The sequence below is a fragment of the Poecile atricapillus genome, chromosome Z (genome assembly GCF_030490865.1).
Source record: "Poecile atricapillus isolate bPoeAtr1 chromosome Z, bPoeAtr1.hap1, whole genome shotgun sequence".
In the NCBI taxonomy this organism is placed as follows: Eukaryota; Metazoa; Chordata; class Aves; order Passeriformes; family Paridae; genus Poecile; species Poecile atricapillus.
In genome coordinates this window covers 4,303,443-4,375,169 of record NC_081289.1, presented here as the reverse complement: position 1 = coordinate 4,375,169, position 71,727 = coordinate 4,303,443, and the positions used below count along the sequence as shown (strand labels likewise).

Genomic DNA, 71,727 nt, shown 5'->3' with positions numbered 1-71,727 from the left:
CTCCTAGAATCTTCCTGAGGAAAGGAAGACAGAAAAGAAGAGTAGGAGCACCCAAAGGAGGATAAACAATTCCCTTTAAGAAGCAGAATGGTGTACAGAAAAATCCAGTGAAGGAATAGTTTAATCAGATTCAGGCTCCCTGAGGGGGACCCACTTCAATCAGGAACAGACCATGCAGAGACACAGGTTCCCATCCAGAATTATCTAGGATTTTCCTAGGAAGTGGAAGGGAATTTTGGAGAACATGCTACAAAAGGGTTTACAAATCTACTGAGCCCCATTATGTTCATTAGTGCAGTAGTTACTTAAGGAATTATTTTGAAGAATCCCAAAGACTGTCAACAGGATATCAATATACCAAAATCAGTCAGTTTACATTTTCCCACTGCACACATTCACATCATGGGAATGAAGACAATGCATGCTACCAAATCCAGAAAAAAAAACAAATGGAAAGATCTCTCCTTGGAAACTCCTAGGCAGAGAGGATATACAGAACCTGACTATGTGGAAAGTCACTTATAAAACAGACACTTGTGTCTCATGGATATAATGGGTCTGCAAGGGCAAAGATGCCTGATAGCTCTTTGTGCATAGCTAATGAATTTGATAAAAGTTTATGAAGACTCAAGAGCAGTACTCATAGATCTGTTGACACAGCAAGGTTTCGTAGTTCTTCCCATTGAAGACACAAGTCCTCACTTGGCTTACACTCACATTCAGAGCTCATATCTCACTGGTCTCATCAGATATTCCATAGGGTAGGAGGTCAGAGGGCTGCCAATGCCCAGTGGAAAAGCAGCAACCCCAGCAACGTATCCAGGTTCATGAACCCCTTTGATAGCTGCATATTTTTGCCTTGTGGTTTGCTGGCAAAGGAGATACCTTCTCTGTGATTCCCAGCTATGAAATGGTTGGCAGTTCCCTGCCAAATCAAGCTCTTCACTTATAATCCTCCCTTTTTCAGTTATCCAAAAGTCAGATCATTATTTTCCATAATGGGTAATGGCTGCTTGCCCAAGGGGCAACTTGTGATCTCCTGAGCTTGCCATGTAACTAATAAGTAATTGGTGGTTTAGGGATACTATGAAGTATTTTGTTTTTCCTGGGAGACATCAGACAAGACAAGAGAAATTATTTCTAATGGTGAATGTATTAATCACTGAAAGAGGAGATTTTAAGAAGCGTTGACAAATATCAACCTGTAAAGAGGAGAGCTGAATCGGTCTTCAGACACCTCGAGGAGTGAACGATTCACTTCTCTCACCCGCAAAGTTCCTTCTCATGTTATTTTCTGCATTTTTTATTTTTTTTCAGGAAAATATTATACTTCCTTCCATTCTGCTCTCTACAGAGAGAGAGGTTAGGTGGTCTCAGTACCACCTCCATCTGGAGGTGTTCAGGCAGCTTTGAGTAACACTGGGAGCACCATGACCAGTGTCTTCAGCTAGCAGCAAGCCAAAGGCAGGCAGCAAAGGTAATTGCCTTCATAGATACCCAGCTCAGCAACCTGGGGGGCTCACATAACCTCCAGCTAGAAACACTGCAACGCTTCTGAGCCACCCAGGACCTCGTCTACAGGGACGGGTTTGCTGCGGGTTTGCTGAGGTCTCTTGCCACCTCGCCGTACATAAATCAAACATAATTAAAGACATAATCAAACGGATTCCTGAAAACAAGCCCTGACTGTAAGGTTTCGTTACAACCCCTAACACACCTGCTAGTGCAGCTATCGCCCGGCTGTGCGCTATCAAAGGTGTAATAACACGGCCGTATCCTGCAAAAGCTCCAGGGGAAAGCTTGAACAGAAAAGCCTTCATAGTCTTAAGGCAAGGAAAATATTATTGCACTTCCACAAAGCAGCTTCCCTTCCTCCAGAACAACCACCTCAGGACTTTCATCTCAGCGAGCTCTTGGCATTTATTATTTCAGAGCTTTTTCGCATCGAGAAATGATTATTTTCTTTCTTGCTCAGAGATCACTCTTTATTGTTAGTTAAATAAATAAAATTGATGGAGAAAATAGCAAATGCTTAGCAAAAGTGTTTCATCAAACTGTCTGATCCTGGGGATCCCAGGTATTCATTCGACATGGAAAACCCACTTAGCTGGATTTATATATATATATACTATACACACACATAAATGCACTCTTAAACACATATATATCTCATAAGTGTGTGTATATTCACATGATGGCTAATATCAAATCTCTCTCTGTCCACTGCTGAACGTGATCATGTTTCTTGAGTACAGACCTAAAGTCTGTCTCTTTCATAGGTAACAAAGAGGGAAAGTCCCAGAGACTTCCATTGATTTCATTTCCCTTGAGAAATTTAAGTTTTGTCTGCAAGAGTGGCAAGCACTTCACTGGGAAACGAAAGGAAATGAGATCATGTTCCCATCTGCCTCACTCTGTGCTTCTCTAGCAAAACTTCTCTGACAAACTCTGGGGAGATTTATATGCATTGCAAACTCTGAAAAAAAAATATCCTAGGTTTTGCAGGAACTTAGAATAATCCCACACACATCCCTGGGTATACCATCACTTCTGGAGCATCTTTTCGTGCCAGGTGGCTCCCTGATGCCTTTCAAACCCAAGGACTGTGGTTTCATGGAGCAGATGAATATTTGCTTTTTATTCACCCTTTGATCAAGACCAGCTCCAGCAGCAGGCAGCGGGTTCTGAATGCTTACCTTTTGGATCTGACCCATTTTGGGTACTGGTTTCTGCAGTAACTATCCATGCACGCTTTAAGGCATGTTTTTGTTCCTCATCTATCTATTCACTCAACAAATTAGCACAGTCTAGTCTTATGCAAATCAGAGGTTCGATTTCCTTGTGTACATTGAAACTCTTCCTCTGCCTTTACCAGCCAATGCACAGCTACTGTTATTTCCCTGCTCAGATGGGTTTTCATGGCTCGCTGCAGGCTGTAGAAATTAATACATGGGAACACAATCCAAGTAAGCTAAGCATGTGTTTTACCACATACAGAGAGTAAAACACAGGGACAACAAAGAGACAGGAGATAGAGGGAGAAAAGAAAGGGTCAGATTCATTTGCTTTCAGATGACAGAAAGCAAAACATAAAGAATAAAAAAATTGATAGTTGGAGATGAGAGGGTACAACCAATTACCCACACTCAAATGCAAATGCAAAATGACAGCTCCACACTTGATGTCCTTAAAGAGAAATGGAGGGTACATGCAAGAGTAAAGTAAGGAAAACAACAGATCATTTCCTTTCAGTAGCACCTAGGAATCATAGAATCATACAGGTTGGAAAAGAGCTTTATCATCATCAAGTCCAATGACTGCCATTCCCACAAAACCATGTCTCTCCCTAAGTGTCACATCTACATGTGCCAAAGAGCCCATGGGTCAGTTTTCCAGACAAAAAATAGAAACCTGTTTATGGTGCTGACAGAAGGCCTGGAGAGTGTAGAAATGAGAAAAAAAGAAATTAAGAAAAGTTTTTGAGGGCAAAAGAGGGATTTGAGACAATCCCACAGAAGACCATAGGCTAGATCCTAGCCCTATACTCTACCTCCAGATTCTGACCACTGGACAATAAAACCTGCTGCCCATATGCTGTTTTCACTTGATTTCAGTCAAGGTAAACTGGGGCCTGACATCCATGAAACTGTAATTGTGTCAAGGGAATTGTAACATGTCCTTTCCCAGCACAGTTAAAACACCCTAACAGATGTTATTCTGATGACAGACATCAAAATAAGCAGATAGATTAACTGACAGATAGACAGAAAGAGATTGAAATAAGGAAAATACGTACTGGGAGGGAGTGAGAGAGATGGATAGATAGATGAGCAGGAAGAGCTGGGAATATAAAAGATTAGATAGATAGATAGACAGATCTTGGCATAAAGCACTCACATCAAGGTGCAGTTGGCAGCCCTGACTTAATGCATCATTTTCTCAAACTGCTCATCTCTCTCCCTCTAAGTAAAACGAGGTTGTTTGTTATGTGTTACAGAACAAATCCGTGTGTGGGCTCCCTCGGGTTCATAGGATTGCATGAGGTGAAGGGCCTGATCCCGCCAAGTTCCCAGCACCCTCTCTCCCCTCTGAAACACAGGGCAAAGGGGTGATGCTCAGCATCAGCACCCAAAATGCCAAATGCCCTGAGAGCCTTGGCCAGTGCTGGAATGAGCACCAGGACACAGGGAGGAAGGAAGGAGGGTGGATCATGACTTACCCACATCATCTCACAACCTGCCTCAAGATGTATTCAAATTATAAATAAGTAGTAAGATTCCTTCTGTCAACACATTTCAATTTAGGACTTCTGGTTTGGCAAACAGTTTCACAAGAAAGCTTCTTACAATACCCAGGATGGTGTGAACACAGAGGACTCATGGCCACTCTTCTGCATCACAGAGCATCCTTTCCATTTTCACCTGAGAAATACTTCTAGTAATTTGTTTAAACTTTGAGGCTCTCAGGAGGCTGCCTATCCTGGATTTTAATTTAAAGCAACTATACCTTGTTTTTGCACCGTATTAAACCCCAGCATTAAGGCCTTTTTACCAATCCGAGACCATAGCCTAACACAATGCTTTAACAAAGACAGCTTTATGCAATGCTTGGAGCTGGGGAAAAGAAACAATGCAAATAAAAGACTATAATTCTCCTATTAAACAATCTAGGTTTATTCTCCCCGATTCCTCTGCTGTTGGTCCCTATCTGTTGGCTCACCTCTGCTTTGTTTTAAGATTGGTGTAAAATTTACCTTGATTTCAATGAGAACAGAAATTTTTGCAGCCTCAATAAAAATGGCCAGGGCTGAGCTAAACATTAGTTCTTCACCCAGAGGGTGGTTGGGCACTGGAACAGTCTGCCCAGGGAAGTGGTCATGGCTCCAAGGCCATCAGAGCCCAAAGAGTGTTTGTAAAATGTTCCCAGGCACATGGTGGGGTTCTGGGTAAGGCCAGGAGTCAGATTTGATGATCCTTGTGGGTCCCTTCCAACTCAGGACATTCTATGATTTTGTGATTCTAGTTTACGAATGAAGATTTTATTTTGCCCTCTTTGTAGCCATAAGCCAGACCCATTCTCAGTCACCCACCACAAAGATTCAATCTTTACACTTAGGACAGCAAGGCTGGGGGAAGTTTTCAACTCTCAGGAAAGGCCCCACCTCCAAACCCGCTCATGAACAAGAGCCATTCTGAGCCCTGCAAAAACGTGCTGGAAACCTACCCAGACCAGGCGGCCCTTTGTGGTATTTTAGCACATCCTGCTTCTTGTCCTACCTTGGAGGAGTGAAAATGAAAACATGAATATACTTTCCAAAACCTCAACATAGTTTTGGTGCAGGGGTGGGGAAGGCAAAGCTGTGGTTTTGTTTGCATTGCACATCCACAGAAACTTCAGTTGTGTTTTTTATTTCTTTATTTTTGCACCGGTGCCTGATTACCCTCTGTGAAATGTCCCAGACAAGGCAACATTGTGGCTTGGAGAGTGTCATTTATCTATAGAAAAAAACCCATAGTTTCTTAGCCATAGTTACTTGTGGCTGCATTCTTGACCGCTTTACATGGACAGATAACCCCAACAGTGATGCAGAATCACCTATTGTGGTTTGAGAAGGAAAGACTCCAAGAATTTCAGTTTTACTCATTGCTTGGAAAAAATTATGGTCCTAGTATCTCCAATGGGGTCACATAAAATCCTGCTTTCATTTTATGGTAATAGCTTTCTTCCCTTGGCATTGCGTGGCAATGCTTAATTAACAAATGTTCAGACCTGAAGAAAGACATGAAAGATTGGAGATATTTGAGGTGTATCACCAAAACTATTTTCAAAGAGGTCACCAGTGGTGATTCACTTCAGAGAATTACTGCATTTTCCAGCAGCAGGGCCAAGCATAATAAATATAGAGAAAAAAAATTACAAGAGTCAAAGCAAAGCAAAACGGGAAGTCTGAAGGTTTTCATTTGGTTTTAATGAAACAAACAACAAAAAAAAAAAAAAAAATCATTTGAGTCAGCTCAAAATATTTTCTTCATCTGAAAATGAAATGTTGAGTATCATTTGGAAGTAATTTAAAAGTTTTCTTTCTTATCTCCTTCTTTTAACATGAATTAGGTCAATCCTTCAAGGAAAATGCCATTTGGAAATTAAAAATGCAAAAAGCTTCAAATAGTTATTTTTCATAAAGGAAGCATTTTACCCTAAAAATACCCATGTGCCATGATTTTTAAACACTTCCTTTTTTTATTTTGGTGACAAATTTCTTCAGCAAGTGTTCAAGGAGTGTTTAGTCCCTGGTAAAAAATGTTCTCTTTATTAAAACATACATATTGCCCTCCACACCATAGATTACAAAGTGCTAATTGCTTGTCACCAAAAGCTGAATTCAGTAAGTGAGCATGAAACAAGACAGCGTTCCAAATCATCACCAGTGCTCTGACAAAAATACCCAGAAAGTAACAGGCTCTGTATCAAACCAGGCCAGAACCAGAGTGTGTTTTGTGGCCATTATCCTCGGGAAGGAGCTCACAGACAGCATGATGAAGGAATTCAGGCAGCAATTCAGGTTCACCTCTGAGCTTGTACAGGTCTACAGTAACATCTGCACACTGAAAAGCTGGTCAAGTGTGAAGAGAAGGCTACAGCCCACACCCCTCACATTTTCTCAGGTGGTTCTCATAGCAGTAAGGGCCAGACAAGGCCACAGAGATGATTAGAGGGATGAAATTCCTCTCCTATAAGGAAAGATTTAGACAATTAAGTTTGTTCAGACTGGAGAAGAGGAGGGTCCAGGGTGACCTTATTGCAGCCTTTTAATACCTGAAGGGACTACAAGAGCTGAAGAGCAGCTGTTTACAAGGGCATGGAATGGTAGGACAAGGGGCAATAGCTTTAGATTGACAGAGGGCAGGGTTAGCTATTAGGAGGAAGAAATTCCTTACTGTGAGGGTGGTGAGACTCTGGCTGCCCAGAGATGTTTTAGCAACCCCGTCCCTGGAAGTGTCCAAGGCCAGGTTGGACAGGGCTTGGAACAACTTGGTTTGGTGGAAAGTGTCCCTGCCCATGGCAGGGAGACTGGAAACAGATGATCTTTAAGGACCTTTCCAGCCCAAACCAATCTATGAATGGTTGGAAATGTAAGAAAAAAATCACTTGTGCAGTGGCCATTTGGACATTTCTCATAATAAAAGTGTCTCTCAGCTTTTATTCAAAACTGGGTATTTGCCTTCCTTAAAAAGTGGTTATGGGTATGGGAAATACTGAAATGTTTGGGGGTTTAATCTTTTACTTGAAACCTTGGGGTCAAATTATGCTTGTCCCACTTCTGAATATATGCCATTGAATTTTTTTTATTTTTTTTTAATACAAAATGCTGTTACTGTGAATGTTCCATGCAAGGTAAGGTTTATTCTTCCTAAAGGCTTTGGAGTGCTTTTGGCTGAATGGCCATGTGTGTGTCATGTTGGATGCTGGATATTTTGCCCCCTGGGTAAGGGGCACAACCCACGTATTTATGCATGTGCTAAAGCACAGTAACCCTGACCACCCTATCAGCCTATCTCACTATCAGCGCCTCCATCTGCCCATATATTTTATCTCATCGTTCTCTATTTATTTATATTGCCATGATATCTGAGATCCTGCCTACACTCAGCTGCCAACATCTCGAGCTCGTGTGCTGCACGGGAGGGGAAGGCACGAGGAGTGGGTGAGGCCTGGCCAGACATAGTTGTATAACGAAGGCAGATTTGCCTCTACAAAGTGCAAAATCTGTGTGGGTTCGCTTTTTTTTTTTTTTTTTTTTGGCTGAGGTGTTGTTTTTCTGCAAGGTGATCATGTGGGGAGGTGCAAAAAGGTATTCTGTTCACTTCCAAACAAGCTCAAATTCACCCAAGTGATGTCAGAGTTGGTTGGGGTTTTCTTTTCTCTCTGATATTTGTTTTTCAAGCATTTGTTCCCCAGCCATATTGTTTGCTTGTCTCAGAGTGTTAAATACAGGGAGGCAACGTCTAATTGTGGTTTTCCTGAGGGTGCTGAAACACATAAAATGCACAGGCTTGAGGTCAGTGTCCTGGAAGTGTCAGCTTTCTCCCTCGGAGGAAGCCGGTGCGAGTGGTACCTCGTGAATCACTCTCCCAAGGCTGTATACCTGAGATTCTCAAATTCTGCCTGAAGGAGGGGAGAAACGTGGCTCAAATGCTATTTATCACCCCTGTCTTTCAACAGCACAAGCAGAGTCATCCAACATCTGCAGCACTGCTGAAAGGCTCCCGTCCATGTTTGTAAGGAAGGTCACGCAGAGGTAACTGAGCACTGCTGCACTTAACCATTTCTCTTGACCTGATGGGTTGCTCCCCTTTTAAATCAAACTTTGGGCACAGCCTGCCTTTGTTCCCAAGTGATTTATTCTTTTTTACTAGTCTTTTTAGGGATGGGAGATAAAAGGCAAGGTGTGAAAAATTTTGTGGGCTCTCTTCTGGGGTTCTCTTGTCAGGACTCCCCATTTCCAAGCTGGCAAGACCCAGTAGCAAAAATTAGAAATGTCAGCAATGCTTTTGTTATAGAACATTTGATTCACACAGTGTCTTACTTGTAAAACACAGATGGCCTTACAAATGTCAGTGAGTTATGCCCCATGTCTAGTAGGTGGAGCTATTATTAGTATTAGAACAAACATAACCAAGATATTAGATTGGGATTTACACCCCTGCGTTCCTGGATTATGGAGGAGCAGCTGAAGGACTTGTGAAAATACACAGCTTTGGCTCATGTAGGCTGACTTCTCCTTCCCCACCAGGACTTCATGTCTTGGGAGAATCTGTTGTACCACGATATTTTAGCAACCTTCCAAAAGTCTGTCCAAAAAAGTAAAACAATGCATATTCCATGAACCTGGCAAGATACCTATCCTTCAGGATGAGGTTTCTGATACCATTTTAGACTGATTCCTTGCCTTTAAGAGAACCTGCTTCTGTCACTGGAACCTCTGTGTTGGGACACATAACTTGGAAAGACAGTGGAGGAAAAAAGGGAAGAGAGGTTCGGAGAGGTTCGGAGAGGAGGGAAGGGAAGGGAAGGGAAGGGAAGGGAAGGGAAGGGAAGGGAAGGGAAGGGAAGGGAAGGGAAGGGAAGGGAAGGGAAGGGAAGGGAAGGGAAGGGAAGGGAAGGGAAGGGAAGGGAAGGGAAGGGAAGGGAAGGGAAGGGAAGGGAAGGGAAGGGAAGGGAAGGGAAGGGAAGGGAAGGGAAGGGAAGGGAAGGGAAGGGAAGGGAAGGGAAGGGAAGGGAAGGGAAGGGAAGGGAAGGGAAGGGAAGGGAAGGGAAGGGAAGGGAAGGGAAGGGAAGGGAAGGGAAGGGAAGGGAAGGGAAGGGAAGGGAAGGGAAGGGAAGGGAAGGGAAGGGAAGGGAAGGGAAGGGAAGGGAAGGGAAGGGAAGGGAAGGGAAGGGAAGGGAAGGGAAGGGACTCTCGTGTCTTCTACATCTTAGTGCTCTTCTGTCAACATGTCCTTAGAAATCTTAATGCCAAAAACCCAGTGTGAAGAGGTAAATTATTTGACAGCTGGATTGATAACTACATAGTTTAAAGCCTTTAGATTTTTATCCCAAATCAAGAAGTCCAGCTCCTCACTCTGCTCATGTATACACACTCCCTTTTTACATGTCACCATCATTGTTCATGGTTCTGCCTAGACAGAAATGTGTGATCTCATTCATGGGTACATTCAATATGTCAGTCATAGAAAAAATAAAGCTTCTCTTACACTGGATATCTTTATAGGATGCCTAAACAGAGCAGTAAAATGTCACAGTCCTTGTTAATGAAGGGATTTCTGAAGTCAGGCTGTGTTGGCCTAGCTTGATTTTTGATTACAAAACGAGTAGATTAAGTCCAAGAATAACTTGGGTATGGAAAAAATTACCCTTTGTTAGAAATGTCCCTCCTGTTGAAGGGATTCCATTTAGAAATGGAATACAAAAAATTAAAGATGGCTAATGATATTTTTTTTTGTGCTGAATTATTTTTAATGCTTTATAGGTTAAAGCAAAGTATTTTGTCCTACTTGACCCTAAAATTTTTATATTAATTCACATATTAATATATTTTTTGGTTGTCTGGTTGGTTGTTTTTTTTTACAGTAAGTCCATTTTTTATGCAGAGTGACTTTATAAAATGCAATATCAAAAGATTTTGCTTTTTGAGCATGAAAGCAAATACATTTCCAAAAGAGAAATATTTTGAAAATGTAGAAATTATATATTTGGGGATTAATTTCCCCACAGCTTTTTTCTGTCACCTTCAAGCTCAGTTTTGAAATGAGTTTCCAACCCTTTCACATCTTATACTTTTAGTAAAACTAACTTGAAAACAAAACCCAGCTAGGGAGACTACAAATTATTTGACTCACCAGGAACTTAACTCCTGTGAGAAGAACCCAATGCAGTGCCACAATCTAACACTCTTTAGTAGCCAAAATTATATTATGTTATTTATACCTAAACTTTAAAGATTGACAACTGAAACAATCACTGATTTTTTTGCACAGTCATGCTTTGTGTGTTGGCATGGCTGCAGATTTGGAAGATCTACCAGGATTTTAATCTCAGAAAACAATATTTCTCAGACAGAACATCACTTTGTTCCTGCCACGACAAAATACTGCAATAGCAGATTTATTGTAAAGGGGATTTAGGCATTTTTGAGATCACTGATTGGAGTTGGATGGGGCTGGTACAATTATGGCAGTCACTCTACTCTTTTTTTTTAGCTTTGAAGCTTTTAACCTCACCCTCAGAAGTGCATTGTTACTCTTGCATAATGAAGGAGATACAATGCTTTGCATCTCAGATGCTTCCACAATGTTTGATGACATGAGCCTAATTAGCTCCACTTTTCAGATGTACAAAAAGATGAGAACCTAATAATTTACAGAATTAGGTACTGGAGCCTAAAGCTCTCTGCCACCATCCCAGATAAAGTCAATGTGGGCAAGGAAAAATAAAAATAATTTTTAAGGGCCACTTTATAGATTTGTGTCTACATGGCCATAATATTGTAACAGGTTAAATGCACAAGTAAAACAGGCCTCAGTAGTCCTGACTTGATTTCAGACCTTTAACAATGCTTTACCATGAAATAACCCCCCCTTAAGATGTTTGAAGCATTAATTTTATGTAACTGAGAATCAAAGTATTTATGTGTTTGTTTATTTACCTATAAAATGGCATTTCAAGCTTCTTTAACATTGCTGTGTCTGGGTGCCCTCCAAATACATGCCCAGATGTTAGATAAGATAAATATTAAAATTATTTGTGTCTATAATTATTGCTGCTGCCAGGAGCCCTTTTGATACCAAAAAGAAAACCTGATTAATGCAAATTAGTTGATCATAATAAGCATAAAGAAGAATCACTGCAGCATTGGGCAGAGTTTTGACATAAAAACAAAGATGCACAGATCTGAAAAGGTTTGGGCCTCAGAGACTTTACTGGGATGCGATTTGGGGTGGAAGTTTTTAGAAGAGGAGAATTAGGAGTCTCTCTTCTAACCTACCCACTGTGTTCCTTGGAAAATCCCTTGCAGTCAAATAGTGAATGGCCACTTCCAAACTAACCAGAAAATCTTCTGTGGGGAGGTCAAAGGCCAGCATGAGGTCAGTTCTGGCTGGGACTTATCTCTCTTATTCCCAGATACTGGCAAAGCCCACATCTTCAGTACAGCTACTCCATGAAAAGAAATGGGTGTTTCCAGGATGTGGATGGCATCCTAAAAAGGCTGTCTAAAATATGTATAAGATTAAAATGTTAGAAGTGCCTTTTCCTCTCTACTTATTGTCAAGAAGCCCCAGACACCTACTGGTAAGTAAATCTTGTATTTGTATCCTGGGAAAACCTTGAGCCAGAGGACACATATTTGACTAGATATACCTGAAAAGGTCATATCTCCAGCTGAACATTCAGCCTGCTCTAAGGACCTAATACCAGGCCTAGATGGTAGAGAAACATGCAAAATGATCCTGCTAATGCAGCAAGAACAGACAGAGATTTGTTGCAAGAAGCCTCAGGAAAAACCTCAGTTTTTTTCAGTGTCCCAGTGAATCACTGGCCAGCTCCCACAAGCACTGATGCAGGTTTTGGGGATCAGAGGATTCGAAATAAAAGCCTTTTTTCAAAACCAGGAATACTGCTCCTGGATACTCACTGCAAAAATAGTTTGAACACAAATGTTGCTCCTATTTCATGCAGCTCAATTAATAGGTATAATTCAGACATAACTTCCTGGATTAATTCCAGACTTATTGTCACAGCTCTGACACCACCAAAACCAATTACACTGGTACAACTGAGGTCAGAGATAGACTTCTCCTGACTACCTAAAATTTTAAAGGACCAGCTCAAATGATGACTCTGGTCATGGGGTAATTCCACTTTCCCTTGGTATAAAGTATGAAGAAAAAATACCAGGATACTGGTACAAAAAAAAAAAAAAAAAAAAAAAAGCCAAAAAAAAAAAAAAAAAACAGTGACAAAGAAGGATTGGATAGCTCTTTTTCATCTGTTTTTTCATTGCCTGAGGCATATGTGCTGTGAACATTTGGAAGGAAGACTCCACCTTCATAACTGCCTCTCACTGAATGTTAACTGAGTGTGGTCAAGATTACATCCCAGGCTTGAATCTCCTCCTGGGAGTTTCTTTTTTAAAAGCCTCACACACCAGGGCAGGCAGTGGCATCTATTGATCACCTGTAGCAGGTTGTCTGTTCCTTTGAGGACCAAGAATGGCTGACAGCCCAGGAAATCCAACCCTCACTCAGGGCTCTGCCAAAGCCGACAAATGAGGCAGGAAGCTTTCCATCAACACCTCAAGGGAGAGGAGAGGGGTTTTTCAGAAGCCACCTCTTCCATAAGATCAGGATTTGAGTTGATTCATATTTCTGAATCAACTGAATCTATCCTTCTGCACTTAATGCTTCAAGATGCATTGCTGAACACAAGTAGCAAATTTAGCAAAGATTAGAGGCCTTAAGGATGGATTATATGAGACAGGGAATAGACTCAGAAATTAAGAAGCAGACACTTGAGTGCAGGGTCTTTTGAAATGAGTTGTTATACACAGGAAAGGTTTCACTTTGGTTTAGCAAAAGGGATGCAGAATAAATTATTTTGAAAATCAGTCTGATCATGTTTGTGGGTGATCACCCCACCACCTGATATGTTTCAATGTGCTATAGCTCCTGTAGACTCACGTGTCAGTCTCTCACACTGCTCCTAATCCCATACTGCAGGTAATGGGAACACAAGTAAATATCTCTATAGCCATAAACTGTGGAGAAGGCACATCCCCCATCTAGGTAATGTAAACTACCCATTTTCTTAAGCCTTAGTCACCAAACTGAAAAATTGTCGAAGATTATGTTTAAATTACATTACAGAGCTATCTAAAAGCACCTGGAAATCTTTCTGATTATGCTGCTTCAGTAGGAATATGGTTATATGGATCGATGTGGACCAGAGCACTTATCAAAATCAATAAACTTCTATAGGCATGACAGATGTTTTCCCTTCCATGTCCCTGGATTGTCAGTGACTTCCACTGCCTCAAAGGAAAAATGGCTCATTCCTAAGACAGGAGGACAGGTTTATGGTGGAGAAGAGAGAAAATTTGGTTATCCAATAGCCTGAAGGGAGAATTCTGTAGTTCCTGAGAGTGAGCAGAGAATGAGACCTGGCAACTGATTTTAGCAAGCCTGGCATGAAGACCTTGTCATCAAAGTTTGAAGACAGATTTGGTTTGGAGAGCTATTCACTCCACATGCACAGTGAAGACACATGACATCATGTCAGAGAGCTGGATCAAGTAGACCAGAGGGAATGGAAAGAATATTCAGTGAAAACATGGGATTCCCTCATTTCTCCAAACATCATAAATCATGTCTGAGCTGCTTAGTCACTCTGTGCTGATCTATCATACTCCCATAAAGCAAGAGTTGAGAGACAGGACTCCAAGGACAAGAGCTGAGAGACAGGACACTGAAACAGCAACTCAGAGCAGAGATACAGAATTTTCCGCTCAAGGTTTGTGTGATAAAACTTCCAGTCAATTTTCCAATGAAATGATAAGATGTCCCCACCAGAGCCTGCACACCGGTTTTACATCTCTCCATGCAGAAGGACAACTCTGTAAAACAAAAAACAACTATTTCTATGTGACATCCATGAAGTACCTATGCAGACAACAGGGACAAATATGCATCATCAAATCCATAGGCTTTCACCTTCCTCTCCCATGACCCCTTTGGAAAAGGTCTCCTAAATACAAGTAAGGTTGGCAGAAGCAGATGGAAGCATAATTCTTTTTGGATGTCCAGGATTTTATACAAAAGCCACCCTACGGAAATTAATAGGCAAGAATATCCCTTTTACGTCCATGCATCCAGTACACAGAATGAAAATCCTTATAGAAAGGTTATCAGCGTCTGACAAACTTAATCGGGTTTTCATAAAGGAAAACATCCTGCCTGCTATTAATGGAAAGACCCTGGGTGACTGTTCAGAAATCCATCATATGTTCGGTCCCTCCTTTCTCATTTTTGGCTTTCCCATGGGTCTTGTTCAATTTCTACTTGAGGATCCTCCTTTCTCTGGGCTCAGCATAATTTTATATTCCCCTCCACATCCTCTCCCATACTGATACTTTTTATAAAAGTCTATTATGAAGCAGCTGCAATCAAGAATAACAGTTCAGGACCTGTGTCTATTCATTACTGTTTCCTCAGAGTCCCTAAATATAGTTTAAAATTTATCACAGAATCTATAAATCTGCTCCAGTGCGACGCTGCAGGAAGTAAATTCATCAGCCATCATTTCTGCATGCGTGGAGAAGAGGGATGACCTTCTGTAACGGGCTTGAGGTTTTGGAAGGGAGGCAACTTCACCTCTTGGTGGGCAGCCTTGGCATGTGGGGGAACAAACCACCGGTGTCAAAAACAAATCATCATCACCCCTATACGTTCACAATAGTCCATACTGTGACTTCTCCATTTCTTTTGAGTTCTTAATTTTTCACAATGGTTGCAGCTGAAAGAAGCAGCCCCTCTGTGACTGGTGAATATCAGGGAAGGGTGTAATGAAAAGCAGAACTGGAGCAGAAGGATTGTATTCTGACTTGGAATAAAGAAATTCATGTCTGCAGACAGCAGTGCTACCTGCAGCCATGGGACCACCCCAAGTTATGCACTGGGTGATATGTGATTTAGAAGGAAAAGAGTTAAGCAAGAAGAGTAAGAAGGTTAATGTGATTCTAACACACAAACAGTGAAATAAACAGTTGCACTGTAATATTGCAATGCAATAATAATTGGGAATTAAAATTGTCATGGGTTAAGTCCAAATACGCATTCAGGTGGTTCACTAATTATCCACGTTAGCATGTGAGGCTTGCAAGTAAACTTTCCCTGAGCATTTCAGTCACTTCTCTCTTCCCAGAAGACAGGTTTTCATTAATTATTTCAGTGCCTCTGCAGTTGACAGTAACCCAGAGTGGAAATGTAAAAGGACAGGTTAAATAACCAGGTGTTTTGTACCTCAAGAGAAAAAAATGAGTTGAGCTTCAGGTCAAAGTCTTAATTTAAACTTATAACAAGGGAAATATACTTCTACAATAGAGTGATCCAACATCCACCCAGGAGTCTGCATAGCCTCAGGGAATTGTGTGAAACAGATATAAATTTTCTGTACATTTGTGTTGTGCCTTGGTTTCTGTAGAGCTGTAGCTTACATATATATCTACACAGGCACACACAGAACCAGCACAGACAGACAGGTGGCATAGGGACCCTCCAGGTCTCTGAATAGAGACACCATGACAGGCACAACACACATTCCATGTCCTTTGTGACAAGGCATGGAGTCCACAGCACCCACCAATACCTCTCCATGTGTATTTCTACAGAAGAACGCAACCAAAAATTGCATTTTATAAAGAAGCAGTGTGAAGATTAAAAAATCAGCCACCAAAATGTTAGGAAATATTGACTGTTTGCTAACATAAGTTAGTCTGTAATAATAGTCATGTTAATAATACAATAATAGTTTGTAATAATAATCAGTTCATATACTGAATTGACTTCAGAGACTCTCTCCTCCTGAATTGCTCCTTCTACATATGACAATCACACCTGATTTTTTTCCTTTGCCTCATTCAGGGAGGACATTGCCCTTCCTGAGCCACGGACCTGTATTTAGCTTACTCCTCCCTCCTGCTTTCCTGCAGACAAGTCAAAGCTGATAGGTTTTCCATGGTGCTCATCAAAACTGCATCCAAACTCTGCACGAGTGATGGACTTATCTTCATAACATAAATCTCCCCAGATTTAGGGATGGGAGGAAGTGGAAGAAATTCAGCACTGGATTTGCAGTTCAGGTTTAGATGAACATTGTATTTTTAAAGAATTTGGTATTCTGAAGGACAAATACAGGCATGAGACTCTCTGGCTTTAGATACCACTGAGAGCTCTGCACCCACAAAGCAGAGCTCAGGATGTGAAATTTGGCATCTTAATGATGATCACACATTTAGTACCTGTTTCCATGTGGCAAGGCTGGGTTGAGTGTTCCAATGCCATATAGGACCCCTATAGAAGGGGTAAATAGGGGTTAAATAGGACATTTTAAAGACTTCGTTTACAGGGGTTTTTCAATAATAATTTTGGTTCCTAATTCCAAACACCTCCTAAGCTTTCCAAAAAACAAAACAAGTTTCCTCTTGTCCCTTCATCACCCACCCTGATTCTTCCCCAGATTAAAACCAGTCTTGAGTGAATCAAGAGTCTCAGTGACCAAAAATGAATATGAGAACTTGTGGTCTATGAGTCTGTGGATATCAGAAATACAAGTGATCCTGGAGGGGAAAACAACCCATGCTGAGGACTCAAATACTATATTTTGGGGGGTAACTTCAGTGTAGTTTTATTCTGGCCCTGAAGCCTGAATTGTCATGACTGTAGTAGGTGGAGGTCCAAGGAAGCCATGCTTCATGAGCCAAGGTAAAATCTCATCACTCCAAGGTGGAACTACACCTTGGAGGAAATCACTCCAAAAACACATTGCTAATCTGAACTTCAGTGAAGGTGTAGATGCATCCTAAGTCAACTCATGATTCAAAAGCACAGGATAAAAATTAAAAGTGTGCAGATTGTGCTAATTGCAATATTCCTATTTTCTTCAACCTCCAAGCACTGAGGCTGGTAATCTTAAAAATATCCCTTCAGTATCACAACAGCTGTGTGAACATGTGAACCACTATGGGAACAGGACAGCTAAAGTATTAACTGAGATCCTGGAATCCTAGAAGATCCTGACAACTGAGTCCAGCTCCTAGCTCTGCACGGGACACCCCAACAGTCACACCATGTACCTTGAGAGCATTGTCCAAACACTCCTTGAACTCTGTCAGGGTTGGTGTTGTGACCACTTCCCTGGGGAGCCTATTCCAGTGCCCAAACACACTCTAAGTGAAGAAATTTTTTCTAATATCAAACTTAAACCTGCCCTGACAGCTTCAGGCCATGACCTCAGGTCGTGTCATTGGTCACCAGAGAGGAGACATCAGTTCCTGCCACTGCACATCACCTTTGGGTGTGGAAGCCACAAGGCCTCTCCTCAGTGTCCTCTTCTGTAGGCTGGATAAGTCACGGTGATAAGGTTGAAAATAATACATAGGATGTCTTGATTCAAGTCTCATTGCATTACTCATTAGGAATCTTTCCACTGATATCAATGGAATTTTGCTTGGATTAAAATGTAGCTGCAATGGACACAGCAGCACAGCAGCTGTTACTCACTCAAATTCCCTAAAGGAATTTTGCCTGCAAAAACACCACAAGATTTGACCCCACTAATGACTTCCATGGTGTTTTCTGCACAATATAGATTACCAAAGTGGAGCCATGACTCAGAGGGTTTTCCTGCTCCAACCTGCCCATCATCAGCTTTTCCCTGAAATCTCAGCAATGAAGAAAGGCAGAGTGGCCATTCACAAGGTGTTTGCCCAACAACAGTTCTCAGCCTTTTCTGTAAACCAGATTTTACTCATTAAAGGGAAGGAAAGAGGTAATAAAAGTCCACCCAATCAAACAAACAAAACTAAGCAAACATAAAGCATAAGTTAAAACACACAAACAAAACCCTTCAAGACATTAAAATTCTGGATTATTTGCTCAAAGAGGATAAAATCCTAAAAAATAAAAATTAATTGGGAAATTGATAGAACAGTAATGCTACTTTAGCTTCTTATGTGGTAGCTGGGGGGGTGTGATCTTAGGGACTCTGTTCATCCTCCTCCTGACACTGAAATATAAGATAATTGATGTAAGAAGTCTCTAGACAAAATGTATATATTTCCTAGAGTATATGCAGACAGAGTGTCTCCATTTGTGTCCTTTACAGGATGCTCATTCTCTGGGCTGGCCCCAATCCTGCTTCATTTCACTCAATGCCCCTAAGACCTATGAAACAACATCAGAAAGAAACTTCAAGAACTTATTTCAACTTTTGAGGAAAAAGGAGTTAGAGAGAGAAACTCTCCATCTGAAGCAAATGGGAAAAAAAAAACCACAAAAATTGCTGACTGTAAAATTCTGCCATGCAAATCCTCCTCTAATTTTTGCCATTGCTGAGGTCCTGGGATCAATATTTTAGTCCAGCTGCAATCTGTTGATGAGCAAAAGGAGGGAAAGGTTGTAGCATTGCGAATTAAAAAATAATAATCTCTCAAGCTTAATATCAGTAAAGATGATTATTTCCTTTGATTTGTCAGGCTAATTGAAAATAGCTTTATAGTTCACAGATGATTAATTAGGAGCCAACAAGATCTCCATTTGCATCTCGGTAATTCTTCACTCTGTTTTATTTCAACATTTAGTCTTTATGCTTAAAATATTCATTGAGAAAGCAGAAAGGTGATTAACATAAGATTTTAAATATGTACCATTTGTTCTGACTTTTTTTTTTACACATTTTTGTCAACAGAGAAGAAAGGAAAGAATATACAACATTACAAAACGATTAATGCCTGTTCCACTTCCGTCTGCCAAATCCTCCTTTATGGTAGACATACTTTAACTAGATTCATTTTGAAACAGGGGAGAAAGAGCCCAAATAAAGGTCAGTCCTCTGCCCCTCCTCCCCCACTCCCAAATAACCAACTGTTTGACCTCTGTATAACCATCCTGAACGATCTGAAGTGTTTTTTTGTCTTACATGGAACACCCTCACTTCATGTGAACTATCCTGCAGCAGCCCATGCCACTGTTACCCCTCCCTCCAGAGGGAAGGAAGGAGAGAGAAAGTGGGTTCAAACAGCTGTGACAGATATGATGATATTTTTCCATCCACCTGGCAAGAGTACACATATTTCTGGGTGAAATATTTTGCTCAGCGTTAAAAATATAAAAATAATTTGCAGGTCACGTCTGCTGAGGTTTTTTACATTTCGTGGTTGTATTTTTGTTTGGGATTTTTCAAGCATTTTCTCACAGCCTTGGTAACCTCTGTCTTATCACACTGCGCTTAAATCTCCAGCAAATGGAGTGGTTTGATAAGAAGTTTAACCCTTCATTTGGAAGGTGAATTCCCAACCCTTAGGATAGTATAAAGAAGCTGGATGAGTAAACTGTGAAAACTAAAAGGATGGATTCTTAAGAATTAAACCACCAGAAATGAAACAATAAGAGCCAAACTCTGCTGTTAGCAATAGTAATATTAATTAAAATTGCACTGTTTCAAAGAAAGCTTTTGCAGGATGGGACTGGCAAATGGCCTTTGAATTTTTGTGAGTTTTCCTCTCTCATCAAATCCAGCCTATCATAATGGATTCTGCCCATTCCTCCAAGACAAGGGCAGATCTGGTCCATCCTGATTGCACATCAAGATCTCAACTGTCTGATTGTTTGATCACTGAGTACTCAATGAGACAGAGCAGAATATGCTTTTCCAGCTCCTGTCCAAAACCCTTCCCCTTTTTAAAAAGCAGCTGGGATCATAAGGACCCTGCTGTACCTTTGCACTTATCCCAGTCCCAAATTGTCCTCAGCACCAGTTTGGTCATGTTTGCCTAAGACCCAAAGGGACCCATCCCACCTGGGAGCCCGAAATCACGCGGGGGCAGCGGCTGGGCTGCTATTCAAGGGACAGGGAGCACACACGGGACAGTGGGGTTACACTAACATGCAGTCCATTTATTTTTGAGGGTTTTTTCCTTTGTTCTGTGATTTATCTTTTTTTTATCAAGCCACTGCAAACATTGCTTTGGCTGTCAGCATGAGCGCAGAGACACACATTCCCGTACCCGTGGTAACTATGTAATAAATACCATCCAAACAAACGCTAAGAAAAATTAATAAAGAAAGAAAAATATTCTTTTTCCCGCCCCCAAGCACAAAACACTGTTAAGTCAACAGAATTTAATCTAGTTTATTCTCCAAAAAAAAAAAAAAAGGAGGAAAAAATATGAAAACAAAACAAAAAAAAAAAAAAAAAGCAGGTCTTATCACTAGCAGTAAATAAATTTGTACAACCATTCAGTCTGTATAATAGGATGAAATAAATCTACATCTTTCTTATTTTGGTGCGTTGAATTATACATACAAACAACAATTACAGGAACTTGTTCACAATGCGTATAGACCTGGAGAATGGCTATCTGAAACCCCCTTGTTGGCAATGTCCGCATGTTAACACTGATTGCCTGACACCATTGGTACTTCCTATGTAAAAGGCCCATGGCCCAAAATGAATGATCTCCCTACAGATTTTATTTATTTAGTTATTTAGTTAGTTAGTTAGTTAGTTAATGCATCATCAAAACCGTTCTAGCCAGCCCCCTCCCCCTCCCCGGAAACGAAAAAAAGAAACCAAAATAAAAACCAACAAAAAAGAAACCAAAATAAAAATAAAATAAAAGGAGAAGACATGACTGGCAGTTGGTCCATTTGTTCATAAGACCGCGTTTCCTCTTGGTCTGCATTGTTTGTTTTTCTGGTTTTTAAATTGTCCTCCCGTCTTCTTTTTTTTTCCTTTTCCTTTAAAAAAAATTCTCTCTGAGTCCTTCATGCCTTTTTCATTACAGATCCTCAGATGCAATAAAGTCTTCCTCAAATGTACAGTATTTCTTACAATATAAGTTATATGCAATGTTCAGCATTTTTTATTTTATTTTATTTTGTTTTTTCACAGCACTAGAGATCCTGTCCAATAGGGAATGCAAGTTCTGAATGGCTTATTCACAAATGGTATCCAGATTCAGTGGGTAAGAATACATAGACGCCATAGTGAGTTCCTTTAAAAAGTGGCAAACATCACTTTTTTAAAACTTTTTTTTTTACTTTTTGCTCTTTTTTTCTTTTTTTTTTCCTTTTTTGTGCTTTTTGTAGTTTTTTTCTGCATTTTTAATTTTTTTTTTCTCTCTCTCTTATGCCTTCAAATAATTTTTTTTTTAATTTTTTTTAATTCTTTTTTTTTTCCCCCTCCCATTTGATTCGGGACGTCAGACCCATAACCACACGCCTGCAAAAATGCAAGTAGTATATAAAGTAAATCTCATTTTGAGACTGTAAGCATTCAGCAGGGGAGTCTCTTGCTAACCCATGGCAGTGACCATACTGGAAGGGTGGTGAGGTCCGAAGGAGAGGCTGGATGGAGGATGCATCGGTGTCGGTGTGGTCAGCATGTGGCTGGAGTGACTGAAAGGTGAAATGTGGCTGATGGAGGACATGTGTCTGGAGAGGGCGGCGGGGTTAAAGGAGCTGCTCTTGGGAAAGTCTTCAAGGTTGTCATGGACCTTTTTGCACTTTTTGGATTTGCTAGACATCTTTCGGTTTCTGGTCTGAATTCCTTCTTTCTTCATAGTCAGGGGTCTGTTAATCTAAACAAAAATCAATTATTTTTTTGTGCTTCCATCCCTTCTCCCCAAATCACCATGGGATCCATGTACCCCAGCCCAGCAGGACCAGCTGGTCACAGCCCCTCTCCTCCCCTGTGCACACCACGTGCCGTGGCTACCCAACCTCTCCATTCCATCCCAAAATCAGATCCCTCCAGGAAATCCCAAGCTCGGTTGAAATTTCTGAAGACAAGATGACAGAAAATTGCTGGCAGAGCCACACAGGAGCAAAAGATACCCAAATAATTCACAGCAGCTGAAAAATTTCAACTATCTGCACATTAGGTAATTGCACCGTGTTTAGGTATGAAACCAATCATTACCTCCTGGAAATATTCCCCGCAGACACTGTCTCACCCTGAGGCTTCCTGTCTGATCTAAAACCATTAGTAGCAAGAACTGCTGGGATTTCAGTGCTATAAGGGGTCTCAAGCTTTCACAGCTCCATTAGGAAGTTGGGCAACTCCTCAGAAAAGGGTCAGGTATTTCTCTTATTTTTCTTCTTTCCAGAGATTTTGCTCTGATCATCCTTTCTGGTTTTCTTTAACCAATCTGATTTTATTTCTTCCAGGTTCAGGAAGAAATAAGGTTAAAGGCTTCCAGGTTTTTTTAGTGGGGGCTGAAACAGGTATCTGTGCTGACCAGCAAAGCATTTTCTACACACATACAAACATATCTACGGGCAAAATAAACATTAAATTCTCCTCCTGAAACTATACAGCAGAAATGATCATCCATGCATCCATGAGGGTTAGGAGATGGTAGCAAAAGATCTGTTGGACATCCTGTAAGAAACTCTTATTATTCTTATTATTTCAGGTTGTCCTGTGCAGGGCCAGGGCTGGATTTTGATGATTTTAGAGGGTCTCTTCCAACTCAGAATATTCCATGATTCTGTGATTCTATACTGCATAGAGAGCCAGCATCACAACATGCACCAGTACAGGTGACATGAAACTCCCACAAACCACACTTGGGAAGGGATTTATACCTCCAATGTCCCTAAACAACCTTAAAAATCTGGGGTTGAGAATGTAAATGGGTCTTGCTCTGGCTCCTCTGCAGGATTTCACCTATAGCAGAAGGCAGCAAATCACCCCAAGGCTGAACCATTTCTTGTAATAAATGTGAGCATGTAATGGTGCTGATGGACATTCTACAAAAGGGAGAAAAAACGTATCTACTGCCCACCAGGATCTAATGTGAAGGACAATGAAAAGGTGCCCCTTCAAGGGTGCTGAGCAGCTCTTTGTCCATAAGACCTTAAATCAGCACAAGGAGCAAAGCATTCCCTTCTTCCAGACTACAGCAAAGTTTCACTTGTTGCTCCTCAGCCCTTTCCTTTTCACAGTATGACAATCAGTCCTGGACTTCTCTTCCCAGGGAGGCCAGGATGAAATAGTTCCCTGTTACATGCAAAATGGAATTATGGGGAGAGGAAGAACCAGGCTCATCTCTCTTTTAGTCATCCCAGAGTCTGTCATCCCAGTTTGAATTTGTGACTCCAGACTCCTTTTACCAGCAGTGACAAGAGCCTTCACCTCACCTAAAAATGGGTGAATAAAAGGCTGATTCCTCTGCCTTTGGATAAAGAGAGCTAGAGAGAGAGTAGCCCTGCTTGCTACCAGCTAAAGGTAGGAAGGAAGAATCTGCCCATGGGCAGCCCAACAACAGCCCCACGGCAGCAATGAGTAAAATTTAAAATGTTGTGGGTTCCAAACACAACATAACCTGCTTCCCTGGCTTTCTGTCCTCACTGAGGGAATGAGGATGCACACACCAGGGTGGCCCTTTGCTCCAGATAAATTATTGGGATTGGAAAGCTTTGCCTGGCCTGTTTCAAGTTTTTAACAGGGATGTTCTGTCCATGTTCAAAGCCAGGAAGAAGTCCCAAGTGAGCTCCACCAGGCAGCAACATTAGACGAGGCCAGGAAGTGTCAATCCCTGATGAATCCAGCTCAGATTTGGGGAGGCACACACAGCCCCAGCCCCACCAGCTTCAAATGAGGATCTGTATCATGACACAAAGGCTCAGGGGCAGCCAGAACCAATTTCCAGTTGAAGCAGCAGAGTTTCAAGCCTGGGAGCTGGTTGTGCCAAAGTGACATAAGGCTGGTGGTGGGACTGGGGCTGTGCTAGGTCTTGGAACAAGCATAGGGTCCTGACCCTTGCTTGGTGTCATGTCCCACAGGACAGTGAACACTTCCCCAAAGCAACATCTCTCATGTTTCACTCAATCTCTAAGATCAGGATGGCCCAGGCTATGATTTGATGTGGAACTCAAGGATGCGAACACCAGCTCTGTGTCAGGATGGTGACAAAGCCAAGGCCAGCCCCACAGCTGGGATCAGAGCTGTTGGCTGGCCACATCATCCCAGTGCTTGGTCTCACACTCCAAGCAGGTAATTAACCCAAGAGCCAAACAGATAAGGATTTAGATAAATGTCAGGAACCAGCACAGTCAAAGCAGCAAGCTGGAAATTTTTTCCAGTGACTTCAAAGACCAGTCACAGCAGGGTTAAAGTGGTCCCCAAAACATCAAAGCCAAGGACCCATCTCTGTTTCTGGGGTAGAGAAATGAAAGACCCGGAGGGAAGACCTTCTCCGTGAAAATTCATTCTGATAAAAATGACAAACACATGCTAAATTAAAATTAAACCAGCCCAACTCATGTATATGAAATTCATTAATTTCAGATGGAGCCAATTAATTATGGGCAGGAATTATGCTCTTTGTTTTATCGTATGCAAAATACTGACTGCTCTGCTCTCAGGACACATAGGGCTGCTTTTAGGGTATTGTGAAAGGGGCCTTTTCTGATGAGTTTTACCAAAAATAATGGCAAATCACTCACTTCTATGGGCCTAGGATAGCCTGCTGTGCACCTCCAGCAAGGTACACTCCCATCTATCCCTGAAGTGTGCAAAGGCTCATCCCACTTCTAAGGACTAAAGTAACAAGGATGAGAACCTCATATTGAACAGATCAAATCCAGGGGATAGTCTTAACCATTATAGGTCTGATCTTGCTCTAACTGAAGACAATGGGATTTTGCCACTGGCCTCAATAAGGTCCTGTCACTGAAGTGGATTTATCCTTCAGACACAGTCATTACAATGTTGGGTTAATCTTCCAGGCTGACTGTATCTTAGAAAGCACTCTGGGATGCCACGGGATGAAAGGCACCGTATCAATGTGAAATATTAGTCATTGTTAATACTGGTGTTAATGGAGCAGGCTCTTGTTGAAGTCAGTGGGAGGAATGCCAACAGCTTCACTAAACACACCCCAAGACTATTATGATTATTGCTTATATCCTACTGACAAATGGGTTTGCTTAAGCTGTGGGAATCAATAGTAAAACAAACTGATATAGCTCCATGAAAAAATTAACACCATGGAAATAAAATTAGCCTTTTCACTGCAATCATTCCCGGTGTGGACACAAAATCTGAGTAAGTTTCAACTCCAGATCAATCCATTAAAATATCCTAATGGTGTTAAGGTCCCAGAAAATTTCATTAAACCCTAAGAAAAGAAAAAATGGGGAGGGAGGGTAGATAAAACAGCAGACAGGAATTTGCTACAGCCTAGCTTGAAACAGGGTTAAGTCAACTTCCAAGCATCCAAAGACCTTCCACTGGCACTGGCACAACATCTATGCTGACAGCTGCTTGGGAGGGACATGCTACAATCAGCCTCTCTATTTCTGACCCCTCTCCTGATGGAAATCAGGAGATAATACAGACACTGGGAGCAGGACCTCACTTCTCACCACAGTCATAACTAAGTACTTTAGTAAATACTGTACTAAATACTTAAAGAAAATTTAAAATAAAAAAAGGATCACCTACTCATATCTGGATTTTAGTATCCTTGCCTGGTTAGGTTTGCTGCACATAGGAGCTCAGTCCTCTGGGGGTTTCATTTAAGCAGGATCCATTAATGGTGTTGCTCATAAGGCAAGATACTACTTGACTTTGGTAAGTAGCTGTGCTGAGCTTTCAAGCAGCTGTTGGTGTTTTTAATGAATATGAAAATGGTTCCAATGTGCTCAAGGCCTGCCCCATGTCACAGATTTCACAGCTGGATCGGCATTTCCCTAAACAGTGGATCTAGAGGTCAATTCAGGCCGACAAGGTTTGCAGTGTTAGTGCAAAAAAGAAAAGGATGTGCTCTTGCAGGCACATTTCTGGAGAACCTCAGCACTCAGACACCATTCTGAACACTTCAGGAGGAGATTTCTCCAGTCAGATGTCTACAATGGAAGTGGACACATCGTAACTCATCATCCTACCATCTCTTGCAGTCATGGGGAGGAACTACATTGCCTTCAAGGGTAGAAGTCATCCCATTGAAACACAGGCATCAACTGGGAAGAGCCTATTTTCTTCAAAGGGTGTTGCTGGCTGCAGGAGGAGCAGCTCCTTAGAGGTCTCCCAAAATACACGATTTAAGTCCTACCACTGGTGGTTACAAGGCCAAAATGGAAAAAGAGCACAAGCACAGATCCCCTCCTCAGTGAAGGTGGCTGACCTTGAACCCTTCTTGCCAAGGAAATAGCAAACAGAATATTTTCTCATGATATTCTGAAAGTTTTCACTCTGGGTCCCACCCGTTTGTTTGCTGTGATCACACTGAGAGTTTGATGACAAGCTTTGCTTGCTACATGAGACTCAAAGCATGCTGAGGCACCTGCCCACTAAAGGGTAAACCCTTTTTTCCAAGAGAGATGCCTTCCATGAAACAGGTGAAAAATTAGCCTGGTTGTTTGTTGGGGTTTTTTCTACTTAATCCAAACTTGTTTACTCATCCTAAGAAACCAAGCAGTTTGAAATAACAAATGGAAGGGACTGAGATACCACAAGGGTTGGATGCCCCATGAAACCCGATATGTCTTCAATGTGTTTGCATGGGTGGACACAAGGGCAAAACACAGCCCCAGATTTCCAAGCCAAACACAAAGCAATCAACCACTAGTGGAAAAAAAAAAAAAATCAAAGCAGAGAAATTGCAAGTCTTTTCCTTCTTTTGACATATTAATTATTCTAATGCCACATGTGGAATGAGAGGAACAGGAGTAGCATTAAGTCTTCTTTATTAGCAGTATTATTCAGTAGAAGACTTTTCAGGTCCCTTTAGCTCTTTCCCTGGGGCACATATCCCTGGTTCCTGCAAGCTGGCTTTGCATGGAGATATTAGATTAAATCTGCCAGCCATTTCATTTCAGTTCTCCTTCCTTTCCATGACAGATGCTTTAAAATTCACATCACAGGTTGAGTAGACTCTGCAACCCGCTAACTAAATCAAGTCCTTTTTTGGTTTGGGACTCGTTTGCATCAACCAGCACAAACACAGGGCATAAATAAATCATCTTTAGGGACAGGACAAAGGCAGCCACAAACCCAAGAATGATCTAAATAGTTTCTGGCATGTATTTCTTTTTTTCCAGAGTATGTATTTGCTGGAAGAACCAAGCTATGCATAGTAGAGATATCGGCTTGCAGGACAGCGTGTTGTCTTTTCCAACTCTCTGAGCCCAGTCAGGAGCAGATAATGTCTCTGTGTTGACCCACCCCTCCTTTCTTGGCTCAGGCATGGAAAAACTCTAACATTACCCATGGACAGTCTGGTTTTATACCTCCCCAAGATGGATAGGCTACGTTTGAAAGGCTGACGACTCATCGCTCAAACCCCAAGGTCCCCAAAGGGATAACAGAGGCCTCGGCACCACCCGAGACTGGAAACCCTCGAGTCAAGGAAGAGTTTGGATCATTGAGCACGGAAGCTGAGACCCCATTATTGAGTATTACAGTCACACTTACATTGTGCAGCTTGTAGTAGAGCCCACAGGCATTACAGACGGGATCGCCGTTGGCATTTCTCCTCCACAGGGTGGTAGTGGTGGTCTGACAGTTTGCACAGGACGTGCCCGCCCTCCTGGCTGCAGACTGTGGGAAGGAGGGAAAGAAGAGAAGGAGAGGAAGAGAAAAACACCAGTGTTTAAAAAAAAAAAAAAAAATGCAATCAGCAAAATTTCTGAGAAAGAAAACATCAACCTTGCAAGACTGACGCACATCAGCAGAGGCCTCCAGAAACTGACTTGTGAGAACAAATAACAATTGTGAAAAAAAATCCCCAAGGTGCTTTAATCCCAAATTATATGTGAACTGAATCAGGTGCCAAAGGGCATCCTAAAAGTAAATGCTAAACCTCTGATAGAACTCATCAAAATTAGCAGCGCTGGCACAGCCCATTCCAGAGGGGAAAATGTTATTTAAATGCCAACATGTCTTTCCATCTTAATTCTCCCAGACCCCCCAGGGGTCTAATTCTGCAGTCAGGGCCTGAACTGACAATTGCTAGAGTCAAGGGCGTGAGTCACTCTGGCTCTGGCGAGTGCTGGGTGAGACCCGGGTGGGCAGCCGCTCGCCGGGCCCAACCGCAAGCACAGCCCGGTCCCGTAAACTCAGCTCATCTTCAAAGAAGACAGGCTCCAGATCGGAAATAACACTGTGGCAAAGAGCAAGAATCCCAGCTTTTTAATTACACCCTTTTCTCAGCCCAAACCTTCATGTTTATTTAAGGATTGGTAACAAGCCTGAAAGAATTTACCATTTCATAAAGGGGTAGGAACAAGAAAAAAATCTACGTGTCAAAGTGTATACGGAAGCTTTTTTGTTAGCTGTGATAATGACTTAGCAAAGTCAAATTTAGTAAAGTTGCTCCTCTTTCACATGCATAAATTCGTACATATCATTTAAAAACTATAACTTCAGCAAACAAATTGTCCTTCTGCCACTGAAGGAGGAACAGGAGTTTTCAAACTACTGTGTGAGTGCGTATGCGTGTTTGTGTGTGTGCAAATGGCTACAGCTCCTAAAAAAAAAAAAAAAGACCTTTAGATCCCCATCCTATCTCTTCTTCATCAATATGACACGGTCCCAGAGCTCTGATTTCATCCCGATGCGTTGCTTTCAATGGGACTGCTCATGTGCTTAAAGTTAAAACATGTGCTTAAGCGATTTGCCAGATCATAGCAATGCTTGGCACCTTGCAGAACTGAGCCTTTAATGCTCTCTTTTGTGCTCTTACTGTTTCAAATTTACCCCTCACCCCACACAGCCGCACACTGTAGCACATCCAACATTTGAAAAAAAAAAAAAAAAGAAAAAGAAAATACCGCATCTTTGGATACCGTACAACAAACCCAAAATGCAAACATGGACACTGGCACAGCCTTAGCATTAATACCAACTCTTGTTAGGTCATGTTGCAATTTTAATCATAATTGAATGTGGCGTAGGTGGAGAGAGGACGGGTTGGTTTTGCTTTAGATAGAAGAGGATTTTTTTTTTTTTCTTTTAATTAGACAAAAAAAGGACTATCTAAAAAATAAATAAGACAATGCCCATGTGAATGGTGCTAGGAAGCATCACAGAGTGGCTGATCTGACATCAAGTGTCTCTCTCAGGCTGCCCATAGGGACAGTACGATTTTGCCTTGACCATAAACCAAGCCAGTCCCAAGGAGGCCTTTAGCTGACTTCTCTGTGCTGGTGACAAGCAGGAGCTGGGGACAGCGTATGGGACTAGGAAAAATCCCAGGGCCAGCAGAGAAGATGAAGCACCCCACCATGAAGAGCAGAGCGCCGAACTGATGCACACACACCTCCTGACCGTGCCATGAACACAAACTGGGCTCCCTTCAAAACCACCAGGATAATAAAATAATGAATGTGCTCCAAATGCAGCATAGAGACAACAGCTTGCAAAGCCAGGTTCTCACTAAAACGCTGGAGAAGAGTCTGCAGGTCTCTGCCCCCGAAATCCTGACACTCAGCACGCATGGCTTGGAGGGGAATGAGGCTGGATTGAGTCTCTTGGTGGCAGCTTTGCCCTTATCAGACCCAAAAATCAAGCCTAAGGAAATTTCTAAAAACCAGTGATATTTGACTCAGCCCACATAGGGGAAACATCCCCTTTGAAGATATTTGGGGTTTCTACACAGCGCTCGCCGTAATTTCTCTTACTGCAAGCGCATTCAAAAGACACGCCTGGTCACCACCGCGCTGCCTTCAAACAAACCCTGACATTAAATAAGCAAATAAATCACAACATCTACTGTCTTCTCTAAAACCATTTCCAACTACTGTGTTTCACTTACAAAAATTCAGCATCATTAGCTGAGTATTTTAAGTTCTTTTGGTCCCAGGCTGTACCTTTTATGCTGTACCCACTTCTACCAGAGACACCGGCAGTGGGCAGGAAACAATGAATAATAACGCTATTGTAAAGCTCCCAGCAATGGCATCCACTGATGCTAATCACCAGCTCGGGCCAGGCCATGTCAGTAATGGGATGACTAATTAGCTGCCCCATATCATCTGTAGGACCAAAGCCCATGGCACAGCTGCCAGTGAGCAAAGGCACAACTTCACAAGCGCTATATCAGTGATGAGAAGGTGAAATTCAGGAGGTTAGAGGAACCAAGTACTAATAAAGATGTTTAATTAAGGGCCATTTTCAGTGCCTGCATTTACCCACAAAGCTCCAAGCATCATTTTCCTAAAATAAGACTGCATGTGCATAGGCCTGCTGAGAAATTGGCTATAATTCTTCCAACCAGATTGGCTTGACATGGAAACCGAGAGCTCTGCAACCTTCGTGGGCAGGAAATGGGAGAAAAACTAAAGGGAGGTTTTATTTTAGCAGTGATGGGGCTGCCACTGACTGTGACAGGGACAAGAATGACCCTAGGAGGGTTGAAGACTTTTTAGGCAGTGACAGTGTGGTACCACCTGCCTGTCTGTGATCCCCCTGCCAACATCTCCAGGTCTTCCACCTTCCCCCTTGAGATGAAGCAGAGCTGTCTGAGCCCCCTCGGCCCACAAGTCTTTATCCCTTTCACCTAAAGGACACCCTCACAAAGACAACCACTGAATTTAACAAGGCTGGGGCTGGCTCCTCAGCATCCAAAAATTTCTTTTTTCTCCTCTCTCCCACCCATCAAATCCTATCATTATTTTCAGTGCAGCTGTGATCAGAGCTTATGAAACCAGCCCAAGCTCAGGCAGGAAACTTGTGGCAGAGGGAAGGAGCTGGATCCCCACCCTGAGCCTCCATCCACAGCCTTGCCTGCCTTTGCAACAGGAGAGATGCAGTCAAGCCACAGCCACACGCACGTCCACGTCCAGGACAAAAAACGCAAATGCAGGCCCAGCTCCGGTACCTTCTGAATAACTTTTTTCAGAGGTTAGCAAGGGAAATAAATATAGGTGTAAACATCATTAAGGATGTTTCTCTTTCTTTTTCCCAGGCAGTGCTGGAGATGGGGGGTGGGGGGGGGAAGTAGAAAAATCAAATTTCACATTTAGCAGAGGCCGCATTTAAAGAAGGGGAACTTTTTGTAACTTTAACTAAAATGCCCAAAGATTGGAGCGATAATGCAAGACAAGGTCTCTCTTTACTTCTTTTCTTTCTTCCTCTTTTTTTTTTTTTTTTTTTTTTTCCCCAAGAATGACCTTTTACTATGTATTTATTTATATAGTTCATTTTACATGTGCCGGGCTCAGGGTGACTCGGGACATTCTTTCGTGGTTCCATCAGACACTTTTTTGAAAGCTCTCCCCCTCTTTCCAGCCGCTTTCCTATTCTGCCTCCCCCTCTGCTTGTTTGGATACGCTCAAGCTCCTGTGTGTTTGGACTGGGGAAACGGAGCTGTTGTTTAGGAGTTATCTCCAGGGCTCAGATATCCGGCAGCTTTTTCCTAGGAAGTTAACTTTACACATAAAGAGAGAACGAGGAAAAAAAAATAAAGAAAACGAGGGCTGTGTGTTTAAGACAGACGGGCCAGGGGGGAGGAGGAGAAGAGAACAAGAGAGCTGCGCAGAAAAATCAAAATTCCAGCTTGTATTTCCCTCCCTAGAAAGCTTTTCCTTTTTTCTAACAAGGCTATGAAAGATGAGAGAGACAAATATTTTCCTATACGGAAAAAGCTCGTATAGGAGGGCATGAAGAGGTTTCACACACAGGAAGTTTGGCAGGGTAGAGGAGTAAACCCACATCTTCCCCAAAACTCTCATGGCCAGTCAGAGTTATTGCTGATGCCCCTCACAGCGTAGCCCTTCCTGGGAATGCACCCTGCAAATGCTTCCAGGAGCCAAAGGGATTACAGCTGATACCATTTTATGGGTGTCTCACAGGTGAGGAAGCTGACTGACCTAAGAGCTGTCGGACACAGCTGTGAGCACCTTCAAGGGGAGCAGGAATGAACCAGCCCTGTCCTGCCTGTGGGGTCTGGCCATGCTGGGCACAAGCCTCACAAAACTGGCCAGATCCATCCATCAGCTCAGAAATTCCACAGAGGCGAGAGCCACTTTTCCTTCATATTTTGAGCAGCCCCCAGGAGCCCTTCCACAACTTTAATCCTGACAAAACCAAACGTGCCTCAATCTGAAACATTCAATAACTTCCCAAGCAGGGACCATAATTTTTTTCCCCTAGTTGATATATTTTTTTCCCCTTGTGGTCTGTCTGATTATTTGCCAAATACACTTCAACACATTTATTAGCCATGCCCCCAGCTTCCAGACCTTTTTGTGGCTCCCAGAGAATTGCATGAACAGATCGCTGGGGATGCTGTAATGTATTGCCTGTGCCTAGAACCATCACCAGTCTTGTAACCATTATCTCAAACATTTACCCACACATTTCATCTTCCTCCAACTTCTGCAGCCTGGGCACATGCTTGGCTTTGCACACTCACCCTTCTCTGCCTTGTGTCCTTGTGACACAACTTGAGACCCAAATGGCACAGACATAAATGACCACACCAGGTACCAGCGGCACCAGGAGCTGATGGTTCCAGCTCTTTGCAGGACCAAAGTCTGTCTGACGCCCCAGTGACACCCGACATCCAGTTTGGGTCCCTGCTCCATGACACAAGCAGCCAAGGGGGATAGAGATACATTAATAAGGGGAGGGCAGAAGTTTGGAGAGCCCAGGAGAAATCCTGTGTTCCTGATAATCTTCTTTGGCCACTAGGAAGTTATTATCCTGCCCTTAGGCCCTGGAACATGTCACTGTCCTCAGATCACCATCCAGAAGCATCATGTGGAGTTGAAAACTCAGTTCTGGTTTGCAAGAAGCCCTGGATCTTGATTTTTAAACCTGTTTTTCAGTTTGCAAGAGGACCAGACAACTGAGGCCCACAGCAGCTGGGACCATCTCTCCAAGTATCCCTCCCTTCCAGCCCACTGACACAGTGGGATCAGTGGGAGCTGGCTGAGGCTCCCTGTCCATCCCAAGTTGCAGATAGGAAGCAAAAGTTGCAGAATAAAAACGAATAAAACAGAAGGAGACTCACCAGTCTTCTCTTGGGCTTGATCAGGGGCCGGTTCTGCCCGTTCATTTTGTGGTAGAGTCCACAGGCATTACACAAATAGTGCCCAGTGCCGTCTCTTCTCCACAGAGGGGTTGAGGTAGCCCCACAATTTACACACTCCCTGCCTTCTGGAAACAAGAGAGCACATGGTTCACTTAGGGAAAGCAGAGATAAAAGGGGCTGGGGAAAGCCCCCCCGTCCCAAAAAAACCCCACAACCTCCCCAGAGACCCAGCCGTGCCAGTGCCCCCCCAAACCCAAGGTTTCCAAGCAAGGGTCCAAATCCATGACTGAACGATGTCTCTGGCACAGTCTGGTGGGTTCTGATCCTGTTCCCCCTCCCCAGCACTGCTCCATAGGCAGCATCAGGCCTGTGTCCCAGCAGAAGGGAAGAAGGATTGTGACAATGACAACCCAAATGCCATGGTGGCTCAAGGGGTTCCTCAGAGAAGCTCTCACTCCTCCCACAGGTCCCTCCTTTGGGGCAGTGCGGGGGCTGACAACTTCCCCTCACCTTTGGATTAAGGGCTCCTACAACTCTGGAGACCCCATGTTTCCATAGGCACCAGAAAAACCTTGGCAGGCTTTGCAAGAAGCCTCCATCCCTCTACACTCAAAATAATGGATACAGAACTTAAGTCCATGACCCCCTTTCTGATGTTTATGAGGACCCCAGTGTCACTCCTTGAGCCTTCTTCCAGCTCCCAGGGGCGTTCATGAGCCTGGAGGGCTCTTCCTCTGGCCTCAGGTCAAACCACATCAAGGACCCCCAAAATAATCACAGATAACTCCCAAAATATCTCCCCAGTTCCAGACAATACATAACAACTCCATTGATTAATTTGAAATTAAGCTTCCACCACCCAAAACTTTCAGAAACCCGTCTGGTTTCCCCACCACACTTGCAGCCTGATGATCCATCCTGGCTATCTGGGATAGCAAACAGCCCCAAGCCTGCCTCATAAGTTCTTTCCCTCCTTCTTCTCCTTCTTTTTGGGCACCTCTTTATCCTCTCCCTGGCTATTGCAGGGGGAGACCTCTCCCAGCCCACCAGTTCCCAGCTTGGAGGAGGGAACTAGGAGGGCACAGACCCTGCCTCTCTGCTACTTTCGGAGGGTTGAGGGGTTCTATGTTGAGTCTTTGGTTTACTGGGGGAAGTTTTTTTGTACCTAACGTCACTGGTGACCCACCTGAGAGCAGTGGCAGACCTCAGCAGGGCAGAGCAGAGCCAGCTCAGCACAGAGCCGGCTCCCCGCTGCCCCAGCCCGTGCTGCCTTCGAGCAAGAAGCATCCGTGTCCTAACCACAAACGGCAACCGTTTATCCAGAGCCTCTGCACTGAACCCCTCTTCTCTCACACCCCCCAACAACTACAACAACAAAAAAATACATTTGCAGCCGTTTCTCCCTCTCTTATCCTGAAAAATCACCCCCTTCCTCCTTTTTCTCCAGCTCTAACCTTCTTGGTCTGAGAACTCCTAGCTTGCTAAGATCAACTTTTAAAGGGGAGAAAAAAGAGAGAGAGAGAGAGAGAGAAAAAAAAAAAAATAGGTGTTGCTGCTGGGGTTGGTTTATCACGAACCGCAGAAGTCTTTCTAGAAGGTAAAGTAACAGAAAAGTGGCAAAAGGAAAACAAGAGGGGAGGGTGGAGGGGGGCCGAGACGGTTTGAAAATCCCGCGCAGCCGGTGGGTGCCCCGGCGGGAGCTGCGGCTCGGAGGGCGCCGGGGTGGCCGGGGGATGCTCAGCACCGCCCGGGGCTACAATAAACCGGTCCCTACCCCGGACATAGCAGCCGGTCCGCGCTGGGGCCAGGCGGGGAGCCGGTCCCGTTAATACCCAGGTCGTTTTGTTTCCCTCCGGTTAAACGGGGCAGCCGCTCCCGGGCTGTTTGAGTCTCTGTCCCTCTCTTTTGTTTCACCCCATCTCTCTCTCTCTCTCCTGCTTTCATGTACAAAACATACAGGTCTGGGTTTTTTTGTCACTCTAACCGCATCCGGACTCTATTAAAGTTCCTGGCGCTGGATAAACAATGCAACTGTCGCGTGCAGCAGTCTGAAAATAATTGGATTAGCTCAAACATATCAGCTAAATAGAGACAGTCCCTGCTCAGACAGACAGAGTAAATGTCACCCTGGAAAAACCCTGAAAACTGATCTCATTCATGCCAGGCAACCCCGCAGCAGCCTCCTCGGAAAAAAAAAAAAAAATAGAGAGAAAAAAAAAATAAAAAGGGGGGAAAAGAGTTTTGACTAATCGCCCTTTCCTTTGCACACAAACACACTCCCCTCGGCTCACTCCCACCCTCCGTGCACACAAACGTCCAAGGCCGGTGTGTTCAGCCGTCGGGAGCCGGAGCCGCGCAGCCCCTCGCAGCCCATTCCGGGTGCGCGCAGAGCTGGGACCCTCCAGCTCCCCCGGGAAAGGCGGCCAGGGGGACACTTTTGGGGACTTTCATTGTGGGTGATCCAAAGCCCCTGGCACGGAGCTGGCTGGGGCTGGGGGCTGCGTAGGCGAACTCTCCGCACCGCCCCGGGGAAAACCCTCCCCGCATCCCCGGGCGCCGCATGGGAAGAGGCCCTGGGAAGAGCGAGGCGGGGGAAGTTGGCCGGGATTTAGCACCATTATTAAAATACAGAGAGATCACTAATGCTGCGGTTCCCTCGGTTTCGCTTCCTCCCCGGGCTCCGCAGCTGAGCGCACCGTGGGCGCTGGAGAGGCCGGGTCGCCCCCGGGACTGGAGCCCCGCGGCGCCGGGTGGGTGGTTTGGGTTCCTGGGCCTGGCTCTATCCCCAGCCAGGGTTGTAACGAGGGGGAATTTGGTTATAAACCTAGCAGAGCGAACTGTGGGGAAGGTGAAGTGTCGTGTGTGTCCCCCACGAGGGCTTCAGCCCCTGTTGCTCATCACACGGATGCTTGAGCACAAGTCTGTGCGTGCGGGGGCAGCGAGGGGTCAGCCCCATCCCTTTGCCCTCCACTTTTCCCCCCAACAGCTTCCTCTCCCAACAACGGGGATGAAGAAGCCAAAAGCCCTACCTGTGCTTGACCGTGCTTTCGGTCGCGATTTACACCCAAACCCGGTTGGCGATCCTCCTAAGAGGCTACTGGGGGGAAAAAGTCCAGAGCCATATTCTGGGACATACGGAGGGTAGGTAGTGATGGGGTGATGAGCGGAGGAGGTGGCTCCTCCTAAAGAGGCCATGCTGCTCCGAGAGTGAGAGGACTCCAGCTTCATGGTATCGGCCAGGGACACCTGGTATTTGATGCATTCCTTCTCGTCCTGCCGGGTGGAGCCGGTGGAGCCGGGGGTGGAGATGGACGGATCCGGGGACACATCTTTAGGAGGGGTCGGCGGGAAGGTGAAAAGGTGCGGGCTGGAGTGGCCGGCGGATAAAGTGGAAGAGGAGGCGGGTGGATAGACGGAGAGGGGTCCCGGTGAGCTGTGATGGATGGAGGTCTTGGAGAACGGGCTGAGGTTCCAGGGGGAAGCGCTGTGATGGCTGCTCAGCGCCTTGCTCCCGTCCAGCCAGGGCAGCGAGCCGTGCAGCAGCGGGGGGCGGCACACCTGGCTCCCTGCTCGGAGAAAACACGGAGACACGTCGGTCACATCCCTCTCCCACCTTGGCAAAGTCCCCCGTGGGGGTCCCGGGACGTGCTACCCCCACCACCACCCCTTGCCCTTCCCAAAGAGCTCAGCATGCGGGGAAAGCAAGGAAAATTACATCTGATGAGAAACCCCGTCCTCTTCAAAAAATTAATTTTTAAAAGCTACAAGAGCACGGGGTGGCAGCTCTGGTCCTGTTGAGGAACGGGTTTTGGGGTCGGGACCCTCCAAGCAGGGTACCAGCCCTGTGACACGGGATTTTGCGAGCTCTGCTTCACTCTCTCCGTTTTCCAAGCAATCCCACGAAGACTTTGAAGCAAAGATCCTGCGTGAAATTGCCAAGTCCCGACTACAGAAGTATTTTTATTTCTTAGCTGGAAAATTATTTCCCAAATAGAGCCGTGAGCTATAAAGCCTGTGAATTGACCTCCTGGTCAAACGAAGAAGAACAGAAAATGCCCACAGACATGATAATAACCTTTGCAACAAGGCTGATGAACGTTGCAAACCACTCAGTTTGTCTTTTCTTCTTCCATGAAACTGCACAGAAATGTTAGATAGCTTTTTCGCAATGATATGGCACACACAGAGGGTACCAATTGCCTTAAAAAAAAAAAACCGCTCCATACCCTTTTTGGGATAAGAGGCATTTCACTTGTCTTTTAAAATACAGACCTGGACTTTGTGGGGAAAAAAAATCCACTAGATTTCCGTAGTCAAATCTTTTTCCCTTTGGTTATAAATGTTCCTAAGAGCTTGTATCTAATATTTTAAATTCTTTTCGGCCCTTGCTAAACAAATAGAAAAATATATCCAAAGAATCAAATCTATCCAAATCAACAGCAACTTGAGCAAATGGCTGTAAGATGGAAAACACAATTATTCAACTGGAAGGGAGCAAGTTTGTGCCTGATAATAAAGCCCTGGAAAGTGTCTGGCACCTAGAGATCCCTTACTTCTGTAAGCATTGTGATATGTGTATAGAGATTGCTAAATATACAGAAGGAGAGATGCAAATACAGAAGTATAGAGCCACAGATAGTTATAGAGTGGACACCTATGTTTGCATGGGAGCTCGTGTGTGTCTAGAAAAGATCCAAACAGGTTTTCACTATACCAGGCACTCGTGAACGACACTGAAAGTCGCTGCTCGAAAGGAAGGGAAGGTGGGTTATACGAATAGAAAGGGTCAAGATTCATTATCTTCCCCAGGAAGTAGCATAGTAAATAATATTCATGCTAGATCAGAGAGACCGCATTTCCACTTTCTGCTGATATATTGGGGGGAAAAAAGAAATGAAAAGGGAAGAAAAGAAAGAAAGGACAAAGGCTGCTAATCCTTAAAAATAATGTTTGAAAGGGACTAATAGCAGAACAATGCAGTTACTGAGCGGAGTCTAATGCAGACTCACACTCAACAAGTTGCTGAGGGCTGGGAGCAGCCTCCTGAACCCACTCGGCTCCATCTCCACTCTGCTCATCCCATTTTCTCCATTATTTTGGGGTTATTTCCACTGCAAACCTCGGGGATTTAGATTTTGCCATGACAAAGATCACTGTCCAGCTTCACAAACCACCCTCTGTTCTTTTCCCTCCTTTTTTCATTTGTATTTTTTTTTTCCTTATTTTTTAAACCATCTAGGTAAACTCCAACTATAAATACTGAATCTCTCCACTTCTTCATAAAAGATGGCACTGAAGTACTCATCCCCCCGTGCACCTGGGCCCCATCGGCCCCAGGTATTTCACCTCCTTTCTAAGAGCTGTGACCCAGGAACAAGATTCACATTCTGGATCATTACCTTCCTGCAGGACCCTCAAGACAACACATCAGGTCTAATACCTAATTACACCACGGGCTATATTTTTTCAGTATCTTTCTTATTTTAAACCCATGCTGTGGTGCTGCCTTGGGTATGTGTGCAAAACTTTTCGTCCCAAGCCTAAGCTCACCAAGTGCGAATTAAATAGCCCAAGCGTGAGGACAGCGGGGTCATTTTCACACCCCTGCTCTCTAGCTTGCTTTGCTTCCCCAGAGCAGCTTAATCGTGCAAAAACTAAACACAGTACGAAAACACTAACTGTTAACCTAATTAAAGAGAGGGGGGAGAAACCAAAGTGAAAGAGAAGGGGGCAAGAGGAACAAATCAAAAGGAAGATGAAAAAGAAAGAAATAGAAAGAAGGCGAGGAAGAGGGAGAGGGAAAGAAGAGGGAGCGGGAAGAGGGATGTCAGATAAAAAGAGAGGATGAAAGAGAGAAAGAAGGAAGAAAGAGGGAAAGAAAAAAAAAGAAAAAGAAAAGAAAGAAAGTGAAAGAAAGGAAGGAAGCCTGAATTTTTATTTATTTCCAATAAGCCAACCCCAAAATCCACCCGTGACGTAGTTTCCCCGCCGGCAGGAGAGGGTCTGCCCGGCAGCAGCGGGGGGCTCGGGGCAGCGCGGAGCCACCGGCAGCGGGGCAGGAGCGGCAGCGGCCCGTGGGAGCCGGGGCTGGCGCGGACACTCACCGTGGTGGGCCGTGGGGTATCTCTGCACCGTGGCTCTCACGGAGTTGCCGTAATACGGCGGGACGGGGTTGCCTTGTCCGTCGATATTAAAAAGTACATCCACTTCCTCGGCGAGAGGATACTGCGTGGGGTCCATGTAGGTATGGCCAAGCGAAGGGTGATGCGAGTCCGGGTGCTGCCCATTGAGCACGGCCGGGTGGTGGTGGCTCACCCACCGCGGCTGGTCCGTGGACACCTCCATCTTCCGCGCTCGCTGCTCTCTCTGCCGCTGCTCTTCCTCCTCCTCCTCCTCAGCAAGGCGCGGAGGGCTCGAGATCGGAGCGAGAGACGCTGCCGGAGTTATGCAGGGCGGGGAAAAGTGCTCGGCGAGTTTGGGGATGTTTCTGGTTGGGGTTGGTTTAAAGTGGAGGGAGTAGGGGTTATGGTGATAAAAGATCGATTCCAGAAAAAAAAAAAAAAAAAAAAAAAAAAAAAAAGGGAAAAATAATAAAATAAAAAGGGGGAAAAAGGGAAAACAAAAAAAAAATCACGGGGGAAAAATTTCTCTACGAAGCGAGATCCCCTCGTTTCTTCCGCTCTGTTGCAGATGTTTCTCTTCTTTGATCACCTGTAACGAGAAAGAGGAAAGGGAAGGAGCAGAGAGAGAGAGAGAGGGAGAGGCAGGGAGAGAAACGTACTTGAGAAGTTCTGAACTTTAGCACCTGACTTTTTAGGCAGGAGAAAACCCATCCCATCCCTCGGCAGCCATCCCTGGGAAGTGCCTGCTCTGCCCTGGACCCACCTCTCCCAGCGCCTCTTTCTCTTTCGCTCTCTCCCGGCTCGGAGCGGAGCCCAGCAGCTCCCACCGCGCTCCTGCCGCCAGCTCTTACTTTTCCTTGGGTCTGGGTTTTTTTTGCTTTTCTCTTTACTTTTTTTCCCTTTTTTTTTTTTTTTTTTTTTGGGTCGTCGCTGTTATTTATTTTTTTATTTGCACCTGAGAAGCTCCAGTGGCTTAAGCCGGTGAGAACTTGTGTCATTCGCTGCTGCACAGCCCAGAGTCACTTTGATTGCTCATTAATTATTATGCAACCGAGAAAGGGGGGAACAGGGGGAAAAGAGAAGGGAGGGAGAGGGGGGAAATCGAGGAGGGGGTAAAGGGGTGGGAGAAGAGAGTGGGGGTGAAAGGAAGGAGCGAGGAGAAAAGGAGGGTGGGGAGAGTGAGGCAAAAGAAAAAATTAAAAAGCGACAAGTTGCTAAAGAAATTCCGCACAAACCTTGGTGGAGAAGCAGTATGTGACCCAGGAGGGATGCAGCTGAAAGTGCTTGATCAGATCAGATTGTGCTCGCTCGCACTATGTTTTCCCTACTTTTTTTCCTCCCTCTCTCTCCCTTTTTTTTTTTCTTTTTTTTTTTTCTTTTTTTTTTTTTTTTTTTTACAGGGAAGGCATTCTTTCAGAAAGGAGCAGGATGGCGCCAGCCGGCTCAGTGCTTACAGACAGCTGTGGCGAGACGCAACTTAAGGAGGTTCCAGTGTCATAAGCCCGGGGGAGGCGGAGCCTGAGGAGGGGACCGGCCGGGCGCTCCGGCCGCCCCCGCGCTGCCCCCGCGGGAACCCCCCGGCAACAAACTTCTCTTCATTTCCACACACGCACACCCGCCTTTTCCTTTTATTTATTTGTGAAATTTTTTTTTCTACTTTTTTTAAGGGGGAAATTAAGTTTTTCCCGCTGTCCCAGAAACTCTGCGAGCGGCCAGCCGGGAGAGATGGAGCGTGCAGGGGATGGGTTGGCTCCTCCGGCGGAGAGCCCGGGGGATGCCAGCGGGCTCGGAGCCCCCGGGAGCAGGGATGGACCGGCAGGTGCAGGGCCGGGGGGCTCCCCCCTGGAATAAAGCTGCCTTCTCCAGCGGCACGGCTCAGAAAGGATTTAATTGATGTTATTTTTAAGGATACAAGCGCACGGCAAAGGCCAAGTTTGTACTTTGATTTTGGGGGGTTTAAGGGGCTTTTTCCCCCTTCCCGCCCCGCCGGGACCCGGGAGAGCCGCGCGGGGGCCGCGGGACGGCTCCGACCGGACCCCCGGGCACCGCGCCCGGCCCCGCCCCCCTGCGGAATCGGCCAATGGGCGGCCAGCAGGAACTGGGGCGCCGGCCCCGGGCTGCGCTGATTGGCTGCGGACCCGGTCCTCGCCGGCCCCCGGAGGCGCTGATTGGCTGCGAGCCCGCGGCCGCGCCGGGCGCTGCGTTGAGCCAGGGCATCCCCTAGCGGCACCCCGGGGTCATCCCGGCGGGAACGGCACCGGGACAGGGGGGACAGCGAGGGGGGAAACGGGAGAACGACGGAGAGGGTGGGAAGAGAGAGACCAAAGGCGCGGAGAGAAAGGAAAAAAAAAGAAAAAAGAAAAAAGAAAAAAGAAAAAAGAAAAAAGAAAAGAAAAGAAAAGAAAAGAAAAGAAAAGAAAAGAAAAGAAAAGAAAAGAAAAGAAAAGAAAAGAAAAGAAAAGAAAAGAAAAGAAAAGAAAAGAAAAGAAAAGAAAAGAAAAGAAAAGAAAAGAAAAGAAAAGAAAAGAAAAGAAAAGAAAAAGAATGGGGAGAAAAAAAAAATGAAAATACAGATTTTTTAAAAAAAAGCTCTAGAACGAGTCACTCACTGGGTGCTCTGCACGCTGTCTCCGCACGCCGGCCAGAGCGTCAGCCCCGGTGCGGGAGGAAGCGGCTCTTCGGAGAACCGCGCGGAGTCTCGCTAAAACCCGAGGCCCCGAAGCTCCGGGGCCGCTGCCCCCGCCGGGGCCGCCTCCGGTCAGCGGGGCCGGGATGGGCTCAACCTGCGGCCGAGAGCCCGTTCCGCTCCTCGACAGCCGGCAGAGGCAAGCCTCCCGTCGGATGGGTGGATGGATGGATGGATGGATGGATGGATGGATGGATGGATGGATGGATGGATGGATGCTCCGAATCCTCGAGGGCGCTCGTTTTAAGCCCAGGTTTTAGCCCCCGGCGCAGCCCATCGCCGTTGGGCGTGGGGACAGACTTTTCACGTGTGAAAGATGCGCCGTGGGCATGCACATATATATGTGTGTATATATATATATATTTCAAAAGGAAGCCGACCAGGACAGGTATAAGAGCCGTGAACCCGCCACGCGGCAGGGTCAGTGCGGGGGAACCGCGGAAACGTGGCGGGTGGGGAGCGCCGAGGAGGGTGGGCGAGTCGGGAAGGGGGCGGCAGGTCACCCTCGCCCAGAACTGTCCGGGAGACAGGGCTCGATGCTCCCCCGAGCTGTCCAGCCTCGCCGACGCCTCCCGGGCCGGTTCCCGGGGGCAACGGGAACCGCTCCCTGCAGCCCATTAGGGGAAGGGGGAAAGGGGGAGACAGGAGAGGGATGCTCATGGCCCTCCCCGAGCTCCGGCAAAACTCGCCTTTCCTCTCTCCCCTCAGAGGAGTCGCTTTGCCTGCACGGTTTTTATTTTGCGGCGTGTTCCCTCCTTCCCATTCTCCAGGAACTGGGGTGCACTAGAAGGGGGAAAGGGAAGGGATAACGGCGCGATCGGTCCTGATGCACTTCCCGGCTCCCTCCGCACGGGAGGCCCCACGGCCCCAGCACCAGGGTGGTCTCCTGCCCACCCCTCCTCCGGGAGAGGAGGACACTGAGGAGGGGAGCAACCCTCACAGCACAAACTTTCCTCTTCATCCCCCTCCCAGACTTTAAGCATTTTATGGATGTAAGCGGGAAGTGTCTCTCCGGGATTTGCCTCTTCATCCACGCTCCCCAAATTTCCTCACGCCTCAAGCACATCCTGCGGGCCAGAGGGGTTCCCCACGCTTGGGAAAAGTCACTTTGTGTCTTTCAACATTGTTGGGGGGAGCGGCCCTTAATGCGAGCTGAGATCTTTGGGCAGGTGAGCTGAGATTCCCACCCCCGCTCCCTCCGGCACTTACAGCCCTGAGACCTACAGCCGTGGGATCACAGGAGGGGAATTTCCATCCAAAGGTCACAAAATTGCTAAACCATTTTAAAGCGTGCCTTTAGCCCTGTCCGAAGGTAGTGAGGAAACTGCTTTCCTTCAGCTGCTTGGAGGGCAGGGAATTATTAATGCAAAATAAAATAATAATTTAAGCATTTAATTGCATCTTAAATAATATATGAATATTATAAAATTTTATAATTATTAATATAATAAAATAAAAATATAAAATAATTAAAATAAAATAAATAATAAATCAACGGCTACACCGAGTCCCATCGGTGGCAGGGGGGAAAAGAAATGGGAACAGCCCTGAGGGCTCCATCCTGCCCCGACAGGGGTGGCACGGCGGGACCCTGTTCCCCGCCTGTCCTTCTCAGCCGCAGCCCCGGTTGCGGGAGGAGGAGACCCGCTTTCAAATCTAGTTTGCTTAGGCTGTCCCTTTATTTTCAACTCGTCTCCCATAGACTCGATCTTCCTATCCCACTCCCAGCCGGGAGAAAGTCGTGGTGGGGAGGGCAAAAACATCCCCGACAAAAAAAAAAAAAAAAAAAAAAAAAAAAAAAAAGGAATATTTAAAAAAGAAAAAGAGCAAACCCATCATTTTTCCCGTCTCCTCGGATTATCCTGTGATCCCCGGGGGTTTTGAGAGGAGCGCTGGCCTTGACCGTCCTTTTCCCAGGCTGTGGCTGCAGATCCATCACCTCACCCCCCCGGCAGCCCCCAGCAGGGTTTCCAGTGACAGCTCGGCGTTAATAGGAGCCCATTGTTGGAGCAATTAGCCCCAAGCTCGCCACCAGCCGCCAGATAAGGGTCGGGGGCTCGGGGGTTAATTCTGCCGGGGGGAGGAGGGGGCTGCGGGGAGCGGGGCTCCAGCATCCTAGGGGAGGGAGGGGGGCAATGGGGAAAACTCTGCCTCTAAAATGTCACGAGCAAACGCTTTGGACACTTTATTGTCATTTAGAGAGCTAAAAAGAGGGAAACTACGAAAGAAAAAAACCAACCAAACAAAACAAAACAAAACACAAAGAAAGCCAGATAAAAATCAACAACAAAACCCCAAAGTTGGTGAGATGGGGCGGCCCCCCAGCCTACCGCTCCCCCAAAAATGACCACTCAAAGGGCACTAAAACTGCGCCCCACATTATTTTTTTTTTTTTTTTAGTCTCCCTCGGTTCTGCCTGTTCAGGTGGGCACAGGAAAGGTTGTTCTGGAGCCGGGACCCGGGGCCAGCGACTTCTCCGTCCTCGCTGGTGCCCACCGCCGCCACTGGCACCTCGGGGCGGGGACAGGCAGCCTCCCCCTTCTCCCCCCTCTCCTTTAGCCCCCTTATAAACGACAATTGACTGAAAGGGGATTAAGTTACGTTTGTCGGGCTGGGCTTTTTTTTTTTTTTTTTTTTTTTTTCTTTCCAGGGTACCAGAATAGTACAGGTAAAGCTGTACAAACAGCCGGGAGCGAGGAATCGGGGGGTTATGGAGAGGACACGGCCCAGGGCAGAGCTCCGAAGATTATTATTTTTTTTTTATTATTTTTTTTTTTTTTTTGCCTGTGTACAGCAACTTGCTCTCTTGCCGAGACACCCGGGCTTGTGAGCCCATTGCCACCTCCCCGGCTGGGACAGCCCCTCCCGGGACACGGAGCCTGCCAGTCCCCGGGACAGCCCCGCCAGGACGGTACCGGGCCCTGGTCAGGCTGCTGAGATAATCTCGGGTTAAACAAAGGCGCAGAGAAGAGGGAATATTTTGTTTTCCTCTTTTTTTTTCCTCCCTTCATGAATTAGGAAAGAATTACGATACACTTCCTCAAGGCCACCCCCCCTTTATCATTTAAAGGGTAATCAGCGTCCCTCCAGCTAGGAGCTGGCAAATTAATAATAATAATAATAATAATAATAATAATAATAATAATAATAATAATAATAATAATAATAATAGTAAAGTCAAAGAGAAAGAGAGACTGGTATTTCTGCCTCCCTCCTTTCCCAACCCACATGAGCCTTCCGCTTCAAAACCAGCCACATGGGTGGTTTTTCCTTTTTTTTTTTTTCTTTCTCTCTCTCCCCCTTTTTTTATTTTTTAACATACGTACATATTTCCGTTCTTTTCTAATAATTCAGTTATCTCCCCTTCGTGGAGATCGGGAGGAAACAAACACGCACACAAAGAAGTGCCGAGCCATGCAAATTTAAAGAGAGAACAAATCATCGGCTGATTACACCGGGTCCAATTTTTTCTCCCTTCGTGCACCACTACCCACCACAGACGCATACACTTTTTTTTTTTCAGCGCAAATGATGCTATTTGATGGAGGAGTGGGAAGAGAGGGGGGAAACCCCTACTCTGCCGTAGAAAAGAAATTCGAAGAATTAAAATTGGGAGGAGAGAAACTGGGACTTTTCTTTCCCTCCTCCCCGCCCTTCTTTGAAGCTGAGAGAAGGGCGACTGCCCCGGGACACTGCAGGAGTAAAAAAAAAAAAAAAAGGGAGAAAAAAAAAAGTCTGAGAAAGATCAAAAACCGGCTCCGCAAGTCCCAGGGGCGACCTCTCCCCCCGACACATTCCCCAAAGTGCGCGGCAGAGGGGCGGACAGGAGCCGGGCGAAGGGGAGAAGGGGAGAAGGGGAGAAGGGGAGAAGGGGAGAAGGGGAGAAGGGGAGAAGGGGAGAAGGGGAGAAGGGGAGAAGGGGAGAAGGGGACTCGTGTCGCCCCCGCCGCCGGTGTCCCGTCCTGCTCCGGGGGCAGGATCCGGCCAGGACCCAGCTCCCTTCCCTCCCTCCTCCCCGACCTCCACAGACAGCCCCGCTTCAAGCTCAAGCCGGTAAGTCTCTTCTCTCCCTTTCCCTCCGCCTTTTCCTTCCTCGTACAGCAAAAGTGCGCGTTGGCGAGGGGCTCTCTTCTCCCTTTATTCCACCTCCCCATTTTACCCCATTTTAGCCCATTTTAGCCCATTCTCGCCCCTCTCCATCTGCGGGAGAGGCTCCTGAGCCTGGAGCGGGTGTCCGGCACCGCTATCGCCGAGAGGAGCTGGGCAGAGCGCCCGAAAGGCTTCCACCCCACAAATCAAAAACTAAGAGAAGAAAAAGCCAGCAAATCGCCTGAACAGCCACTCCAAATTACGGCGAGGTTAAAGAAATACTCAGTAGGGGGAAAAATTAAAAAAAAAAAAAAAAAAAGAGGGAGTCGAGAGTCGGGGCTTGTTTCGGGTTTCTCGATTTTGCTTTATCTCCCAGGACCGCTTTGAGCGATAGATTTGAAGGCGGATTGAAGCATCTTGAGGGCTTTAAACCCGGCAAGAGCTGTTTTCCTCGCACCCCACGGAGAAGGTGAAGCCGCCGACGTGTTTAAGGATCCTTTTCGTATTTTTTTTTTCCCCCTATTTTTTTTTTTTCTTTTTTCCCCGAAGCAGAAATTACCCCGAGACTTAGATAAAGGAAAAAAAAATCCACAAATCGCCCGGCGGCTGGCGTGAGAGGAGGGGGCAGAACTAACACCAGCTCCTCGGTGAGACGCAGGGGCACATCCCGACATCCCTGGATTAAAACCGGAGCGATTTACTCCGGCAAGTGCCGGGCTGCTGTCAGTTGAAAATCGTCCTTGCCCCCCCTGAACCCCCCCAAAACAAACCCCCGTGGCCACAGAACCAGCGGCTGTAACCCCGCACGATACGGCCACTCCGCAATTGTGGGGCTCGCGTTTACCCTCAAAAATTCAAACAGTACTGAGGGTGTCAGAATGCGCACGATTTCTTTTCGCCCTAACGAGAGGGCTAGCGCACCCCAGATTCCCCTGAGGAGCACATACAGGCACCCCCAGGTCCTGTCCCGCCCCCGGCCAAGCACAAGGCGATGCCCACCCCATCGCGGGGGCCGAGAACAGTCCCCAGCCGGGTGCTCCCCCTCCTCGGCATCCCACTCCCTACCTGCCCCTACGGGGAAAAACCTTCTCATCTTATTTCCCCCCTTGAAATTAAAACGCTCCCCTCGGCTCTGTAAAAAAAAAAAATAAAAATTCACATCCCCGGGAGAAGGAAGCGCTTCGCCCCAGCCGGGAGCAAAATGCCGCGGCGGGGTGGGGGTAGACCTTCCCTCTCCCCTCCTTCCTTTCCGAGAGCCTGTTTCTCCTTTCCCGGGACCCTCCGTGTCCCCCTGTCTGTCCGGGGAATCGTCCCAGTGCAGCCGAGGAGGTGGGACCGGTGTCCGCCTCGTCGGAGCAGCAGCCCCTGCCCGCGGCACCGACAGGTCCCGGCTCCCCCGCTCCGCACCTGCGGCCCATAAATAATGGAGAAAACAAGCAGGGCCGGTGGTTATTAATTATCCGGTTTCATTAAAATCCGTCACCCCGAGCTCGCTGCCTGTGTACGGACACGTGAAGGTAAGGGGAGATAGATGGATGGATGGATGGATGGATGGATGGATGGATGGATGGATGGATGGATGGAGATAGATAGATAGATAGATAGATAGATAGATAGATAGATAGATAGATAGATAGATAGATGGATAGATAGATAGATAGATAGATAGATAGATAGATAGATAGATAGATAGACAGACAGATAGATAGATTTTATCCCCTTTCTGTATTCAAATCGCTGGATGACAAATAATGTGGATTTTTTTTTTTGACAGCACAAGCCATTCCCATTGCTCCCTCCCAAAATATCCTCCGCACGGTTTGGAGGGTGAAAAATTCTTCTACAAGGCGGGGAAGGAGGAGAGAGACTTAATAAAGGGATGACGGGAGGGAGAGGAAACTCTCCACTCTCCCTTCGGCCCCCAGTCCTGCCAGAGCCCACGACGGCCCGGCCCGGCCCGCGGGACCCCCAGCGGGAGCAGGAGCGGCGGGGAAGGTGCGGATCCGGCCCCAGAGTGGAGCCATCTCCCTCCTCATCCCAGCCTGCCTTAACCACACACCTCTGCTCTGCGTTTCTAAGCTATGAAAAGGAGCAATATCTGCGGAAAATCTCCCCAAGCAGATTCTGTTAGAAGCACAGTGTTCTTGTAATGTATTATACACAGATATTTTTAACCTGAAGAGAGAGAGTGCTACATACACAGGTACATTTTCTGTTATACAGCACATATCAACCTAACAGAATCAAATCGAATCGGAATTATTCGTGGGAAGAGCACAGAACAGCAACCATCGGCACATTCCTGCCCGCATGAATATCGCTGTACACAGAGTATGTGGGTCCGGATATACAATATAAAATACACAAATATATATATTTATATAAATATATATATATTTATATACAAAAAGGTACGAAACCAGGCACAGAAAGGCCCCGAGTGTCCCTCAGATATAAATCCATTCTTGTCCTGAGATTAAGATTTCTCATCCCAGTTATGTCAATGCCTTGTCCCATCTCGCAGACCCCGCCTCACTCCTTTGCCCCCAACACCCACGGGTAAAACATCTTCGTCTCCCCAGCTTCCCAAAAATCGCCCCCTTACTGATCAGGGGGCTTTCCCCAAGGTCACCGACAAAACTCGACTCTCCCCTCCATCCACCCCAAGCAATAAAGGGGGATCGGGGCTGAGTTTCAAATCCTTTGAGCCGAGCTCTCCATCCTAATGCTCTCCACGTGGAGAAGGAGTAAAAGGAGGATGAATTAAAAAAAAAATAATAATAAAAGGAAAAAATAAAAAATAGAAAAAAGGAGGGGGGTGGGATGGGGGGGGACACACGAACAGACAAATCGGTGTTCACTGACCTGGGCAGATGCTTTTGATTTTGTCCGGTTCCGCTGGAGCGCTCAGAGCAGGAGTGCGGGAGGAGCGGAGCCGCTGCTGGCATGTCGCAAGCTCTCACCGAGGGGGAAAACCTGGGGGAGCCGCATCCTCCGAACGCCCACCCTTGCCCTCCTCCTCCTCCGGGCTGGGCTGAAGATCAGAGCTCTTCCGGGTTGGGAAAGGGCAGAGCAGGAGTGAGAGGAATATGATGGGCCATTTCTTTACACACCCATCGATGGGGCGGGGAGGTGGAGGTGGGGGGGACAGGGGCAGGGCCAGGGGGACGCGCCAGGTACGGCGGTGTGAGCGTGATGTAACCCGTCCCGAGAGCAACTGGCAGCGCCGGGAGCCGGGAACGCCGGGAACGGAGAGGGGGAAAATGTAATTAAGCGTATGATCATACAAATAACGCCGGGGTTCGCTTCGCTGCATCGAAAGCTTTCGAGGAAAAGTGGTGACATTAGCGACAAGGGGCTGGTTCTTCTCCTCTGTACCCCCTTCTCCTCCCGGGGCGATTTTTAATGACCCTATTCTGCCTCTTTTTTATATATTTTTATTTTGAATATGCATCTGTGTAAGGCTCCACCATACAGACAAAAAAAAAAAAAAAAAATAAAGAATGGACACGCATCCCCTGGCGCTCCGAGAACGGGGAGGGACGAGGATTGTTCCCCCTGTCTCCCACTCCTCCTCGGGACGAGGAAGGCTCCCGGCCGCGGGCAGGAGCGCAGCACCTCTGCAGGGAGACACGGATCGCAGGGGTCGGCCCCAGCCCTGGGGGTCCTGGGTGTCCCCCTCTGTCCCCTCAGACTCGCACGGGCTTGAACCCGCTGCCGATGCGGAGCCGGGGGGGATCTGCAGCCCCCTGCCCGCCCCTCGGTCTCTTTTCCCCGGGAACACCTGGGGGTTTTCGAGGGCTGGAGGTGGAGGGAAGATAAACACCCCCCCCCTAAAGTGCTGCAGAAGCCAGGGAGCCGGGCTGTGGCCACGCCGCAGGCTCCAGAGGATGCCCCAGATCTTCCAACCAAGAGGAGATGGAGGAATCGAGAGGGGAAGGGGCGGGGGGCTCTGATTTTCCACATTTAACCCCCACTCGTGTCACTCCCCCAAACCTAATGCTGCAGCCTCAGTGCTCTCCCCCGTTAGCCTCGATCCACGGGCAGATTTGCTTACAAGAAAACCTCCCCAGGTTTTGGTGATGATATTTTTATTCGCCAGGGCTGTGTGCTCATTTCGGAGTGGGTGGGTAGGTGGGCGTCCTGCCACCAAGACAAGACACGGAGGATCAGGCTGGGGAAGGTGGGAGGGGGTTTATCCACGGAAAACACGTCCGGGAATGGCCACTCTCATCTACCGGGATGGGCAGCCACGTCCGAGTAGGAGAAGTGGGGAGGGGGAAAACACCCCCCACGCTCCAAATCCACCCTCGGGATGCTTCCTCGGGAATAAACCTGAAATAAAGCTTTATTCCCAGGACTAAAGCAGGTGGGTGAGGCACATGCCAGGCCCCACGAGTGGGAGCCCCACTGGTGCTGGGGGGATGCAGAGCTGCCCTGCCCGGCCCGGCTCCGGTACCCGGCGGAGACCCCCAGGGCACATCCCGGCAGCGCTCAGTCCCTGCGCTTCAGAGAGTGGGGCGAAAATTGGTCACTTAGGGGGAAAAAATAAATATATATGTATATACACACCCTCCTGGTCCCGGAGGGATATTGTTGGGTTTTTCTGCTGACGTTGGGAGTTCGCTATCGCTGCTTCTAGAGTGACTCTCTGTGAGGTGAAAGGTAACGCGATCGCCTCCCAATTCTATCTTTAGAAAACACATTCAATTAAGGTAATAACTTAAAGCTCATTAGAGCCACGAAGGGAACCTTCCCAGCGCCAAACACCGATGGAAACAGCTCGGGCACCCCAACGGCGCGGGGGGAGGGTTGAGCCCATCTACCATCGGCAAGAAATGTGCCTTTTGCTAAGGAAAGGCTTCGAAAAAGAGGATTTTGAAGCCACGAGGCTTGTGTGGTTCGGACTGAGCTGTGTGGACGAGCCGGGGATAAATCCTTGCGGGGTATGGGATAAGAAAAAAATAAAGAATACAGCTGAAATCACTCGAGGGGTGTGTTCCTCATCATAGGGCTGGGAAAATCCCTGCGGAATCTTCTGCTCCCCAAAACACTGCTGCGGGAGGGAGACGAGATCAACCTGGAAGATGGTGCCGGATCCCTCCAAAACTGCCCAGGAAAAGAAAAAAAAAAAAATTAAAAAGGCGGGGTAGGGAGCTGGATTCGGGCTGTCTGAGCACACCGTGGAACTGCGGGGGGCGAGGTGGGGAAACGAAAAATCAAGGATCCTCCTGGCAAAAAGCTCTTGGGAAGAACGCGGGGATGGAGTCCCCGCATCATTGTCTCTGTTCCTCCGGCTGGGGCTTGCTGGGGCGCGGGAGGGGACAGAGGGAATTTGGGCACAGGCGCAGGCGCATCCACACTCATCTCCCCCTCCCGCATCCACCCCGCACCGCGAAGTTCATTTCCAGCCACGATGGCCGGTGATTCAAAGGTTAAACATAACTAATGAGGCTTTAAATGGCACCCGGGGTTTATCATAAATATCACAGACCCGCCTCGATGCCTGCAGTTGAGGTCCGAATATACATTCAAAGCAATAGTCAGATACCCGGAGGTCATTTAAATAAATAAATACACGAAAAAAAAAAAACCCCACAAACATATGCACACACACATATATTTTTCCATGTGTGAGTATATATATATGGAATATATGTGGAATATTTATATGGTGTGCGCATATATATATATATATATTCCATATATAAATATCTGGAATAATTTTTTTCCTTGTGTTTTCCAACTTGCCAGGGGAGCCTGTGATTCTCCCACTGCATGTGCTTGATCCCACCTCTTGCTTTCCTCCTGGCACACATTTAGACGGGTATACACCGAAATAAATACCTACACACACACACACACACACACAATCGATTTCGGCTCCGCCTGAACCAAGATTTGCAGTCGAACCCTCCCTAAATAAAATCCATACGTTATTGTTAGGGATAACCGCTCTGCCGGCTGCAGAGAGGAGGTTGAGGATGTTTTATTTGCTATAATTAAACTGCCTCTCGTGTTCTGGAAAGAAAACCCACCCTCTCTGCCCCCACCCCGGGGAAAAGTTGCCAATAATCAATAATTCCCCCTTCGCCGGCTGTGAAAACACATTCTCAGAGAGGTTATTTTTTAATATCACTGTTGCGATCTACGTTTCCAAGGAGGGGAAGAAAGCACCCTCCGTCTTGATCTCCCCAAATCAGGCGCTTTGGCATTGATCCTGCGCTTTGTGTGCGCAGAGTATATTCGCTTTAAAACGATTTCCATTAAATGCGGTCGCCTACATCGGTAGGATCGACCTAATGACTTTGTGGGAGAGCTGGGGAGGGACGGAGGGGCCGGGGGGGACCCTCGAAAATTAAAATAATCGCTCCCCCCACCCTCTTTCCCCCTTCATCCACATCTTCCATTCACCCGAATCAGGGACTTGGGAATAAAGTCAAAGGCAGACCCCAACAAATAGCCGCAATTGTAAATTCCTATCCGTTACAACCAAGGTGCAAAATATATTTATAAAAATATATAAAGCACGTGGAAGAGGAGAATTTTAATTAAATCTTACTGCGGCTCTAACAACATCGAAGTGATATTTCATTCGGAGCCCGCCTCTTGCTTGTGTTTTATAGCGTTTTCTTGCCTCTGACTTTTTTTTTTTTTTTTAAATATTAGACGAGGTACAGAATTATAAATGACTCTTTCCTTATCTGTGCTGCTCACATATCCAGGATCAGAGGAGCTGATTAAGAAAGAAGTCAGAGGCAACGTTGGATTCATAATGATTCGGAATAATGAATCCTTATCTCTGCTTTCCAGATTATCACCCTTTCAGCTCCCAATGTTTTGTTACATGGGATAATTTATTGCATCTAATACATCACAATGAATCTGATGGCGGAAAGCGATGGGCAACGTTGGGGGAAAAAAATCGTGGGTCCTTATTTTAGTTTAGTTTCATCCTGGGGGCAGCGAAACTGATTTTTTTTTCTTTTTTTAATTGGGAAAATATAAGGTAAATCTGATAATAATAATAAAAAGAAGTTGGAGGGAGATGATGAGGAGCTTTAATTAGTGTGTCACTTTCAGACTGAAATTAAGAAAATCGACCGGAGCTTCTCCTCTCGGTGGCTCCGAGATCCTAATTTTACATGATTTATTTTTTATTTAAGGGGGAGATAATGCATCATAAACATTGAATAAAGCACGGAGCAGGGTTAAGATAAAATACAATTTGCATCTGTCTTTTTTCCTTTTTTCCTTTTTTTTTTTTTTTTTGAAAGGGCTGCCAATAATTTTTTTTTTTTTTTTTTTTATTTTTTCTCCCCGCCCCGTTGCCAAATAAATACATGCATAGCAAAAAATCGATAAGATTTCTGCGAGGAGTCTCTCCCCTCTCTTTTCCTGTGTCTCTGCCTCCTTTTTCTTTTTTTTCTTTTTTTTTTTTTTTTAAAGGCATTTCTCATAAACTGGAGAAACTCCGCGTGTTGCTTTGTATGCAAATGAACGCTGCGCTGTGTTTCTGGCTGCAGAAATGAAATAGGGGATGGAGGGCGGGGTGGGGGGAAACATTCACCTGAAATTATTGATATTCGTGTGCCTGAGGAGGGGAAGATCTGCTGATATTTTGCTGGATTTGAATGTATTCGTTTGAATCCTTGAAGGGGAGCAGCAGCCGGGCTCTGCCTCCTCACCTGCGCAGGGAAAAGCTGCATTTCAAACATTTTCTGTGGCAAATAAACCCCCTTTGCTTCATTCCGAGGGATGGGGGAGAGGAGGGAGGGATTCCCACAGCAGTAACAACTCAGCCCAAAACTTGATCTCAACAAAAATCACCGCAAGGGTCAAATCCGATAACGGGGTTTGGGATAACCCCCTCAAAACCCTGCCAGGGGCTGCGTGATGCTAGAGCATCCCCGCCTCTGAGAAAATGGTGCCTAAAATCCTCTTCATGGTCAGTTTGCTGCCTCTCGGTTGTTTTTTGGTTTAGGTGGGGTTTCTTCCTTTTTATTTTTTTTTTTTTTCTTTGTGTGCAGCCTGTCCTAATGCTAAAATTTCTAGGGACAGGTGCTGGCAGCTCTGTTCTGCCTTGGTTTAAGTTTCCCTTGCTCCTTCTCATCCCTTCCCGACTCTCATGGCACAGGGACCGTGTTTAATCATTAACCAGGTCCAGCACGGTCCTTTTTTCCAGGAAGTGAGAGCCGCTTCTAAAATGAGGTTGAAAAATAACTTGGTTTTCCCTTTTGCCTAAAGGGAAAGGTTCCCACCTGGGGTCTGGAGTGGGGGGGACCCCACGCCGCCCCCTCCCCGCTATAGATTCATCTTTTCACATGCGGTGTTTCACAAATCCCATCCAAACGCTAATCTCGGCTTCCTTACTCTTTCTCCTCCCTATATCCTGTGCAATATTTGTCAAGGAATTTCAAGTATCAATTATAACCGCAATTTTTGATATCCCCCCCCCAATCTGAAGTGTAGATGATTCGATAGGAATATATATATATATTTATATATAATACCGGTTCTCCCTCAGATGAATTTATTGGACCGCATCCCACCCTTAGCTGAACATTCAATATTCCAGCATTATCTCCACACTTAAACTCGCTTTCTCCATTTCTGTGCCAAGATAAATTTGCATAATATTTGCAGTTGTAATTAGCTGATGAACATCTCCCAGCCTTCGCCTTTGTTTTCCGCGCGTTTGGTCTTCAATTGATGCCACTTTTGATCTTTAATATTACAGGATCCCGATAGAGCATTTTATATCTTATCTGCAGCGCATGAAAGTCGCGCAGAAAGGGAGTGAGAAGGGGAAAAAAAATGGGGAGAAAGGAGAGGGAGGAAAAGGCACTGAACGAAGCTGAACTAATCAGAGTTTCGAAAGGTTGTTTCAGATGCCTGAATCCGCAGTTACGGGCCAAATGAGATAAATGGTGAAATTAGAGCCATTTAAAATAACATAGGGCTCGATCAGGTGAGGGACCGCCAGCATCTCCTGCATCTCCGCATCAACCGAGAAGGGCGCCGGGGGCTCCGGCGGCGGAGCCGCGCTGGGGACACGGAGTGCGGGGCTGGGGACACAGGGTGAGGGGCTGGGGACACGGAATGCGGGGCTGGGGACACAGGGTGAGGGGCTGGGGACACGGGGTGCGGGGCTGGGGACATGGGGTGCAGGGTTGGAGACATGGGGTGTTGGGCTGGGGACACAGGGTGCGGGGCTGGGGACACGGGGTGCTGGGGACACGGGGTGCCGGGGTCACGGGGTGCTGGGCTGGGGACACGGGGTGCCGGGCTGGGGGTGGCAGGGTGTGCGTGTCCCCCTCCAGGCTTGGGGACACCGGGGGGAGGAGCCCTGCCGACTTTTAGGGACGCGAGCACCAAAGTTGAGCTCTTTTCTTTTCTTTTTTTTTTCTTTATTTTTTTTTGGCGTTTGTGGGGGGAGGTGTGGGGAAGATGCTTTTCCTCACCCAACAACTGGGTCGGGAGGAGCCGGTACCCCCCGACCCCCGCCCCCCGGAGAACTTCGGGTGAGCAGCCCACCCCCAGGGTCACCTCCGCTCGCAGAGCCGGAGTAAAGGATGTTATCACGTCGGGAGGGTTATTAAACCGCTAATGAATGAGTGTCTGTGAGACTCTGGACGGGCTGGAGAGACTGCGGGAGGGGGGCCGGGGGGAGAGGAGGCAGAAAGGCTCGATCTTCATGCCAATCTCTGGAACAAATAGCTAACATTTAACGTTTACACCCTGCTTGGCGACGAACTGGCGCTCCACGGACCCCTGATCCAGGCTAAAATGTCCAGAAAGCCTTTGGAGAGAACAAGTTCCTAGCTATCAGGTTCTTCTGATCTCTCTCCTCCTTTCATAGGGCTTTGGTTTCAGGCTGGACTTGTCCAATGTCTGCTTTACCGCTGCGAGCTCCTAAATGAGTGTCAAGGAGGCGAATATCAAATAGCAGAGAGGTCAAGGCGATTTGGTTAACCGTTGGCTGGGCTGATGGCTTTAAACTTGTGTGGGAGGCTGGGGACGTGGCAGGGGGGAGGGAAGGGAAGGGAGGAAGGAGTGGGAATGGAGGGGAAATAAACCCAAGAGAAGTGAAAGCAAGGAGGGGGAAGGAAGAGGGTGGTGGCTTAGGGAGCCCCCAAAAAACCAGAGTCAAGGGTTTCACCGTGGTGGAGGGCTGTGGAAAGGCTGGGTAGAGGGTTTCTTGGTGGCCCTGGATACGATGGGGTGTCCCTGTCCATCAGAGCAGAGTGTGTGTCCGGAAGCATTTGGGAACTTCTGGGTGATGGATGAGTGTTGAGGGCATCCACACTTGGGCTTGTGCAGGCTGGATCCTGGGTGTTTTCTGAGGGAAGCTGCAGGGTGTGGGTGGGTGCACCTCAGATGAGTGGGTGCAGCCACCGGGGGTGGGAAACAAAGGGGATTTTGTAGTGTGTGGTTGTGGGGAGGGGGTCACACTGAGTTTGTGCTGGGGGAAAATCCACAGGTGCATCCGAGAAGGTGCCGCTGTGCAAAGGGTGAGTGAGGAGAGGGCTGAGCCTGGGTGGGGTTTGTGGTCCTGGGGGTGATGCTGGGCACGAGGGCTCTATGGACAGGGAGGACAATGCCCAGGTAGGACAATACCATCAGGGTGCTGGAAAAAGAGGGATGTACAGAAGTATTTTCCTGTGGTGATGGAATGGCAGGATGAGGCAGGAGAAGAGTCCATGCAGGGATGGAACATAAAGGGATGGTTGTAATGTGACCGTGGCTGGAGCTGTAGAATGTGGGATGAGCTGTGGGTGTGGGATGAGCTGTGCAGGGATGCAGGACCAATGTGAGGGACCAGGTGTGAGCAGGACATGCTGGGTGATGAGCATAGGGAAAACATGGGGCTCTCAAGAGCTGGGTGGCCCAGCAATGTTTTCAGGGGGCAAATCCCTTCCTTGAGTGCTCTTGCACTGCCCAGCATGAGGGCACAGCAAGCAGTGAAGAAACTAAAGTGAAATTCTACTTTGCCTGCAATTATCATCTACTCAAAAATAAACAAAAAAAAAAATATATATAGAGAGAGAATTTCCTGGAAGAAAAACTTTTCTATTACAGAAGTGGCCAATGAAAAGAACAAATACTCAAGGCCTTTTCCAGCCACCCTCCTCAGCTCTGAGGTCACACAAGTCCTCCCTTCCCAGCAATCACATTTTGTTCCCAGCATCAGCAGAAAACTCACTCTGGTCCCAGGTAACGTGAAGCTCATCAGCTGAACCAAGGCAAACAATCGCCATAGGAAATGTGTGCACAGCCACACACGGCTGGGCAGCGCCAGCTCTTGGAACCACCACAGAGTTTGCAGTAGCTAAAACCAGGAGGGAGTTAATCGTGGGTGTAGTTCCCATGCCCTTGACCTACAAGTTGCAGAGTTCAGGAGTACAGTGCTGGCAGAAGAAATTCGGGTGAAGCCACTGGGACTCTCAGGATAAAGCTGGAGTCTCCATACTGCCCTGGATTTTGCATTTTGAATGTGTAATAAGGGGAGCTCTTTTCCTTCTGCTCTCCCTTTTGGAAGTAGAAAAGAGACTTCAGGGTGTTCAGCCCCTGGGCTGTCCTACAGGAACAAGGGATGCCATGACAGACATTTCAATGAAGCCTGGTAAGGACAGGAGAGAGGATGAGAAAATTTCAGGATCAAAAATGCATTTTGGATTATTAAAACAAATAAATAAATAAAATTGTTGTGGGTTGCATCGACTTGGCTGCTTGGGGCAGGATGGAGACCAGCAAGTGTGAGCATCACAAAAGTGTGTCCCTACAGAGAGGTGCCTCTTGTGTGTGTTTGGACACAAATGTACAGGGAATGTGTGTGCAGGGGTGCTTGGGCACGTGCACACCAATGATCTCAGCTTTATTGTGTTATATATATAATATATATTTATATAGAATATATATATTTACATAAAATATATATATCATTCCATAGGAGGCTGAGAGCCATAGGTCTCTCCATCACGCCTGCATCCATCCACACACATACACCCACCGAGGTTGCGTTTCCGGAGACATTCTCAAATAGAGCAGTGTAATTTCTCCGCTGATTTTGATTGACATGCTGTCCCTGGGATCATGTGTTAATCCCTTCTTCACTCAAGCCTTTTCATAACTCATTTCTCTCTGCTAGATGGAGACTCTGATGGTTACCGAGGCAACGATGATAGCACTAAGCCATTTCCCTCTCTGCACGGAGACCATTATTCCGCATGCATAGGCCATTTGCAACAAAGGTCGCCACAAAGTCATCCACAACACAGCACACGTTTATTAAACTTTTATTCTTTTTTTTTTTCCCTCCCCCTAACAGAGAAACTAGCCAGCATGTGTACAATATCTCTCACTTTTTTTTTTTTTTTTGAGATCTTTGTAATATAGGTAATAATAACTGCAGCAGATATTATTGTACCCAAACTATATATCACACAGATCAGGGGCTTAGAGTTCCTGGTCTAGAAAGATCATGCTTAGATGGTGAGGTTTTGAACCAATGATTCCTATTTGTCTTTTGTTCTCCTATCAAATAGCAACTTTAATAGCAGTTGAGGAAAAAACAGCCGACAGCAATGATATGAGAGCGGTGTGAGGTGAATATTTGAATGTAAAACCCACACAGAGCTTTGCCCTGCACAATTGAGCACCTCCCAAAACTGAATAACCATCAGCAATGACCGCCTCTTTTAATTTAATTTCTACCTGGCTCCTTACCTGCGCTTCCTGGCTCTGGGTGTAAGTTGAAGGGGGTCTTGTGGAGCTGGTCCCAGGGTATTAAAAGCCAGCTCTGGCTCTACAAGGACAGAGTTAAAGTGCTGCTGGAAGGGCCCCCTGCTAACCTGAGGGGTCCCTCCCCACCAGTGAGGCTTGCCCATATGGGGCCACGCTGCTGGATTTTATTTCAGCCCCATCCCTCTCCTCTGGAGACCGAACGCGATGCGACGCTTTGGGACGGCTTTTAGTGAGCAGCCCTTTCCCACAGGGAACAGCATGGATAGAGGCACAAATGCCTCTTCCTGGATTCATAGATTTAGCATTGGAGTCAGCCTCAGTAATATTACAGATCTCTGGAGTCTGTGCTTCCACAGCCCCACCCCCTGCTCTGGTGGGTCTTGCAGCCTGATGGCAGCAGGGACTGGGCGGCTGCTCGGACAGTCCTGAGGCACCAGAGCTGCTGCGGATGTGAAAGAGGAGGAGAAGATGGTCCACGGTGATAAGCTCCCAGGAAATTTCTATGGTGCCTCCTACTCTTCCCTGTCCAGACAGCTCCAGCTCTGCTCTGGGCTCTTATCTCTCTGTATTGCTGCACCTCTCTGGCCTCCCTCCTACAGAGTCCTGCTCAGCTTGGTGCAAACACACTCCTAATTGCACTGACCTGCCCCAAAGCCCTGATGCCATCTGCCCTCTCTGACTCCCATCACTGGCTTCACTGGTTCTAACACCAATTTCATTTAAATGCTCGATGCCGCCTCTTCAAAGCCCAGCCCTGGCTATTCCACTGCTCCTCCCTTTATTTTCAGTTTGGAAATTTAAAAAAATTATAAATTGACAACCTTTAAATATTCAGTTTACTTTCCTGGATACATGGAGACGCTTAAATGACTCAGAAGTCCACAAGAGTCCAACCTCTGCAAGTGCATGAAGTATGTCCTGTGCTTGGAGATGCATCTAAAGGAAAACACCTTCTGTGAGTAACCATCACTTGCAGGCAGCCACAGTGGTTTCCAAACCAGCCCCTGTGCTTGTTTACAACGTTTCTGTTTTGCAAGACATTCAAGCAGTCAGAGACAAACAGGAGTTGGGGTTAAACCTCCCAATCTGCAATTTATCTGGAGAATCACTTTCCCACTGAGATACAGCCACACAGAGGTGGGTGAAACACCACTGGTCCAGCTGACACAAGAGAGGCTGGTTTATGGTGTCAAGTGGCTGCTCTGCTGAGGTGCTCATTTAGCACAGGTATTTGAAGAAAGCAGCTGCCCTGGACCCACCACGGTTGGTGTCCAAGGCCGGTCACTTCCACCTTTGTGGAGCCAGGGTGAGAATTGTTCCACTAGTGAGATATTTCATTGGAGGGGATCCAAGAGGGATTGATCCTGCAGGCAAGGTCCTGCTGTCAGAAGGATGCACTGCCTCATGGCAATTTTCACTGAATTCCCAAACCATATCCAGCCATTCTGAATAAAAGCCTGTTACTAGTTAGACCCTTTTCCCCAGCCCCTGCACCATCCAGAACTTTGACTACTGTTACATCACTCCTTTCATGGAAAGTCTCCAGTATATATGCCTTGATATTAAAAAAAGAGGTGAATGAAAAGGTATTTATCATTATTTCTGCTCCTAATGAACTCTCCTATCTCATTCAGGGATGCCTGAGGCCAGGAATTGCAGAGGGATATTTACTTGTGATGCAGCCCTGGGATGGTGCTGGGACTTTTGAGCGAAGCGTGGCAGGTATTTCCAAGCCCCCTGCACTAATTGATGGGCCCTCTATATATCATGCCAGATAAAGGGCTCTTGCACAGTAAATGCTGATGTTTAGAACATCCTGATAGTGTTTTGTTAACAAGAAGATAACAGGAGAGCAAGATACGTTTGTTTAGCTGCCTATAGATAAACCAAATAGGGTCTTTGTTAAGTTTTCATGACTGATGGCAGGTACTAAATGCGATAAATAACACCCCAGGTCCTGATTGGAGCTACCGTAGCACAAATTCCAACCCATGGCACTGACCTGTGATGGGGGATAGAGGGGTTAAAGGCTAAAAGAGTGAAAACCTGGGGTTTTTTTTTTGGGTGGCAACCCTTTTTTCTGAACTAACAGTGGCCTGCTGTGGCTTTTGCAACATCCCAGCAAAGTGGTACCCACCAGAAAAGCAGGGAATGAAAAAGATGTTGGTAAGAAGGTATTTATGGAAGCAGAAGGGCAGAGAGAATACAAAATTTTGCAAGGAGAGGGTGGCATTGGATGGCACCAGTCTAAGATCATTGGTGCCCTGTTCTCGGAGGCTCTTCACCACCTCATCTAGGATGGGATGCCCCAAGAATCTTTGGAAATGAAGGGTGAGCAAGGCTGTGTCGCAAGATCCCATTGAGCAGATCCCAAGCATCCTTCTCCCCCCACCCCAGGAGGATGCTGAGTCAAGGCAGCACCCACCTCCCTCCCAGGTTTGCCTTCCCAGGGTGCTTATTAGCACTTCTCCCCAAACCACCTGCTAATTGCAAGGTGGGTCACTGCCCTCTTACAAAAGACAGAATTGTTATTGAGAGGTGATGGGGGGGCCCTGAGTCACTGGAGAAGAGGAGCCATGGGGTCTGCCCACGACGGTCCCCAGTGGTGTCCCAAAGGTGTCCCCATGAATGCTCCAGCCTGCCAAGGCCAGTGACAGATCCCCAGCAGGGGGAGGGTTGTTCAGCCAGGCTTCCAAAACCTACAGCTGCAAAACCTGTCCAGGTTTGGAAGCCAGGCCATGAAACACCCCAACTCCTCGCAGCTGTTGAAAAGGATTATAATTACATTATCTTCAGCACCATCTTCCCTGAGAAGCCAGTAATTTGCTCTCCTTTTGTTTGTTTTCTTCTTCTTGTCTCATGTTTTTTTTCTTTCTTCTCGTGACTTTTAGGAGAGAAGGCTGCAGGAGCTGCTCTGAGCTGGTGCTAAAAACTCCCATGACCCTTGAGTTGGTGCCCTCCTGGCACATCCTGCTGAGGAAGGGGAGCAGGAAAGCTTCAAGCTTGACTCCATGGATGAAAACCTCTGGGATGCTGTGATTCTCAGCTCCTGTTCTGATGGAGATGAAACCAAAAAGCAGCTGTGGCACCCCCAAGCTGGTGTTGGTTTTGTACAAGAGTTTTGATGCTTTGTTTTGTACAAGAGTTTTGAAAGCATTGACACAGCTGGGTGTCAATGTTTTGGCTCCCTAGGAATGGGGAACGAGGAGCTGAGTGTCCTGCTTTTCACTTAAGAATGGGATGGATCCATGAGGAGGTTGTGCAGTTTGGGTTTTGTTTTTCTATCCCAGCTGCTCACAAGGGTATTTATTTGTCAGGGGTTTGTAAAACTTCTAAGGAGATGTAAAGGGCTGGAGAAGAAAGCACTGAACTACATTTGTGTGGTGTCCTGAATTATTTACAAAAATACCTGGACTGGCCCTGCTCCTTGCCCAGGGAGAGACCTAGAGCTGCTAATTTCTACTCCTACTTCATGGACTTCTCTCCCATCCAGAACCGGGGCCATGCCAAACCCATTCCAAATCCAGAAAAATCTACAGTTCTCCCCAAGCAGAAATACTGAAAGAGGATGGAAGCTTTGCATTCAAGGCTGGACTATACACATTTAAGCACCCAAAGCTTGCAAATGGATGGATGGGGTAGAAACTGCCCCATAACTCATGGGGAAGATCCTAAATTTGCATTTCACAACAATATGCAATGTGGGATTCACTCTGTGCTTCCGAGCGAGTGCTTGGCATCAGAGCTGGCCCAGAGCGATGGAGAGATGTAAATGAAAAGCTAGTGGATCTTCCTGAGACAACTTTGAACAGGCATCCAAAAAATGAATGTGTTTTCTTCTAATTAGGAGTGTTCGTTATATCTCATGGTGATCTACAAAACAAGCCACATGCCAGTTATTGCTGGTACAAGCACAACAATTCTGACTGTGGGAAAAAAGTATTTCCAGGCACGTAGGACACAAAACGTACTAAAGGCATTTTAATGACACTTTAATTAATCTCTAGGCATAGGTTAAACAGAGAATATCTAAAAAGGTGTGTATGTGTGTGGGGGGTAATAACGAAAGTTAGGACTCAAATCAAAAGATGCTTTAGTACCTGCATATGTTATTAAATATAATTATATTAATTTAAAATATCCCCACGCACAAAAAATGGTAAACTGGAACGAAGGTTGCAAGCAAATCTCAGTAAATCAAGGCTGACAAAAAAATGTATCAGAAGAATGTTATGATTATCATACGAACAAAAACAAACCTGAATAAATTTGGAGTTAAGGTGAGACTTAAGAAAAGAAATCCAAAGGCTCTAGGTGTGGAAAATTACCCAGTGGAGGCAGTTAAACCACTTCAACTCAGAGATGGGTTACAATAACCCAAAGAAAAAGCAAGTGTGGATTTAGAAACACATTATCCTCACCCAGGACCACAGAAATGGAAATGCCTTTCTCAGATATCTGTTGGCTGATAGAGTTTATTGCAACCATTTGGGAGACTCTCACTTCCAGTTTGCTCACCAGACCACAGCCCTGTCTGTGCAAACACCTGTGACAAAGCAACCGGGGTCTTTGCAGAGGTGCATCTTTTGGTTCAGGGAGAAATAAACCTGATTTTACCCCACATCACCACTTCCTACTCAATTCTTGCAAGGGCTTTGCTGAGCTCTACTTGCATCGTATCCCGGCTGTGGTTAGAGGTGCGTCAGGCAGCCTCGGGGGGAGCCCATGCACAGACATCTCCCCGTGCCTTTGGTTTGGAAGGACCTTGCAGAGGGATACAGACTTTTGCATGTCTATTACAGGGAGATCTTGGCAGCTGAGCCCTGTTTTTGGGATAAAAACTCAACATAAACTCATGCCCCCGGTGACAGGTTCATGTAAAGGTGCCTGGAAAAGTACCTGGACAGGTACCCAAGGATGAAAGAGGCTCAAAGGTGTATTCTGCAACACATGTCACTACTAAAGCAAAAATTAGCTGCTAGAGGGGACCTCAGGATTAGAAACCAGAACGAAGTTCCCCTTCTTGTACCATGAGGTGACCCCTCTACAGACACTGACCCTCTTGGCCTCAGATATCTCCGGCACCAGTCGTCTGCTTGGTGTTGATGGGAGCTCAGAGGTGCCTGTTCCCACCCTGGCTGTGCCCCTGACGTGCTCTGTGACCTGGCACAAATCACGTCACCGCCCTGCTTTGGTTTCGCTGCTCGTAACGCCAGCAGAAAACAAATCAGTCCTTGTTCGCGGAAAGTGAGTGATGCTCGCCCGGCCCCAGGATTTCTCCAGGCACATCTGATGGGAACTGCCACAGCTTTTGAGTCCCTAAGCCATTAAACAAATGCCAACGCTGAATAGTTACCTGGTTTTATTGCACTCTCCCAGCAATCACTGGGGACACCCAGCTGCCTTGCCCAAATGCATGTATGGGAATGGCAAAGTGGGATGTGCTGCACTGGGATGCGAAATTTGACTGGATATTTCACGTTACAGAAGCATAAAATGGTTTGGGTTGGAAGAGACTTTGAAGATCATCCTGTTCTAACCCTCCTGCCACAAGCAGGGACACCTTCCACTAAACCAGGTTGTTCCAAGCCCTGTCCAACCTGGCCTTGGACACTTCTAGGGATGGGGCATCAACCGCTACTCTGGGCAACATGTTCCAGTGCCTCATCAACCTCACAGTCAAGAATAATATCCTAATATCCAATCTAAACCTACCCTCTTTCAGGATAGAAAGTCTGGAAGATCCACCTCCAGAAAATGATAACAGGCACTTGTCTTGCACAGAGGGGAAATGTGGTGTCAGAAAAGTAAAAGTGAGGGACCCATTGCAAGCAGCAGGACACTTCTGATTGAGATAAGGATAACCCAAAATGGAAGTAAACAGCTAAATTGCTATGTTGTTGCAGAAAATCAGAGTACCTTGGGGAAGGTAATGCCGAGAGCATGCTTAGCTCTGGAACTATTTTGCAATGTGTGCATCCAAGGCTGGATTCATACCAGGGGCCTGAGCAATGTGATTTGGCAAGTGTTAACTCCATGACCAGTGCATGCCATCCAGAAGCCAGAAGGAAAACAAAGATGTGATGCAGCTCTGCAGCCATTTAAGCATGGCTTTGGTAAACAGAGCGGGTTTAACACTCACCAGAGCCTCAGGCACGGGCTAAGGCACTGGCTCCTCCCTCCACCCACCTGCACACTCAGTGACTTGTACAAAACTTGGCCTAGTGGGAGCTCTGGAAATTAATCTGGTCCCCCCTGTGTCTCTGCACCACCCTCCTTCCCTGACACCAAGCCAGCACGCTTGGTTCTGCTCATAAACACCACCAGACCACCAACCAAGACCAACTGAAAATGAGGAGCCAGGCAGGTATCCCAAGATCTGTACCCTGTTAAAATCCCAGGGAATGCTTTCCAGCGAGCTGGTGCAGCACAGCTTTGCCAACATGGGCACCTGGGTGTGGGAAGAATGCTGGCAGGGCGATGAACTCATTAAGGTGGAGCTCTGTCACCACCTCCTGCAGGAATCCGAGATGAGTCCATCGTTGCACTGTATCCTTGTGCAAGTGTGTGTAGGAAGGATCAGTCACTGGAGCTCCGCGCTCTCCGGCTCTGCACGCCAGAGCCAACACCACCAGGAGAAATAGGAGCCCTTTCCATGTAAGCGAACTGATCCGGCTGATATCAAGTGACTCATTAAGGGCTTACAAAACTTAAGTAGACCATAGTGTTGCTCTCTAGTAGTGGGAACTTCTTGGCTTGAGAGGAGGATTTGATACCAGCCAAAAGCTCACCTTGGGCCTTGCCGGCATTAGCAACAGCAGATCTGCCCTGGGAGGTGCTTGCAGGAAGTTGCAAACTGCTCCTGTTTTTACTCTAAAGAATTAAGTTTTCCAAAGATGCAGGAAGATCTGGTCCTGCCCTTGGCAAATGATGAACACCAAAGCCTGAAATGGGGGTGAAGAGGGGTGAAGGTGGAATCAAGCTGGACAACTACATCTACTCTGTGTTTTCTCAGTAGCTCAAAACATTTTACCCTCTGCTCTCCCCTTCGTCCTGTTCCCATACAAACTCTTTGAAAGAATGAAAACATCTCATGTTGATTAGATTAATTAGAGACAAACGTACACACAGATAGTGATAGGACATGGCATTCAACTAGGAGAGATTTAGATCAGTTACTAGGAAGAAAATTCTTGATTGAGCATGCTGAGGCTCTGGCACGGGTTGCCCAGAGAAGCTGTGGCTACTCCCTGGAAATGTTCAAGGTCAGGTTGGACAGGGCTTGGAGCAACCTGGAATACTGGAAGGTGTCCCTGCACATGGCAGGGGAATTGGAATGAGATGATTTTTAAGGTCCAACCCATCCCTTCTATGATTCTGTGATTCTGTGATCTTCTAAATAGCTAAATAGTCATCTTAAACGCATCTGTATTGGAATCACTGTGACTTGGGTGCACAGTGCAAAAGTAGCCCATCCTTGTGGCCCCCACAGAAGGGTTTTTGTAGCCAAAATTTGCATATGAGAGAAACCACAGACACAGAAATCAAATGGAGCAGGATCTGCTTCTAAAGAGTTTGGTAGGCAGATGTTTTTCCCAACTCTAAGGGACACAAGGGTTTTGCAAAATAGGTCCTTGTGATCTGATCAATGTAAGTAAATAAAGTCTTTAAAAAGGTTAAGTAGGTGCACTGTAATGGCTGCTTGAGCTTTGGAGGTTTGCTGTGAAACCTCCAGGTAGAATTAAAAATCACCCCAGATAGGATGGGCTTGTGGCACATGAAGTTTACGTTTAGTGAACTTGGAAGACATTTCTCCATTGCAAGCTGTCCCCAGATTAAAGCATTTTATGTGACTCTCCCACTGGCTCAGCTCAAGGCATTGTACAGGTCGTGGTTATACTCCCTAAGCATCATCTCATGTACTAGAGAGCTATGACTCCTTCAGTGGGATCCTAGCATGAAACTGATGAACATCCTTGCTTCGGGAAATTTTTTTTTTTTTTTTTTTGTCAGCAATCCTGAAAACAAAAATTGCAGCATTTAGCCAGATATGACTGTGAGAGCTGGAGGGATGTGGTTCCTCCTGAGCTGTGGCACTGCAAATCCAGCCTTTTAGAGAGTAGGTGGCACTGAGAGCCAATGGTCGGGCTGGGTTATTAGATACCAAGGCAAAGGCCTGGATTTTGGGCTTGACTGAGCATCTGTCTTTGCAGAAAATATAGAGAACAACAGCATCACTTCATCCACAACATCTTAATACATGCCAGCTCCAAGCACCAACGCAGACATTTCACAGCCCACAAGGCCCAGAGAAGGCAGCTATTGTACAAATTATGAGAGGCGTTTTTTGACGTCCCCGAAGTAATTTTAAGCAAGAAGCTGTTTCTCAGATAAACTCCACCAGATATCCCTGGAAGCAAAGAAGAGCTTGTAGGAAAATAAGGTCTTAATGTGAGCTCGGCTCCTTTCACAGAAAAGCTCAAAATCAGTGGAGGAAAAGAGAGTTGGTTTCATGTTGGGAAAGTTCTTGGAAGAGGGTCAAGTAAAGCCTGCAAAGACAAAGGATCTCTCTGGTTCTGGAGGGTTGTAGATAGTTTCCAGCTCCCAACCTCAAGAAAAACACATTTTCAGCTGATGAGTGGGTTCAAGGACAGTTCTGTCACTGGGGAAGCTCCCAATAGCTCTGCAGTTTTATCCAGCCCTTGTGAAGGGTGTTATTGTTATTTAACCCATGGGAAGGTCTGGACTTCACAGAGCAGGAAACGTTATCCTCCTCCTGTGGATGGAAACTGGGACACGCTCTGATCCTGTGCCTAAACACACCACAGCAGAACTGAGAACTGTGCCCAGCTTTCTTGGTAACAAGACCAAGTTTCTCCCTCTGAATCCATGCAATGGTGATCATGTGGACAAGAAAAACCCACAAGCAGATGTGTATCCCTAAAAAGACAATTTTTACAGCATTTATCAAAAGTGCTGTAAATTACAACTCAAAACCAAACAACTTCACATGATCTCTTGTCCTTATTTCCTAATTAATTTATATAAAAAGAAAATAAAAATTATATATTTTTTTCCAAATCTGGATGCCAAATTAAAAAAACTCCACTGCAAACAGCGCCCAGTCCCACACATGGGGAGGGAACAGCTTGAAGGAAGAAGGATGAAGGTCACTGGCACACAGTTAAGCAGCAGTGGCATTGGAGGCCCCAGGTGACACCAGCGCTAGTGACACACCATCACACTTGTCATTAGTCCCACAGCAAGGAAATGACAGGCACATCGAGATGCTGGCTTAGGGAGAAATTGACAGGCAAGACTTTGGAATTTGTAAACCAAATTCCTGCTCATGACAGGTGATGAAACCTAAATTTTTGTTAATGTGTTTCAAGTCTCCTTCCCCGTCATCCCCTCATTTAGGCAATAAAATAATCTAATTATTTTCTGTTCAGTTTTGTAAAGCTGTTTTGAAGTCATTATGGGAGCATTCACATTGAAAACATAACAGGGAGTTGTGTTCATATGAAATGACTTTCTCATTGTGTTTTACAAATTGCATGGAAAATCTTCCATCTATCCCAGATTTACCTCACATTTTGTTTTCTGAAGAAAATTTGCCTTCTTGATCAAAGCTTGAGGGAGCAATCACTGAATAATAAAAAGGCTTGGTTTGGAAGGGACATTAAAGATCATCTGTTTCCTAACAATATTGCATCAAACCTAAACTGTGAGAATGTTTGGTGTCACCATGCTGGAAGTCCCCACTTGCTTAAGGCACCCAGCAGCTGCTGAGCTGTGCTGGCTTTGGCATGGGACACCAGACACCTGAGTTAAGAGGCCAGGACTCTGGAGCAGACAAGGACTAGAAGGAAAATTTAAGGCTGACTGCCAAGGGGAAACAGATGGTCTGGAAGTCCTCAGCTTTCCTCTCTCCCTGTGAGGAGTATCACAGGATTTAAAGTCCAAAAAGTCACTCCATAAGCAACTTAGAATCCTAGAAACCTAGGATGACTTAGGTTGGGAGGGACCTTAAAGGTCATCTCATTCCAACCCCTCTGCCATGTGCAGGGACATCTTCCACTAGACCAGGTTGCTCCAAGCCCTGTCCAACTTTGGCACTGAAAGTTCCCAGGGATGGGGCATCTACCACCCCTCCAGGTAATCTGTCACAGTGTTTTACAACTGTCATCATAAAAAACCTTCTCCTTACACTTACTCTGAACCAACCACCCTTTTGTTTTGTCCTATCACCACAGACTCTGTTAAATAAATGTCTGACCCCCTCCTTCACCCACTGCAAACCTTGAAGAGGCTGAAGTAGCACCTTTGAGGGGAAGCACCTTTGGCTCGGCTGCCACAGCTCACGATTAATGGTTTCTGCTCACAGGAGCCAGGTACGAGCTGTTTGCTGGCTGTAAATCTCCCGTTACAGCCTTCTCTGCCATACAGCACACATGGATTAATAGCAGCTTTCTACTTTTGAGGTTACAGCTGATCCAAAAGTCCCCAGAAGAAAGGGCGACTTTCCTAAGCAGCATGACTGACAAGACGGCGAAGAGGGAGTTTATTCAGAGCATTATCTAATTCATTCCCCAGTGAAGGAAACTCATCTACTTTTGAGACTTAAAACTTCTAAAGAAAACTGCTATGATCTAAAGAGATTGGCCATAAAACTATTTGTATTGAAAACTTAGCCAGAATGCCTTTAGTGAACTTCATTCATTAACATTCTTCCTGGCAAGGTTTCCGTATCTCAGCGTTCATTTTATACTTTAATTTGGTTAGTAGGTCTTTGTTTAATCGTCCTATTGAAAGGAGAACAAAGAAGGTTTAGGTGATACAGTGAAGTAATACACTATATTTTATCTCTGTAAAGCCCAGACAAAGTCAGCAGGCTCTGATACCCTCCGATTTGGGTTCTTTTTTTATTCCCTTTCTCTTCCAGGACATTTGGAATCACAAATCAGTTGCAGAGCATAAAGATCCTCACTGTACTTAGCTGTGGACACCTTCAGAAGAGAAACACCTTGTCAAGCAGAGAAATGATGCTCTGAGCACAACATACAGCCCCAAAGGAAGATTATCTTGGGAAAAGTGCATTCCCATTACTTCAGGGATGGATGCTTTGCTTTTATATATATGTCCTCCAATAAAAATCAGTAGTCAAGATAGTTTCTTCAATTTCTGAGCTCTGTGCTTACTGTCTCGATATCAACTTCATGTTTTTTTCTGGATGCAAAACACATTAACAAGCTGCAATTCTGCCTAATGACTAACCTGCTGTACAGCCAGCACTGAGCATAGCGACCCACAGGCACAGGCTGCCCTGGAGGAGGATTTACAGGATAAAAAGGATAAAAAACTCTCCAAACGAAGCTGCTCCCCAGCCCAAACACCGGCCGTGCGAGTGGGCAGCTCCTGGGCTGCTGTAAACTGACACAGCTCCAACTGACTCCCAACTGACTCCAGATAAAAATCTGGCCCCAGAGTAACGGCAGGATTCTAGAAGCTTTTCTCACGGAATAGTTTTTATGCTCTTTTCTTGAATATTTACGACCCATCCGCACTGTCCTGCTTAAATCCACTACACACTGTGCATCCATAAAGGAGGAAGATTGTACCTGTCTACTCTTTATAGTGCAGATGACGGTGAGTTGTCTCCTTACTGAAAACTAATTCTTCCTAAACTCTGCACCAGTTCTACTCAAACCACCCAGAGGCAGCACCCCAAACTGATGCTGCTCTTGATGAAACTGCATTTCAAGGCAGGAAAACCATTCAGAGATTTGGATGCTCTCCCATGACATCCAGTGAGTAAACCAACCTTCAGCCCACCCACCATGCCCCCTTCTCATGGATGGTGGTGTCCAAAACACGAATCATAAAAGGATTCAGATGAACACAAATCCCACCCCTAAAATCAAGCAGTGACTCTAGGGAGCAGCCCCAACTGCTCCCTAACTTTCCATACACAAAATTTATGGAGTAAGCAACCTGTGAAGTTACCAGCAGCAAATACAAAGGTCTGGGGAATGAGCTTGCTCAGTGCTGGGTGGGGCCAGGGTCTGTAAAGAAGGTCCAAGCCACATACCCAAGCTGCTCAGGGATAACCATTTCTGGAATGATTATTCATTTATGCCACTGATTCCTGATCCACACCAGCATAAGTGAAAGGGAGGCAGGCTCAGCACCAAGCGTGGTTTCAAACTGATGACCCAGAGGTGAAGGGCCCCTTCTCCCGTTACTAATCCCCTCAGCAACACAAGCCTCCTGAAAATGATGCTTTGGTTTTATTGCCACAGGGGTCATTTATAAAATCATAAAAGCCAGGTTAAGAAACCAACCCAGCAGCAGCAAGGCCAAGCATGTAGAGAGAGAGCTGAACAGACATTGAACGGGACAAGTTCAGCCCTCCCATGGCATCCTGAGTAATTCAGCTGATTAAACATGAGAAGTTCTGATTCATGGAGAGGAGGAGGAAATGCATAAACAACTTACCAAAAGCTAATTTCTTTATTATTGCAACCAGAAACGACCAATGACGGTGTATTTTGTATGACTGCACATTACATGTGGAAAAACCCAAAAATCAGCATTGCAATATCCAACAATTCAAAATAAAATAGAATAAAAAAATCAAACCCAAGAACTTTCTTGACTGGTAATTAACAGGGACGGAATATAAATGAGATGGCATTGAACAAAGCAGGTAACAGTGCACTTTTAATAAACCAATTTCATCCATATCTCCACTGATTTGCAAT

The 71,727-nt window shown here is 46.0% G+C and overlaps 1 protein-coding gene across 2 annotated transcripts; it reads right to left on the bottom strand.

Annotated features, from left to right (window-relative positions):
- Positions 1-18,874: 18,874 nt before the first annotated feature.
- On the bottom strand, positions 18,875-40,846 carry LOC131573442 (GATA-binding factor 3). 2 transcript variants are annotated; one of them, XM_058827413.1, is made up of 6 exons: positions 40,677-40,846; positions 39,424-40,030; positions 36,349-36,885; positions 33,299-33,441; positions 27,757-27,882; positions 18,875-21,913 (listed from the first exon to the last, which is right to left on the bottom strand). In XM_058827413.1, exons 2-6 carry the CDS (start codon positions 39,662-39,664, stop codon positions 21,629-21,631), a joined length of 1,332 nt encoding a protein of 443 aa, XP_058683396.1. In that variant the 5' UTR covers positions 39,665-40,030; positions 40,677-40,846; the 3' UTR covers positions 18,875-21,628. The 2 variants fall into 2 exon arrangements, with proteins under 2 accessions (XP_058683396.1, XP_058683395.1); XM_058827412.1 differs by lacking the exon at positions 40,677-40,846 and having other exon boundaries at positions 33,299-33,444; positions 39,424-39,884.
- Positions 40,847-71,727: the final 30,881 nt, after the last annotated feature.

Coding starts and splice junctions, on each gene's coding strand:
- LOC131573442 (XM_058827412.1), bottom strand. CDS start 39,664: ATGGAGGTGTCCACGGACCAGCCGCGGTGGGTGAGCCACCACCACCCG. Junction 33,445..36,348: donor GAAAGCACGGTCAAGCACAG/GTAGGGCTTTTG, acceptor TCTTGTTTCCAG/AAGGCAGGGAGTGTGTAAAT. Junction 21,914..27,756: donor TCTACTACAAGCTGCACAAT/GTAAGTGTGACT, acceptor ATTTTTGTTTAG/ATTAACAGACCCCTGACTAT.